Source organism: Hydractinia symbiolongicarpus, chromosome 3 (assembly GCF_029227915.1).
Source record: "Hydractinia symbiolongicarpus strain clone_291-10 chromosome 3, HSymV2.1, whole genome shotgun sequence".
Taxonomy (NCBI): domain Eukaryota; kingdom Metazoa; phylum Cnidaria; class Hydrozoa; order Anthoathecata; family Hydractiniidae; genus Hydractinia; species Hydractinia symbiolongicarpus.
In genome coordinates this window covers 29275738-29333806 of record NC_079877.1, presented here as the reverse complement: position 1 = coordinate 29333806, position 58069 = coordinate 29275738, and the positions used below count along the sequence as shown (strand labels likewise).

At 34.7% G+C, this 58069-nt stretch overlaps 5 protein-coding genes across 6 annotated transcripts; 2 read left to right on the top strand and 3 right to left on the bottom strand.

Moving 5' to 3' along the window:
- The first annotated feature begins 2190 nt into the window (after positions 1-2190).
- Positions 2191-16014, top strand: LOC130636715 (uncharacterized). 2 transcript variants are annotated; one of them, XM_057446533.1, is made up of 6 exons: positions 2191-4045; positions 10129-10614; positions 11023-11263; positions 11876-11988; positions 12076-12245; positions 14151-16014. In XM_057446533.1, the coding sequence occupies exons 1-6, from the start codon at positions 3941-3943 to the stop codon at positions 14770-14772; spliced, it is 1737 nt and encodes a 578-aa protein (XP_057302516.1). In that variant the 5' UTR covers positions 2191-3940; the 3' UTR covers positions 14773-16014. The 2 variants fall into 2 exon arrangements, with proteins under 2 accessions (XP_057302516.1, XP_057302518.1); XM_057446535.1 differs by lacking the exon at positions 2191-4045 and adding an exon at positions 6310-9025.
- Positions 16015-18672: 2658 nt separating this feature from the next.
- LOC130636716 (renin receptor-like) lies at positions 18673-23811 on the bottom strand. Its single transcript, XM_057446536.1, has 17 exons — positions 23690-23811; positions 23461-23522; positions 23228-23356; positions 22674-22761; positions 22096-22139; positions 21883-22005; positions 21584-21643; positions 20965-21061; positions 20794-20873; positions 20578-20631; positions 20377-20448; positions 20213-20290; positions 19801-19874; positions 19578-19695; positions 19418-19489; positions 19183-19257; positions 18673-19105 (listed from the first exon to the last, which is right to left on the bottom strand). Exons 1-17 carry the CDS (start codon positions 23727-23729, stop codon positions 18923-18925), a joined length of 1449 nt encoding a protein of 482 aa, XP_057302519.1. The 5' UTR covers positions 23730-23811; the 3' UTR covers positions 18673-18922.
- A 150-nt stretch (positions 23812-23961) lies between these two features.
- On the top strand, positions 23962-34043 carry LOC130636714 (uncharacterized). The gene is made up of 16 exons (XM_057446532.1): positions 23962-24281; positions 25056-28800; positions 29035-29249; positions 29624-29666; positions 30053-30105; positions 30242-30287; positions 30671-30859; positions 30940-30992; positions 31064-31115; positions 31343-31501; positions 31801-32041; positions 32209-32354; positions 32594-32649; positions 32761-32797; positions 32886-33024; positions 33324-34043. The coding sequence occupies exons 2-16, from the start codon at positions 25065-25067 to the stop codon at positions 33580-33582; spliced, it is 5424 nt and encodes a 1807-aa protein (XP_057302515.1). The 5' UTR covers positions 23962-24281; positions 25056-25064; the 3' UTR covers positions 33583-34043.
- Positions 34044-35107: 1064 nt separating this feature from the next.
- LOC130636717 (uncharacterized) lies at positions 35108-41106 on the bottom strand. Its single transcript, XM_057446537.1, has 11 exons — positions 40971-41106; positions 40770-40831; positions 40269-40309; positions 39288-39489; positions 38955-39187; positions 38636-38803; positions 37256-37416; positions 36863-37023; positions 36311-36445; positions 35601-35662; positions 35108-35242 (listed from the first exon to the last, which is right to left on the bottom strand). Exons 1-11 carry the CDS (start codon positions 41084-41086, stop codon positions 35147-35149), a joined length of 1437 nt encoding a protein of 478 aa, XP_057302520.1. The 5' UTR covers positions 41087-41106; the 3' UTR covers positions 35108-35146.
- Positions 41107-42578: 1472 nt separating this feature from the next.
- LOC130636718 (uncharacterized) lies at positions 42579-51213 on the bottom strand. The gene is made up of 11 exons (XM_057446538.1): positions 51059-51213; positions 49883-49947; positions 49760-49797; positions 48893-49094; positions 47136-47368; positions 46449-46616; positions 45916-46076; positions 45290-45459; positions 43591-43728; positions 42933-42994; positions 42579-42721 (listed from the first exon to the last, which is right to left on the bottom strand). Exons 1-11 carry the CDS (start codon positions 51127-51129, stop codon positions 42626-42628), a joined length of 1404 nt encoding a protein of 467 aa, XP_057302521.1. The 5' UTR covers positions 51130-51213; the 3' UTR covers positions 42579-42625.
- Between the last annotated feature and the right edge of the window lie 6856 nt (positions 51214-58069).

Genomic DNA, 58069 nt, shown 5'->3' with positions numbered 1-58069 from the left:
TTGGAGAATTTAGAATGTTCTCTGTAATATCAATACCCTGATTCATAACAATAGAAACAAAATTAGGAATATCAAAACGAATTCAACACAGTTGTTATTTTTTAAACGGAAAACCGCGACCTAATAGAGTTTTTCGAGTATTATTAAAATTTCATGTTTGATATACCCGAGCGTAACTGATCCCATTTAGGTTTTCAATCGTTGCATAAACCACGGCTTTACAAACAGCGGTTTAACACAAACATAAAAATCTATTTAGTTTAACTTGACAACGCAACTTGATACACAACATTTACAAGAAAGTAGCATATGAGTAGGTACTTGGGCCATAAAAAAATAATCTGAGCGGAGCTAGTGTAGTGGTAGCGCATTCGGCTTGTTAGCATAAGGTTTTGGGTTCCCACTCCGGCGCTCTTTAAATTTAGTGCTATCAATTGATGCCAGCTATTGACCGCTAACCTGCTAGGCAGGCTAGTATGTTAAGCAATGCTATATTGAATTTTTGGTTATACAGGGTAGCTAAAAAGGTTAACGTTTGAAGAATTTTATGTGAATCACTTTACTCAATATTAAATGACTTTTTATAATATAAAGAAAGAGAAGATTTTAATTTTCTTGTTTAAATTTTTCTGTATTTTGCGATCATCAAGTTATTTCATTATTTTTTAGTTTACATAATTGTTTTGTTACTTAATTGATTTTTTAAAAAGCTTTTATTGAACAATAGCAACTTTTTAGATTTTTTCTCAAAAAAATTTGCCCTGAAAAAAAATGTGCTGGAAATCCCTGGAATTTATATTATAATTTTCTGTGGTCACCATGTTTTCTTTTTTTAATAAAAGGCAAGCAAACATTCTTTATGAGCATTAGCGTACGTATTTTTTTATAAGCCACACAAGACTTTTGCTGAGGCTCAATATTTCCCACCATTGATTAAGCTTACTTGTTGCTCGTTGATTATCCACTCGGAAGACTAAACTCACATGTTTTCTTGCTCAGTTAAACTGATTCGCTAATCAAAATCTACCTTAGTGAAATAAATTTTCGTGAGAATCAAATCTCACGATTTTGCGACTTTTGAACTTATCGCAAAATGCTTTAATTACCATTGTCGCCATTCGGGAAAATATGTTCTCAGTTTGTTTGCGTAAATATACCAATTTTTTACCCCACCCACACTTTGTTTATTTATCTTAATGGTGACAGCTGTAGAAGTGAGAATCAATAGTGTGTGACTTCCTGCATATAAGGCGTGGCTTGTACCATGATAGTTGATGGCTTTACTTAAGTCGCCTTTCTTCTGGTGGAGCAATAGCATGGCCTGTTTACGATAAATAGTTCTGACTTCTGGTTATCATCAGGAAACGATTGATAAAGTTTAACAAAACTCCGTCAAAATTGCAGTTCTGATATCTGGAGTGATACTTGCAGCTATTTCATATGTTAGTTTTTTCTTTGGTACTAAAAAGTCTTCCATGTCTGTCTTAGAATCTTTACATTTTGATTACATTATTTTCACTTAAATTTTTTATGCCTGTCCAAGAAATTGATTGAATTATGCGTTCTAGTTAAACTTTTCTTTTTAAATACTTTTTTAACCCTGTTTCTTACCTGAAGGACATAGCGGTGAAGGACATAGCGGTGATAGCGCTCGGTGATATACTCTTGCTCAACTTGTAATTTAGCGAGAGATCACTTTTAAGTAACTATTTCGTGGCATCCACAAAATAAATTTTGATCAAGGAAAGAAAAATTATTATATTTCGAAATCCTGCAACAGTCCACCTCTCCTTTAAGCTTTGTTGAAACAACCAAGCGTTCAGATTTTATACTGGTAACAAAATTTGTGTAGATTTTGACGTTCTTTAAAATTTACACTGACGAGGATGAATTTAATTGTGTCTTTCATTGTTTATCTCTGGTGTGTAAGTCCAGAGTTTACCTTCTTTTTTTGAATCTGCTACAACTAGTCAATAGCCCGTGGATAAATATATTTTATACCGCATTACGTGCATCTCGCTACTTGCACAGATAAGCTACCATTTTGCGTGCCAGATAAATAGACGGACGGACAGACGTATATGGGTATTATAATATAGACTAGTCTTTGCCCGTGGAAAAATCCGCGGATCACCCGTCCTTTATATTTACTCGTTGCAACAAAGTGGATAAAAATATATCATATTTGATATTCGTGTTTCCGTAACATCATTTTCTAACTTGGCGGGGGCTCTGCGCAGAGACAGACAGACGACGGCTATTATTACAGAGATGAATCAACTTCTATTGGTATGTCATATGTTCCCAAATATTCATTAAAATCCCCAGCACCCTTGGCGAGTTACATTTTGATACGTTGATAACATTGGTAAGGAGTTATCTTATTCATCAGCATCTTTAGCACCCTCTCTTGATAATTAAGAGAATTCTCTTTTTGACAGTAATTCTTATTACTGATCGGAAAAGTTAAGGTAGGACAAATGGCACTTGGTCTGGCAGAATTTTCTGTGGTTGGAATACTGACAGTGATTTCGGTTTGATTATTTCTGATCTTCCTTGCTCACATGATCATTATCGGAAATACGTTCTTCTTTAATGCTTTAACCGCAAAAAATGATCCTACTCACCCGAACAATCATTTAATTCTGCAACTATAAAAGGGTAATATGTGGCCACACTGGTTTTGTGTTCATTGGTTGATTTGAATTTGGGGTTTGTTTTGAGAAATTTCGGGAATTTGAATTTGGGATTTGCTCTGACACATTCGTTCGCGTTTAAGCTGTCGTGTTAAAGAAACTTAATTTTGAAGCTTAGTTGTCGATGTTATGTTGATGTCTATTATGCCTATTGTTTATTTTTTAACTTCTGTAAACAGATGTAATAACTCTTTTTTTTTGTATTGCTGTCTTATTGTTCGAACGTTGCGGATAGATTATCGTTGTGTGTAGACTATCGTTGCGTGTAGATTATCGTTGCGGATAGATTATCGTTGCGTGTAGAGTATCGTTGTGTGTAGACTATCGTTGCAGATAGATTATCGTTGCGTGTAGACTATCGTTGCGGATAGATTATCGTTGCGTGTAGAGTATCGATTATCTATCGAGTCTCCACAGCTACAACATTTGGTTAAACTCTTTTTACAATGTCATCAGCATGATTCTTCATGGCTTGGCCATCACATTGAATAAAAAAATGCATTTTACGAAGATTATTTTTACGATTTAGTTATGTTGAGATATTTCGCGAATTTTTTTTCGCGATTAAACCATATTAAAACTTCAAGGTCTCAACTACAAGAACGTGACGGGACAAATGGAATCATCAACGAACTTGGGAAACACAGATTATAATTTCGTTTGATAGCGTTAGCACATGACAGGGTGAGATGGGTGGGTTTTAAAAGGAGAAAGTATCTGCTACCTCTTTGACTAGACATAATTTCTTTGCAGTGCTGAAATTTTGTAGCTTTTTTAACTTTTTGGGGCTTGTGACGATCTACCACAATATCCCCAGTACTAATTAAGGTACAGAAGTTTGCTATTTCTATTTTAAGGCAACGTGTAATGAGTACAAGTCTTGCGGGGTTAAAAACTTCATCAACTAGATTCAACAACTCCTAAGAATTATTTAAATAACTGTTATTATTTTAATTATTAATATTCTTGTCGGTTTGTTTTTATGTTAAGAATATATGCACGACAAAATCGTTTGTAAAACTTTTAATTGCTATGAAATTTGAGAATATGGCATTGCATGTTTGGTTATAAAAGAAACGAAGTGAAAAAAGCGGGAAATGGTTCAAAGAGGTTATAAAGTGAAATATTTCACAAAAAAATTAAAGATGTATACCGCAAATTATGTATGAATATTTTTATATTAATCACAGGTGAAATAACTTTGGTTTTTAAAGCTACATGACTTTAAAAAAATATTGAATGCCATGGAAATCTTTAACATCGATACAAATGCATTAAGTGATAAACGAAAGAAAAATAAGAAAGAAAAAGTGAACATAAAGAAACAAAGAAAAGTTCCAATTTTTAAGGTACGTGAAACCTTGTGTATAATTTTGAAACAGAAGCCTACTGCTTGATACTTACCCGTTTTTGTTTAAAAATCCAAGCAAACGGCTTACTAGTAAATCCTCTGCGAAATTTTTTTTGTGTTTACATGGTTTCAGACGAAATAACGCTCCTGCCGGTACAAACCTCACACCAGTGCGACAGATAGGTAGGACGTGGGTCAAGAGACGTTAACTTTTAGGTTTGTACCCCAACTTTCGGAACAAACGTGTTTTGAGGCATTATTATTTTTAAGGATGCTGATGACGATTTTAGAGTTACCAAAGCCCAAAACTCTATTTTTTATTTTTTTAATTTTGACAAAATCTGACACTTTTTTATTCTCTTATCGTTCACCTCCAGGTGCCGCTCTCTTTTAACAACAATGGGGCTATGATTACTTTGCTGAACATTGTCTTGCAATGAAAAATTAATTGCGTCACTGTTCTAGCTTGTTCGGAGAAATGCACAATGGCGAATATATTTTGCCTAAAAAAGCGAAAAATTGTCCTACGTACGAGGTTCTATTTTGCCAGCATACAACTGCCACAGTCAGTCTAATCAATATCCGAAAGTGGATATACCTTAGGAGTACTAATTTTCACGGGTACTAATTCTCGCGAGTCAAAAAACGTTGTACTTCGTGGGTATTGATTTTCGCAAATCTAAGAAATTTTGATTTTTCGCGAGCATTAATTTTCACGAATTGTTCGTATTTTAAACTTTCGCGGGAATTAATTTTCGTGGAAGTGGACTTTAAATAAAAAAATGTAATTTATTAACTTTGCATTCCACGAGAAGCCTTCCGAAATGGGAAATTGAAGCAATTAAAAGACATGTTCTAACAAAATTGCCACTTTCTTACTAATCATAAGCCATGGTCGAATGCATCAAATGCATTTCCATCTAGATTCTGGTGCTGATTAATTATCAGAATCACCGTCAGGTTCCCATTCTGAGTTGGAGTCATCCTCACAAACGTTCGAACGTTTCTATTGTTTCCTGTGTTGCAAACGTTTAAAAAATGAATGGGACTCTTGATATTCTACTTCAGAAAGAAAATGTTCGAAAGATGACTTGAATCAGAACTCATAAGCAAAGTAAAACTCCGACAGGATTAAACACGTGCCTGGGAAACAACACTTATCTCTTGTGATTTCATAACGTGTGGCGGGACATCTTTTAATGGAGATATCAAGGATTACCAAATTCATATTACAAAGGGTTGCAAGGGTACAAGCGACGGTAACTGGGAAACATTATCGACGTAGCCCCCTTTTATTCAAGGTGGACTCGATGTTCCTTGTCTTGTCACCATCACAATACTCAGCAGCATAAGGAACCATTCATTGATTGCCCGGTATGAACAGTTGTTAGGGGAACTCTATCTCGAACCAAATGATGAAGATATAATGGGGACGTTCTTATCCGTCATCCATGAGAACGATTTCGTGGGAACCAGCAAATGTACGCCGTGTGTGGCTTCGTCAAGCACAAAAAATAAAAAGAAAGCGGAAGTTCGGTCAAGAGAGATTCGAGAAATGTTTGGGAAGAAAAACAAACGATGTGATAAAGTTGCAGTCGATTATGTTTTGGGAATATATGCGTTGTATTTTTAAGGTTGTCTTTTTTATCATCTCTACCTGATAAATTTAGCTTTTTTCGCGGGTATTGACAAGTTAAATAGAAATTTCGTTAAATAAATTTCTCCAATCATTCGCCTTTGTCGAATCTGATAAGTAAAGAAATTATAATTTTTGTAAGCAAATTATTTTGGGTAAGCATTATTATAGGGAAATGCAAATTAAATCAATTATTGAAGTAAACCCATCCAAACAGCTTTTACGTTACCAGATTATTATTACATTATTAGGCTAACACTAACATAATCAAAAAAATAGAACTATTGATATGGTTCTTTGTTTTTTGCTGCCGAGAATGTTAAGAAATATTTAGGCGTTAAATTGCGGCGTTAAATTGCGAAATTCCTATTATTTGCAATAAATAGGAATTTTGCAACGCCTTTTTAAATTTAATTTGTATTAAAAATACATGCGCGCGCAAAAAAAAATTAGTATAAAATTCTTGAAGAACTTTCCTTTGAATAACATTTGTACCGTTCATCATAAGTCAACAATTTTTCGACATTTCCTTTTAGTCTCAGATAGCGCGGCGTCGACAGTAGTCCTGAGAATAAACCTGAAGAAAAGGTTGAAAGAAACATTTACATTTTGATAAAAAAAATCCTTTTTCGTTTTAAGTTTTACCGGGGTGAGCATTATTTTCTGTTCATCTCGTTAACTGTTAAATAAGAAAGTATCCAGTTCAACAAGTGAACAATCTACGCTTCAACTATTGGAACTAACTAATCTGCACATTGTAAGACAGCCGACACACGACGTTCTAATGTTCCGCTGAATCCCGCACGTCGGCTTCCTTGCTACGGGACAAAGATGTACTGGTCAGCCGCAGTAAATTATTGATCTTAAACTTGTCCACATAGCTTTTAGATTTTTTTGTCCCCCCCAAAAGAAAAATTTAGAACGAGACCAAACTGTACAAGTGCTACCCATATTATTCGATTCGTTTGCAAATATTTTGGTTGGAAAATAATTCTACTTGGTAATTGTAATTGAACATATAATATATAAATATAAAACAAGAAGATACAGAACAATGGTGGGGCTCGGAAAGATGTGTCCACAGCTATATATCATGCGACCTGTAGCACGACTATCATTCTAATTGCGTGTTTCCAATAAGCCGTCTCTTTCTTTTTCTTAAAGGAGTTAACAAATTTACTCGGTGAAAATATTTGTCACCTGCACGAAATTTAGTCACTTTTAATCCAACTTAATACTTGTTAAGTTTATTATTTCTAAATTCATTTCAATTATTACATTTCATTCTTTATCCTCCAATTAAAAAACTATTAGCACCGGAGTGAAGTGGGAGATTTGCTGACAGCCATGCTTGAGTGTTCTAAGATGCTGTAATGGTATTCTATTATTACTACTATTATTTACCCAGGATAGCCTCTTCAGTTTCTATGCGAACTGTTATCAATGAGGTTCCTGAGAAGGGAGTCCTAGTGCATTTGAAGCTCCCATTTAAGCTACGGACGGCGTGCAAACACAACAACTGCTCAACTAGACAACCGCCTTAGACATGAATCCTATTCTCATACTGAACGCTAAGAAGAAAGAATAGTTGCATACTTTCATAGTCTCTGGCATAACTCGGTCTGGGTTTGAACCCAAGACCTCCCGCACTAAAGGCGAACGCTCTACTACAAGGCCACCAGTCCGTGTATAGTATTTATTATTATTTACTTATTTCATTTATGTTGGTTACTAAAGTGAAGAGCGAATCCTCGCTTCCTCCCCTAATCCACCTCGAGGTTCTGTATAAAATATGCTAGAAGTGAAAGTGTGCTAGATGTTTTTCGCATCATTTACCCTTTTATAACTACTCCCTATGGTTCACGATAACTTGTTACGATCTTTTATAAAAACTGCGATATAATTAAAAAAATATTTTTGAGCTAAAAAATGGCTATATTATAATTTGATTGGTTATTCGTCTGTTTGATAGGTTTATAGTAGTTATAAAAGGGTGATCTATGCGAAAAACATCGATCGGAACAAAGTGTGTGCTACAGCCAACAGGTGGTTACTATGGTGTTGCTAAGGAGATATATGCTTCCTAAGCAATAAAATACAGAGCAGATTTAAAGAAGTATCACTATATCAAAGGACGTCATTTTCGATCCCAATGACGTCATTATATTATTTTCATTATCTTGCACATTTTTAAATGCAACATTCTAAATATGTAGCTAGCTACCAAGTATAACGGCATGGACATCAATACCTGTAGAAAATGGAACTTTTTACTTTTATCGTTAAAAAAAGAAAATCTGGTATAAACATGAAATCATTTCCGATCCCAATGACGTCATTAAAATGTTTTTTTTGCTATTTAGTCAATAGAGCTACTCAAAATCAAGTTGAGGAATTCAAATTTATTGTAAAATTGGGAAAAAGGCTTACTTTAGGGCATCATTTATTACCCCTATAACTTCATCAAATTATTTTTAAACTGAAATCTTTCTACAAATTTGCCAGATTTTATCATCTAAGCATAAGTAGTCCAGAATAATATCTGGCGGGCACGTTATCCCCCCTTTGATGCTACACTAGACCAAAACAAGCCTGGTGTTTATTGGGGGTAAAACTTTTAAATAATAGCCCCACCCACCCAACTTTGTATCCTCCTTTTTGATGCACGAGAAAAGGAGAAGCAAAGTCAACAAAAAACTAACGTAGGTAAAAATGGGCTCATTTTTTTGTTTATTTATTTTTTTAAAAGAAAAGGAAAACATGTTTTTTGATTGAAATCAAGATTAAAAATTTATTATTTTGCCACAAAATTTATTTAGTCACACAATAAAAAGAGTAATGTTAATAAAATAAATTGTTTAAAATAAAATAACAAAGAAAGAAAAGTGACGAGAAAGTTCACAATTGCTTTTTCATTACTCTACAGGGAGTTGGAAGAAAATAATACAAAACGTAAACAAATTTCACGAAGTTGGTTAGAATGCTTGTAGCAAAATTGAAAGAAAACCAATCTACACCCCCAAAATAACATACTGAAACATCATAATAAAAATAATGAAATAAAAATTAATTTCTTCTGTGAATTTTCCTAATATGTTGCACGTTGGCTTCTATGTGCTCCCCCGTTGTATTTAAACCCAGTTTAAAGCTCGTTGAACGTATGTACTATCTATTTTTAAAGGAGGAGAGCCAGTACGACAATTCATAATAATTAACACTTTTTTTAAGCAACAACAAATATATACAAGTTTCAGATTTTTCCTCATAAGTCAGATTTATATTTGCCACTATCATTGAGGTTATGAGGAATTTTTTACAAGAATGTGGCTATTCTCGGCTAACGTAAGTTTTGCCTTCTCACTTTGTTTGTCGGTTGTTCTCAGTTATCTTATTGGAAACTAAATTCTCGATCATTACATGTTCATATTGTTTCTTCAATATATTATATATGTATTAGTGATATTAAACGCAAGTTAAAGATTCCGCCTTTGCTGGGAGAAATCAATTACAGTAGCTATGTCTTGCGAACGGCGACACATATACCATGGTATACCATGTGTTCTCAATGAAAATGCTTTACCTGTGCGTTAAAAAAAATTTTTTTTGAAAATTTTGTATTCAACAAGATAGTTTAAGAAAGAGAACGTATGCAGTTTTTTTTAATGTTTAATATGTTTTAAAGTCTTTTCTCCCTGTTTATTATTATTTGGGGTAGATATCGACCCTAATGCATTACATGAATTATAGTGTACCTTCTGTGAATTTATTTTTTTAATGCACCTGCTTTCCGAAACTGGTTGTTTAGAATTTGACTAATAAGTATGCAAATATATTGACACCACTGTTTCGGCCATTTTACAAAGTTGCTAAAAAGTTAGTTGGCTGGTTGATTGATTTGGCAAACTCAACTTTCGAATTTTCCTTAGCCTGTAGCTACTTTTTAGATTAGTGGGTTTGATAAGCGCCGTTTACATTGCGCAAGCTGCACTTTCTAACATTTCTGCTTTGCGAAAAAATCCACGTCTGGGTTCACAGAAACTCCAAATTTTAAGAAAAAAAGCCATGCTGACGTGAGCAAAAATTAGCACAGCTTAAGAACTTGAACCTAATATAGAAATAGCCCATATAATCACTTTGCTACCATTTATGTTTTTGAGAATTGTAGTTAAAAAAGTTAAATTTAGAAATTTTGCCATGCTTACGTATATTTAGGCTTAAACAATAGATATTTTAATATTGTCGAATTTTAAAGAAAATCTAACATTATGATAAACCTCGGCGAAAGTCGTTACACTTAAATGTGATTTTCATCATTTAGTGAAATTGTTCTACGCCTTGGGTGTGTGTACAATTTTAAAATTTACATTGAGTTTTAAGGCGCAAAGAGAAAAAAGAAATGAATAAAAAAGCGTGAGAAGGTAATTACACAATATGTTTATATTTAGAAATTTACGTCAGAAAACAGTGACGATGATTTAAATCGCAAGTCAATGGACAGTGAAGAAGAAAAAGAAGAAGAAGAGAAAGAAAATATGGGAATTGAGAAAAAGCGTCGTGCGTATAAAACACTGGAAGAACTTATACAACCTATGTCTAGCAAATACAACCTCAACGATGAAATCAAGAAGCTTGAATATATCACCTGCTGTATAGGTGCCTGTAGCCCAAGAATTAAACGATGGATTCGATTATCAGGTATAGGATTATGGGTCCTTAGTTTGTTGTATCACTTTGCATCCGATATCTATGAATCAATCGTCTTTTATGGTTATACATTCCTCGCTGTGCAAGCAGTCTGGTTTTCGGCGTTTATTCTTTTAACTTGGGCGACTGCATTTCGAACCTTGCCGTGGTTAGAAGAAGGCTTGAGAAATATGAGAAGAAATGAATGTTATGAAAAGTCAATCACAGAAATGGTGGTTGTTTTGAAGGTATGTTTATTTGACTTAGAGGCTGTTTACACGAGACCGAAGTGAAATTAGGGCTAAAAAATACACCGTGAACCGCAATTTCACTTCTTAAATGTCAACGGCGCCTTATCCTCAAGTCAACTTTTCCATTCCTTATTTTTTATGTTGAAAAAACTTTTTCTTCCAATAGAAATAGTTATTTTTGTGGAAGAGTCAATCGTGGAAGAGACAATATTTTTTGGGACAGTAAATATCAAAAATTTAAGGGAATGAAATTGGAATATATTTCCCCCGTCTTAGCAATATCTTGAGCTAAAAAATCCATTAATGTACAACTGCGGAAGTTATTTTTCACTCATGTTCTCATATTTTTACTGCATATTTTATTTCGTCGGGTTGTTCCTTCTAAACTTTTGTTTTTTTTGCCAGAAAATACCTTATATCGCACTCGTATTTGGAATTATTTCTTCGGCTATTCAACATGGTGTCATGGCTAAAGATGGCGGCTTGCATGTGGATTATGGTTTGAATGCAACAGCGCCTATTCAAGCCTTGTTTCACACAGTCCGCTTTGTAACGGGTGTACATATTTACTTTGCTTACATGCTGTTCTGGGTTTTACCCACCGCCATCATGCTGATGACTGGTTATGCAATGACGGAGTTCATGGGTAAGAATAACATTTTTTCTTTCAAAATTTTGGAGTTTTAAGTTTATATTAGGCAATTAAACTACTTTCATTCGTACAAAATGAAAGAAAATGAAAAGTTGCAACACCTAATAAATTCTTAACATTTCCAAACTCTCATAAAACAGGGACAATAAAAAATGTCTAAAAATACTAGCATAGTCCGAAGTTATCATTGGCATTATGGTCAACGAATAAAAAGTCTTCACCGTCGATTAACCATCTTGTTTTTCTTTCTCCTTAACTTCTATAATCTCTACTTCATATAGTATCCCTGGAGGAGACCTGTTTAAGGAGTTGTGAAGTGTTCATAAGAAACAGCATACATATGTATCTTCTGTCGTGATTTTTTAACGTCCAAGATATGCGTCCAAAAATTAGGTTTAAAAACGTCCAAAAATATTTAGTCGGAAAATAATGATTCTATTTCTGAATCTTACCCTCTAAATTGTAACTTTAGAGAAAGAAAATAAGTTCCCCGCCCCTCCACCTCTCACAAACCTAATTTTAATTGGCCCCTAAACTGTTATTGAGGAGCGGCCAAATAATGGGAGCGAGGTTAAAAATCTGATCTGATATTTGACTTCGTTATAGATCAAATGAGCGTGAAAATGAAAGATAAAACGCATGTGTTAACTTTTAAAGAAGCAATTTCAACATATTCCAGTCAAGCACAATTTGTGAAGCAATCTTCTTCAAAATGTCTCGTAAGTATGTGTTTGGAGTCCGTCGTCACCAAAAATGTTCTCGTTAAATCTAACGTAAAATTGGTGAAAATTTTCTCTGTTTTTTAGGTGGTACTGACGACACTATTATTCACAGCTGTAATTTGTTTTGGTTTAAACGCTTACTTGTTTTTATTCATCCAAAGAAGATACATTCACTTGTGGCACTCCCTGTTACCTGCAGCTGTTATGATCTATCCACTATGTCAAGCTGCTTGGGTGACTAAAAAATATCGCTGGTACGCACTTTGTAATATTAAGTTACCTTCCAGTGAAGCGTTCGTCCAGAGACTCGAAAATTCCGAATTCCTAAAAACATTGTTTACTTCTACTAACGTCCTGAAGATTCTAGAAAAAAATGATGGGACACCCACTTAACTTATTTTAATATCAACATCTCAAAGCACTCCTTTGGCCTCAAATTTTTAAAATTTTAAAAAGCCTTACTTCGACTTTAGTGACGCAAACTGTTCGTGCTAAAATCAAAGTAAAGAGATGGTGGGCTAGCTAAATGATAATCCACCTGAAGATTCTAGAAACAATTGAAAAAATTTATTTTTTAGTCGGAGAAAAATGGGTTTAAGAAAATATTGATCTGAAAGGTCTGAGAGGGAAGCACACTTAGCAGCAGCCACTAAATCTATTAGAAAAATCCAAATCTTTAAAAAGTTTGATGCATTTCTTCTCAATATCAACGTCTAAAGGCGGGGGCAAAACTGTCCAACATTTCATCCAACATGCAATTTTGTGATGTTGGATGAAATGTTGGACACCAGTCACTTCAAAGTTTTTAAAAAAGAAGAAAAAAATCGTGTTGGTCGATGTTGGATGAAGTTTGATCACCGTCAAACATTTCATCCAACATTTTCGGCAAGATCAAAGGAATTCTTTATCTGAGTTGCGTGAATTCTCATGTTGGATTGGTTTGGTGGTACATTTCATTAAACATATAAAACTCCCACGAATATCGAACATTTTGAATGGACTGTTTTTAATTTAATACCAGACGGGATATTTCATTGAGGAAGAAATCGAAATCTCCCACATCCATCTAAAACATTTCCCTAAATCTGAACCTGTCTTCGATCTTTAATTCTTTAATGATATTACTAAAATATCCATTTTGTTCCCTCCTCTCTATTTACTCTCTTGTTTTTCCGCTAGTTGGTTTTTCATCGTCTGAATCGACGAGTTCGTTCAGTAACATAAGCAGCACTGCGGAATTCCTTCCGTCCGCCATTTTGTTTTTCAGGAATGAATGAACTCTTTATCGTTCGAATGTTTTTAAAAGCAGTCCCACAAACCTAAAATTTTGCTTCATCCAACATGCATTTTCATCCAACATTTCATCCAACCTTAATAGTGTTGTTATCCCTTACCCTCAAATTTTTAATTTTTCATTATACTTCGATTATAATTATAATTTGTATCAAAAACTTCAATATACGAAGTACTAAAAAAACACAGATAGTGGGCTAGCAAACAACCTATCCGATGGCGACATTCTCATTATCGTTCTCCAAAGTTCTCCAAAATGTAAAGAGAAATTTGTCTCACATTTTAAGGGATCTTGCTATATTACCAGTACCAACGCTATTTAACAATTTAATACAAAAATTTGAACTAACAATTTTCGGAATACGTACCGAAAAAACCATTGCCAAAATCTGGAAAATTTTATGTTCAACCTCTCAAGTTAAACTCTTTCGTTTAATCGTTGAGGTAGGTATTTCTATGGTTTAACATAAACAAATATTACACTCGTATCCCGAAATATTTATATGTTTTTTATTTCGTCATTCTATAGTCACGGTATCCCTGTGTTTCCGTGTCTTTTCTATGAGCATATTCCTTTACACTTGTGTGGAGAGGCGGGAATAGAAATTTTTGGCCTATGGATGCGTATAAATGCGTAAAAATTAAAGTGCATAAAACCAAAAAATATTTTTGCACTGATGACACGATATCAGTACGCTGAAATTATTACCACATACGTTTTAGCAGTGCATGGAAATGAATCAGCACACGCGCAAACATTACATAAGGTTTGCAGAAAATTTTTCCCCGCCGAAATACATAAAAAACTTTAAGTTCCTGAAAATTGACAGGGTGCGAAAAAAAAAGATTTTTTTTTCCTTTTTTAGGTTTATTATTGTTGTTGTGCGAGCTTGGGTACATCGAGACGATTTAGATGAAACGAGCAGCGAAGAGGATTCTGGGATTGACGAAGTTGAAAAAAGTCCAAAGAAAACATCTTCGAATTTGCCAACTTTGCCGAAATTTTCAAAAAAGAGAAAACGCGATCAGGAACATAAAGAAATATCTAAACTGAAAAAAAACAAGAAGACACAAGGCGTTGGGCGCGTTCATTCAGCAGCAAGAGGGCGCTTAAAAAGATCATCCTCCCTGGGGGCGACTACTGACCAGTTAGCAAGTATACTAAAAAAGAAGCACAGTTTGTTTCCATGGCAACGAGATTTGGAAAATCTTAACGCGGAGTCAAATGAGAAAACACAAAATTCTTTTGCTGGAACTGTAGGTGCCGCAAAAGCAATCGCAAAATTTCGAAAAAATGCGAAACAACCTCGGTTTAATTTTGAGAAATTTTTATCGTATTTGGAAAGTATGCGGTCCGTGGTTGGATTTGAAATTGCAGGTATCATTGTGACATGGGATCTGGTGTCGACAAGTTTGTTTTTAATGTTCTCCATCATTGCTGTTTTTATGCAGGAATCGATTTTCGGCTCACAAAAGAGCACTTTATAATAACGGTTACGCGTGGATGGGTACATTGATTATCAACCAGTACGATATAATTTTTTAAATTGTTCAGTCTAGCTCGACTTGTTATGGTTAAATAAACGCCTAAGTGTTTAGGCAGCAGCTCTTAACGTCGATTATCTAGGCATACCTTTCAAACCTTAGTGCTTATACTCACAAAGTGTCGGTCAACCTCGTTCCCAGGGCATTTTGCCTTGTTGATGAAGTTGATAGCGGCGAAAATTGTTGGCCACTCCGTAATAAACGGCTCAAGGGCCACAAGACCCTGGGGACGAGGATGAGCGTCGGTATACGAGGCAAGATAACTTTCAATATTTGCAGTTGTCCACAGCCAAACATTCAGCATCATGTATATCGGGAATAATATGCATTGAAGACGTGAAACTGCAAACAAGAACGTTTTAATGGTGGCTGGCACGTGAATGTTACCGAGAATGTCAAAGTTTAGCCAAATTCCAAGATAATGACCGCCGCATTAGTCATCAATTTTCGTCAGGAAATAGCTCATTTTGTGGTAGATCGTTTAATGTTGCATTCAAGTTAAAAGTTGGGTCCAGAAACGCAGGAAAGGGAGTTATACATATACCTTTTTGATAACTGAAACACGATTTGTAGAAAGAGATACGTAATTTCAACAGCTAAATCGTTCAATATTGAAAAAAATTAGAAAATAAATTTATTACTTCACAGGTTCGTTAGTGTTGAGGGCTAAACCCAAAAACATGATTCCTCTATTGAATACTTAGGTATCATATCTCTCAACCTTGTCCCAAGGGCATTTTGCATTTTTGATGAAGTTGATAGCGTCCACTCTGCAACGGCTAAGGGGTAAAAAGATCCTGGGGACGAGGTTGCATATCTTTGAAATCACAACACTCACAAACTCTCTATGTTTAGCTTATAAAGGACAAATTATTACAATCAATTATTACTGTTATACATATGATTAAAGTGTGATAAAAAGGCAATGAAAATCTTTTATCTTGCACTCCTTATTTTTTTGTCTAGCTTTTTCTTTCAAGCAACTATAATTAATCACCATGGAGCCCCAACATCCATTCCTAGAAGCAACGTGCTGAAGAAAACAATACGTACTTGAAAGAAAAAGCTAGACAAAAAAATAAGGAGTGCAAGATAAAAGATTTTCATTGCCTTTTTATCACACTTTAATCATATGTACAACAGAGAAAATCAAATTCACAACATTTATTTTGTAAAAAAAAAAAAAAAAAAATGTGAAAAATTGCATTAATCCACCTCAAAGTATACTTTCTCATCTATTTTTTTTAGAACTAAATATATTTATTCATTAAAAATAATTGCAATTTAATTAAAATATAAATAAACTAAGGTTAAATAAAATGAAAATTAATAAAGAAAGGACAGTATAGAGTAAAACTGTATTGAGTGTGCGTCCAACATATTTTTGAATTAAAACATAATTGGTTATTGTTTGTTTTTTTAAGTTTGGTCCTTTTTTGACTGTTGTGATTGTGTGACGAAGGCTTTGAAGAAAAGCACGCGAAACATATTGTTATTGAAAAACAAAGTAACAAAAACTGGATTCATTGCTTGCATGCTTTGTTGACGTACAAAATTGAGGAACAAATATCAAATTTCATCATTAATACCATCGAATTTGGTGAAACGGAAATTAAAGTCTTTTTTTCTGTTGTTAATTAACTCGTTATTTTTATGACATTCCAGCATGTTTTGACAATTCATTTTCCTTTACTTTTTAGATATTTTCGACGGGAACTTCATACTATTGGAACCTTGGATTACCTTAAAAATTTAAATGCAATAACAAATATGTTAATAGAAAAAATTAGTTAGAAATGAATGCTTATTCTTTCAAAAAAGTTCTAAAATTTAATTCTTGTCAATATTTTGGAAAATAAAGACAGTTTTGATTTACCATCTAAACTTAAAATTCCTGACATTTTCCTGGCATTTCATCAAAAGAAAAATTTTTTAGTACATTTCTGACAGATTGGACGCCCTGTAGTAGTAGAATGCTAAAGCGTGTTTTTAAATCCCATTCTCGTCCCCGGAGCTCTTTGACATTAAAACATCAAAAGTACTTACCTAGTCTCGAGGTTTAGCTCAAAGAGCTCTGGGGTTGAGAATGATTAAACCCCCGCCTTTTTGTGTTTATTGAATTGTTGAAGTCTCTCTCATAACCATTAACACGATTTAAGCTTTCTTACCATAACAAGGTTTCCACTCATTTTGCAACAATTTTTTTAGAATATTTAGAATTTTAGCTTTTTTTAGGAGATTATTTCAATTACCATGAAACACATACAAAAAATTAAAAAGGTCTTAGAATTAGTGAAAGTGTAACTTAGAATTAAAACAAAGGAGACAAAATGGATTGGCCAGATTCAACTTTCACATTAGCTGTTGCTAGAATATAAATATTTTGAACTTCATTCCAGAAAAGAAAATCCATTATGAAAATTGAATTTGAAAAATGGAAGTTCCCTTAAAATTTAGGAGATTTTGAGATTTTTTGGCATTATTTAGGATAATTTAATTTTATTAGGATTCTTACGAAGCGTGGAAAACCTGCATTAAGCCTTTTATATCATTGCTTAATACTTGTGCTACAGAATTTAAGAAGTAATACTTACTATTAAGAACGAGATAAGAACAAAGCAGCAAAGACTCACAAAATTAGAAAAGCCAGACACATCAGATTAGCTTTAAGATTAGTACCAAAATTTTACATCTAATGCATTCTAAATGTTTATTATAATAAAATTGAACGATGGGCATCCTTATTATTTCTGAAAAAAGCGCAAAGTCATACATACGTTTTTTCATTAGGAAACCTGTTTTGAGGGTTTAGTCTGGATGTATCTTATTTAAAGGAAATCCTCTTCTGTTTCCTCGAGGCCTTGTCTAATACCCTTAAAATTCTTTTTACAAAAGCCTTTTAATTTGTAAACTAACCTCTAATTTTAGTCGATGTTAAAAGTACTTAGAATTTCAGCATAACTTCATCTGTGCATTTCTGGATTCAACTTTCAACTTATCTACCCAATGAATTATTTCCAACCAAAACTGGTGACATTAAAAATTTGGTCTATTGCAGCAGGCACTATTTTAAATCTTGTCCAAGCTTTGTACATTTCCGTGTCAGATTTACGATTTTCTTTTGAGGGGGATCCTTGCATCATTTCGAGAATGTCTTGATTAAATTTTAATTTCTTACGATTTTTTTCTGAGGTTTTGTGTTTCATTCAACTTAGACTGGCTGTTAATACTTAGCCATAGAGAGCTAGACCCATTAGAGTGGGTAAACACCTACTAAGGGCACGTCAACTAATTAAGCCTATCACCATAGCAACACGACGTGGTATGTCAATTAAGAGATATGTGACATAACAAGGCAAATAAAAACTTACCGTTGCAATTATGCTTAAATCCTTGTAAATCGCAGAACAGCTTCTAATATGGAACAATCACGTTCTTCGTCATAGAAATGCCTGATTAATATTGTCGTATTTGGAACAAAGATTGACAAATTTTAGAAAATTGACCTACTGTTTGAACAAAGAAACAAAGAAAAAGAAACACCGTCGAAACCCTCGAAAACGCAGTCAATAAAACATGTAACCAGGTTTATCATTATAAACGATTTAAATTAAATTTTGAAGAAAAGTTCTTTCTGACCCTTAACTCTATAGAATCCTCTATTATGTGAACCACGCAATTTCTAAATTTTGCAGATTTTGAAGTGCCTGACTGTGAGCAAACCGTTTTTACAAAAACACGGCCCACATAGAAAGTGATGATACATACACACTACCACAACCACAATAATAACAACAACAACAATAATAACAACAACAACAATAACAACAACAATAACAACTATTTCAATTAATTTTAAGTTATATTTCATAAAAAATAAAAGTGTAACAAAATTTTAGAATTTAATTTCTATTGAAAAAAAGAAGAAAAAACATTTTTGTGAATTTACAAGGAATACTCGAATGTTTATTAAAAAAGAAAGGAGAGAAGAAATAATCAGAAAGACATATTCATATCACATTCAAATATGAACCACGACAAATTGTGGTCAACTGGTCAATTTTTTTTAATCATTTGTTAGTAGATATGTAAATTAATCGGATTTAATTCTTTGTTGAGTTAACCGATAAATAATACTATCTCGTCCAGGGTCCATGTTCCATAGTGCTAATGAGACAGCGTAAACAGATAGCGCAAGGAGAACGAGTAACCAAAACCAAATATTGAAGATAACTGCAAACATATCGTCATAATTGGAGCTAAGATTGAGGTCCTTCTAAAGATAAGTGATGTTTTCTTTTTAATATTTTGTGTTTGTTTTTAACAAGCAGGTAAATGAAAGTTAGTTCTTACCTTCTTCGAATCCGTTGCTGCTAACAGAGAACGTCTTGAAACTTTATGTACTTCAGGTTCACTGGCGCATTTAAACTATAACAAACATTAATATACACACATTGTAGTAACTTTCTCGATAACATCGAAAACATTCGCAAACATAGTGTTAGAATGATCAGAAAATTTGCTAGAGGGATACTTTTGAACAAAAGGTTCAAATTGCATAAAATACAAAAAAATATCTTTTCGTTACCCGTAAAGAAACACCAAAATTTGCAATCGATCCTTGTATAGATTCGCAAAGTTTAACACGTGCTTTATGTTCCTAAAAGTATACAAAAAAAAATATGTTTAGGTAGAAGACAGAAATTTTAATTTATATTTTGTTGATACAACGAAAAAAGCACACTCACGAGTTCGTCAACAGCATGTAATTCTGGCATAAGATTCTCAACGTCGTGAAAATTTTGACGGTGTTTTTGCAGGCTAGAAATGACGTTGTTGACGTCCTTTTTCTTTTCTTGGATAAAACTGAAATCAAAACAAAAGTTATAGGGAAGAAACGACGTTATCAGAACAGAAACGGGGTATGTACAATGCATCGTCAATATATATTATTAATATCGATTTTGCTACCTTAATTCGGAAGGAACAGTAATACCAGCAACCAAAATATTTCCACCGTAAAGCTGAACAAAATTCTTCACAATCTACAAGAACAGTGATGAGTGAACACATCAGTTAACACCTTCTCCAAAATAAACAAACAAACATCTCTCAACAGTAAGATCTTGCATAATGAACAGTTGCAGATGGCTTTGCAGTATGAGTTTATTATTTAACTTAAAATACACATTTTACACGCATTTTCTCGGAACAAGCATTGTCATATAAATTCGGGAAATGTCTATTAGGGCTTAAATTAAAACTTAAAACACAGCTCTAATATTAAAAATACCACCCGCTCGTTGATTATTCATCAAGCGGAAAGAAAGATTTTATCCAATTTTTGTAATAAATAGATTTAAACGAGACTAACTCAATATACCTTAGGTATAAACTTTTCCAAGATTGCAAGAGCACCTTTGACTTGTTTCGAGTTTGATGAATACTGTAACTCCAATTCCTGCAACGATAACAAAAAGATCATTCCTTTTAACCATAGCTTATTGTTTATTTCTGAAGTCAAACGTCAAAAATTTGGGGACATACCTTCAAAGATGAAACAGCAAACAAATATACATCTGGTGAACCATCTTTCACACCTTTACGGTTTGCATCGATCTAGAAAAGATTAAAGAATCTTAAATAGCGAGCAATAATATTAATAAGAAGATCGGGAAAAAAAGTGATAGGAACTCGAAAATAAAGAAAAATGAGCAGAGTGGATGAAAATAAATGAAATTATCCAACCTCTTCTGCTTGCCACAAAATGTAAACAAGCTCGGAGAAGAAGTTGAAGTCAGCCTAAATAAAACAAGTAACTATATTTAACACTGTACTGCAGCATCGTGGTTTTCCTCTGAAACTACACACGCTAACAAATGAGTATACCATACATAAAACCGCACAAGCTAACAAACAAGTTTGCTTTTTCACCAAAAGCAAAAAGTAGAAAAATATATTTACCTTGCTTTCTAAGTTGAAGTTGAACTGCAACTCCTTCGTGTTTACAGGAACAACATTTTCTTCTGCATTATATGTGAATCCTGTAACCAAAATCGTATTCACAATTTAGTTACAAACACACAAGTTTCAACAAATTCTAAGCCTTCATCTAATTTGTGCAAAAATCCTCACCGGTAGGCAAAACCAGAGGTATCCTTTTTAAGATCTGATGTTTAGATAACGTTTCATGTGTATCCCCATTTCCATTAATCACTTTCCAACTTGATGACTATATGAAAATTTAAAATTTAGTTTATGCCAAACAGCAAAGGCAACTTTACACATCTTGATCTGATGTAGTAAGTAAAATAAAGGTGGTATGGTTGCACTTCATTATATTTTGTAACCTTCAAAATGTCTTATTGCACTAACTTCCTTAGGCATTTAGCCTAGACCTGGGCTAAAATTACACATCCAATACACCTGCATTTTTAGAATATTTTCAACTCACGTTAGTAATTTTGATGAGCAAAAATGTAAAATGACATGCCTCTTCTGAAGTTGGTATGTGATTATTTTCACACCAAAGAATGTATTGACATGCAGCATTTAAAGCCATCAATAGTTATTTTTATACAACTGTATTTAAAGGTTTAAAAAAAGGAGTGTCATTTACCCCAGTTTCTTGGGAAGAAGAGCCTCGGAGTTAAGGCCTTTGCAATTTCTTTTTTTGTGGGGTAACACTAAATTTGTAACACAAGCTTAGTTGTTACCTTTAACATGCTCATAAACAAACACAATTTTTGCTTACCATATCACTCCAGTAAGCAGTGGTGCTTGCATCGCCTTGACTATACCCACCAGCTGAAATCTAAGAATGAAAGAGTGAAATTCACAAAAAGAAACTTTTCAGCTGAAACAATGTGAAGGAAGATACAGAATTAAACTAATCAATCTGTAGATTATCAGAGAAAACCTAACTCCAAATAATTTTTTTCTGCACTTTCTTCAGCCGTCATGAAAGTTTTTTTCATACAAAAAGAAGTGTGTTATCTGCACTCACTTTAACTACTTATATACAACTTCAAATGCGAAAAAATGATAAATTACCTTCGCATCAGCAGCAACAGAGACAGTCGTGGACTTGCCATCAAAAATGGCGCTAACATGATTTGGAAAAGATGAAGTAGCTGATAAACCATAGAAATCAGCAATGCTGGAATCACCATCAACCTATGTAACAACATGTTTATATTAATAAATTCATGAAATTTAATTTGAACATGCAAAAGATGAAATTGGAAACATAATAGTGTTATATACCATTTGGATAGAAAATGTTGCTTTGGTCATCATTAAATTGGCACCTGAAAAAAAATCATCATCTTAAAACATACTTTCAAAAACCTAAAAGTTAACAACCTACAATGACCATTTACAAAGAGGGGAGAGTCTATATCATCAAAATTGTGAACTTTTAAGGGAAATTTAACTAAAAATACAATAACCAAGAAGCAAATAATTGAAATTTAGGAAAAAGTTGTCTAAAGCTTCTTTGCAATTAGAATCTAAAAGTTTTAAATTGTTGTTCCAATTCTCTATATAAATCCATATGATGAACAATATTTACACACGGATCAAATAAGGACTTAAATTATCTGAGTACCATTTGTATGGTTTTGGGAAAATAAGAAACCTGCATTAAAATATTGGCTTCCTAAGATATTAGATGTTTATAGAGGATTTGACAATTTTGACGGCCCCTTCTGTCAGGTCAGTTCTCCCCATCAGTTGTTACCTCAGAAATCTTAGCAAAAACTTTTGTTTAAAATTGATTTAACTCTAGCAAATAATGGATTGCATGTTTTATTGTGGCTAAATTATGAAAAAGGAATGCATACTTCTTGGTACACTATCTACAGAAAACATCATAACAGCTTTGGGTCTATCAAACAAACTTCCTGCTTGCAAACCTGACCACTTCAAATCCTAAAAACATAGTTTATAAAATATACACACAACACTAAACCAGCACATAACGCCTGAAATTCTTAAAATCAAACTTCAATTGTCTGAACTTACAAAAAAAGTAATGTTTTTAGCCCCTGCAATGTTCACAAAATAAAATCTAAAAAATCTATAAAATCTATCAAAACGCAGAGATATAAAAATAATTTTTTTCGTTTTTTGTATTTACTTTTCAAAATAACACACAAGGAAATTTTATTATTTAATATTCATATTTATAAATATAGAGAGTATAAGAGATCAAGTATATAATTATATTGTTTTATATAAAAAAATGTAGACCCACTCTGTTCAGAAACATCAGCAGAACTACGTTTAATCAATTTTAGAGGAGCGTTATCTGGTTCAGAACAACAAAACAAATCACACAAAACAAAACACACACAAAATCAAATCATTATATACATTTAATTTCATAGACACCAACCTTGTCTATAGACAGTCCTAGCGAGAGTGATAACACACTAGAAACTTCATTGGATGGTATTGGTCCAGGGTTTGGTGAAAACTGGATAGAATCTGGTTGGTGTAGAACTGATAAGGTAGGTACATTTTCCTGAAGGAAAAACAAAAACATATCCTTATATAGATAGCTAGCTATATGATTTTGGTTAGAGATCTCAAGTTACCAACATCTCCAGCGTAGAATGCAATAAATACCTGGTTAATATCGCTTCCATGAAATATAAACTTTCCCACTAAGTCAGCACTCGTGACAGCAACTAGAAGAAATTCAAGAAAACGGTTTAGCTCTAGGGTAGCTCTCCGGATAGCCCTCTAGTTGTAGCTACCTAGCCACATGTAAAACACCAAATAGGTAAAGGACGTATAAACAAAAGATATATGCAAGTCCTTAGGTAATTAATTTAAAGAAATAATCTTAGCTTACAGCAACAAAATGTTGCCAAAATAACTTTCAAAAAAGCCATATCGTCGATTTTCACCTTAGCCGGCTATCCTTTTGAAATTCTTTTGCTGGGGTTGGAGCTCCTGTGGTTTCAATCGAGTCGGCTAAAATGTTTCTTTTTTTTAAAAATAGCAGGGGGTTACAAGTTGATTATAGCAGATAAAGATTCTAACTAAACTATAAACAAGATAACTTATAAAGTTATAAATATTAAGAAGATATAAAAAATTATAATATATTTTAGATCAGAGCTAAATGTATCTTATAATATATTTTATTCTTTTGTAAAAGGGGAAATCAGACCTCCGTACTATTTTATTTTATTTCTTTTTGTTGAATCATCGAGACAAGCAAACTTCAAGCACAAGCTAGCGATACGACATGGCGAAGTTTTTAAATTTGTAGGACCTATATTAAAGAACAAATTCAAGAATTGGATCGATTTCTCTTTACTTATACTCTATCACGCATGTGTTTTCTCATTGTTGAGATATAAGAGTGAAGAAAATTGCCGAGGTCTGCATACAAATCTTGGAGGAAGGCCCATATACACAAGTGAAACTTTACTCCAAACGTAAGAGAAAATTTACTTAATGTGCTATCTTGTTGGACAACACATCTACCCCAACATCATAATGGTTAATTTTAGTTGTTTTTCTCTAAAATAAACTGCTTTAACATTACCAAATGTGACTAAAATCCCCGTTTTTCACGATGAAGCTAGTCTGGATACCTCTTAAAAATTCCCCCTTAGTTTAATGTTGCTAGCAATACTGGTCGTCGCATCTTTGTGTCTATCAAACAAGTATGTAAAAAGTATATAATTACGTTTTAAATGTCTTACAACGACCTGTGCTTTACACAAATGGTTAATATACTCGTAGAACGTTATCGTTCTGTGATTGCAGTGTTGTCCTGCAGCTACATTGTGCTACGTTGTTTTTTGTTTGTATGAATTATTAATGTTTTATTTTGTATCAAGATAGTTATTTAATGGTTAGAAAATTCAGAAAAAGTTAAAAATCAGTTTAGTAACGAAATTATCTGTCAAAGCGTACAAAATGCAGGCGCCATTTTGAATATGATCTCACAACTTTGTGTGCATGTTCTTGTTTTAGTTTTCATAATTTTCAAAACAAAGAGTAGTCAAAATCATTACTCGTGAAAGTTACGCGATATTAACCAGGTTTTATCCAACATTTTGTAAAATCAACTCTCGCACGTGCTACGTTACATTGTCGAATTTTTTATACTTCTGAAAAGTCATTAAGTCAGCATTTAAATTTAAGTTTTTTGGTATTTTGTATGATTGAATGACCTAGTTGCAGGCATCGAGTTTGTTTCGTAGGGCTGCGTCATGGATGTAAGCAGATCATCCTTTTCTCTGAAGCCGTCAAATGGGAACGTTACGACACATGAAAGAATAGAAGCTCTCAAAAAGCAAAAACAAATGCTGCAAGCAGAACTTGACAAGCAAATTCTCCGTAAAAATAATTCTTTTTCCTTGCATCAGACAGACCATATATCTTCAAATATATCACAAAGTTTTGCTAGGCCAAAAAACGTTTCAGTACCCAAAGATAATTCATCAGGTGAATTACCTTCAAATATCCGTTACAAAAAGTGTAAAAATCCAGTAACCCCAACCTCAACCGCCACAACTTTAAAAACCTTTATGGTTCCAATAACCAGCACAACCGCCGCCACCGCCGCCCCACTTACCACTTCAATATCAATCGCAGTTCCAATAACCACGGAAACTTCTGCGATCACCAGTCCTGTAAGCGTTTGTACAATGAGCACAAATGCCTGTTCGTTATCACAACGTGCGAAAAGAGTTTTTTCGAGTGAAAATACTGTCTTGCAGCGAAAATACGATCCTCCCACTACGATGCCTGTGTCGAACTACGCAGTATCGAAATTTCCACCCTTTTCTTATAATCGCCTAAGCGGTACAAACTTCGCTAAAATTCATACGATAGAGGACGAAAACAAAACGGCAGTTTGCATAGCTGAAGTAGCGACGTGTGTTGCGTCTACGACAACTCGCAAAGTTGAAGTAGCGACGTGTATTGCATCTACGACAACTCGCAAACCTGAAGTAGTGACGTGTGCTACATCGACAACTCGCGAAGCTGTATTTTCGATGTGTGCTGCATCTACGACAGCTCGTAATGCTGGATTAGCGACGTGTGTTGTAACTACGAAAGCTCGTAATGCAGGGTTAGCGACGTGTGTTGCATCTACGCTACCCCGCCAACCAAACATTTCGTCGAAAACGATTGATTTGACTTCTATGGAGTTTAGTTCGTCAAATGTATCTAAGATAGAGGGTACTAGTTTTCAAACTGTATTTCGTAAGGCAGAAAATGTCTCAAACCCTCCCCACGTAAGGCGTGAGGCGGGTCCAAGTAATGTCAAAGCAGTCAATTCTGTTCAGCTTAACCATAAAACACCAACGGTCGTAACACAGCCCTTTATAAAAACCGCTCTTTCTTCCCAACATAGTGTTTTGAACCAAAATTTACCAATTCCATCACGCAAATCTCAAAAGCCAGCTATACAAGACCAACGAGTTGGAAGCCAGATTATGAGTGCAAATGACATACCTCAGTCTCAAAAGACAGTGCCAAATAAACTACCCTTACTGCTGATACAAACGCCAGCTGCATCCCAAGGTAAAAACCAACCCGTTACCATACCAGTTAAGAGTACACAAGTTCAAGAAGTCAAAAATGCTTTTTTGCCAGGCAAGCAAGTTGTTAAACTTATCCCTGTCTCGCTAGCTGCAAATCAAATTACATCATTTAAACAGTCATCTCCCAGCTTGTCGAATGTTTCACAGCAAGACTTACAGAAATTGTTATTAAACGTATTTAACGCGAATAAAAGCGCTAACTTATCTTCGCCGAACGTGAAGGGAAACAACGGTCCATTAATCGTCCGTCTTGAAACAAACATATCTCCAGCCAGCAATATTAATACAGCAAAGCAGAATTTTTCTTTAGTGCCTGTGAGATCTACGACACCATCTCTATCGCCTTTGTGTATCCCGGTGAGTGAAGCCTCAAACACATCGAAACAATATGTGCCGAAAAACTTGCAGAAAGTCGTTTTACCAAAGGACTTTCATACTCATATTAATAGTTCGACGCACGGCACTTACGTTATCACCAACGGTACTCTCGTGAAGAATAAACCTGATGCACCCTCCTTACCTCCCACCGCAATGTCTCTGAAAATACAGGACTCAAAAGTCATCCAAGCGAAAATAAACCCGATAATTGACAATGCAACTCCAGTTAAGATTTCTTTAGCGGCAAAATCTGTTTCATCGCAAATTATAACGTCTTCTGGTTGCGAAGTATCAAATGCAACGAAATTTCAGTGGCCAGATTCTGTCAAAGGAGGAGAGAATTCTCTACTAAAGAAAGACGATAAATTGCAACCTATTCAAAACTCTGGTTCTGCAAGAACAAATGGCATCAAACCTTACTTACGCGAAGATACCGTCATTTTTGAAACTAACAGAAAATTAAAATCTACAGAAAACAACGGGCCCCAATATCCAACTATTGCAAATTATAAATCTCTTGCTGCAAACAGTTTTGTGGCAAATACAAATTCTGACTCGATAAGTCTAACTGTCTGCAAGGAAAATATAGGGAAACCAACTTGGGCAGCTAAGTCATGCAAACCTGTTGCAGGTAGCCTTGTGACGTCTGATGCGATGACGAAAAACTGGGGCAGCAGGATTACCAGTACGCCAGTCATTTCAAACGTTTTTTCCTACAATAATATAAAAAATAATTTGCAAAAAAATACAAATAGTACAGTGATTGATTTAACCATCGACTCGCCAAACAAAGAAAATTGTCGAGATAAGTCCATACAAAATACAAGTACAAAAATACAAGATACAGTGGGTGTGGTAAGAACTGATAAGAGGGTTGGTGACGAAATGGCCAAGAAAACGTTTAAATCTCAGCTAAAAAACAATGATAGCTGTATAAGTACTGGGAGCAAGGCTGTTAAAAATTATAATAAAAGAAAATCAAGCGATAAGGAAGAGATAAATAATATAAAGAGAGTTAAAACAGTTTGTGATTTTCCTCCAAGCGAGTACACTGAAGCACCGACTTCATTTGAGAAAATCTCTCGAACTTTCTTTGCCTTGGATCGTATGCGAAGAACTCAAAGTCATTTGAAGCAAATTGGCGCGCTCGATCGGTGCATGGAAGGTTTATACACGTTGCGCAATGCATTAGTGGTAGAGAGAAATAAGCAGAAACTGTTCATGGACGATAATTTGCGTAAATGGAAGCAGGCGGCTCTTGCTAAAAACAACATCCCGCAAAATGTTAAGGAAACCAAGTCACCTGCTCAAAGGTTGTTAGAGAAATTTTCTTTGAAGTCTTTCACATCCGTAAAATCGCCACTTGCTGAGGATAAAAAGTCTCGTCCATTCGTACAAGATCGATTGTCTGACAAAAAGTCTTTTGAAAAACAAACAGGTAGAAACGTGTCACGTACATTCACGCCATCACTCGCTGCTACCGAGAAATCTGTACGAGATAGACCGAAAACATTTGACGAGATATTAGCTGAGCAACGAAGAAAAAAACAGCTAAAAAAATTTGATATGACCATTCCGACTTCGATTGCAACGACTGTTAAGGTAGAAAAAAATGAAGAGATAAGTCCTAACGTCGCAGGAGAAGTTAAAACTGACATATCAAAAAAATCACCTTTGATTAAAACTGAAACACCAGTCTCAAAAGTGCGCAGCATTTCCGCGATATCGTCCCGAAACCGCCCTGTCTCCCGGCAGTTTGCGAATCCAAAAGACCCGTATAACTCCGCAGAGGATCGCGCTTTGCAAATGGCGTTAGCTCTGTCTTTAAAAACGGCTAACCAAGAGAAGAAAAGAAACACAGATGTAAGAGACAGTGTTTATGACAGTGCTAGTATCAACGTGGAGATGCAAGCCAAACATAACCAAGACTCTGAAAAGAAAGAACAAAAGAAAAAGAAACGTCCCCGTGAAATTGATCAACTCGTGGATACTCACTGGAACGAGTCATGGTTAAAAGGTAAAAAATAAACTTTAAAGTCTTATAAACTGTATTTTTTTGTGAGAGTTAATTTTGAGAGAAAAACAGCGCTTAAAAACTTTAAGATGAAATGCAGTTTACTTGTTGCTTACACCTCCTGCATTCTTACATGAACTAATCTGATTTTGTATCAGATGCACTACAAATGGTTCTCACAAGATTTTAGCTTCTGCATGATTTTTATTTAATACATATTTTCATGATTATTTTCAGATTCTCAGTCGCCAGTAGATGGGCGTTCAGATGTCATCAGTCCGTCAAGTCGTGAGGAGAGAGCGCTTCATTATGCTCTGGCTCGGTTCGCTGAGATGGAATACGAAAAGGAACGTGTAAAATCACCCACGTCGGAGTGCAACCAAAAGTTGAAGGTAAATGTTCAGCCAGGAAAAACAAGAACGAAAGTGAAAGTCAGAGAGTCTGGTAACGAGGTGAGTTATGACATATTAGCTTATTATATTTCTTCTATTAAACGCCATCAACTGTAAAAGAATAATTAAACACATTAGACACATTGTATTAAAAACTGCATTAAATGCACTGACTGCACTAAAATTATAATACGCCCTGCTTTATTATCCGCTGCACCGTTAAATGGGGTGTTAGTATTAAATTTGAAAAAGTAAGTATTTGCTTAGAGGTATTTGTTAAAAAAGAGGGCAGCAGTGTGATGGAATTGTAACTCAATCAGCATGGAAGTTTATAGATTTACATCTTGAAAAAAAGCAACAATGCTCGCCTTTTTAAGAGCACAAGATTAAGCTCATTTTAATTTTTCCTCACCTCTGCTTCTTCCGTTATTCAGGTCGTAGCAAGAAAAAGAACGAAAAAAGAAGCAGATTCAGAAGGTAAACGATAACCTATTAAAACTTTAGTTTAGTTGTCAACTCTCATTTAATATCATAAATCGGAACGCGAGCTTATGGTTTAACAACACTCTTTGAATTGAAATTTTGGTAAAGAATTCAAATCCTTGGGGGTTCACGTTCAACATTTGAACAAATAATAAACTGTACGTAACATAACATAATCGTCCCCCCTTATTTTCATCTACATATATTCTGTTTCCATATTTGAGAACCATTGTAGTTTCCTAAAAAAAACCTTTAACATAATAAAAAAATTAGATTTTCAATAAACTGCCCTATCGATTTACCACCCCACTCGAATAAGCGCCCACCCTAAAAGTCAAACTTTAATTAAACGCTTGGGTACGTGTTTTCTTCTATTTCAGAAACTGCTACTAAGAAAGGAAGCTCAACAAAAATAACTAATTCGAAGAAAAAGGTAAAATATATATGTGTGTTTTTTATTTTATTTTCCCCTATGTTTGTTTGAACGCACAAATTGTCGCTACCCATGTTATTCTGATTTTTAGACGTTGTTTAATACGTTGTCTTATTGATTTGATGATGTCGTTTAGGAGCAAGAACTGTTACGCAAAGCTAGAAAACATCTGTCTAACAAAGGTAAGGATAACAGCAAATAACTGATAGCTATGCTGTTTGCACATAGAAAAATCTGTTTCTGTAGCACACTGCCACAACCTTTATAGTTACATTCAAGCCTCTTCATAGTGGGCGCCGTTAAAGGAAAGAAATGTGCAATGTATGGAAACATGGAAATTTTAAGGAAGCAACGTTTTACAGATGGTTAACTAACCCATTAATATAAATAATATTTACAAATGTTTAGAAGTCGTTTTCCGTATTGACAGGAAATGTGGCTGGGAGCCTAAAAGATTTGTTTACTTTCGTCAGGTGTCGGCTATGTAGCATGTACCGCTGCACTCTCCTGCGCCCCCCTTCACTCTCTTGCGGAGAGAAAAATTGACCCTTTATCTTTTCTTTAGCTCAAAAAAACAAAGAAAATGCGGTTGTTATAGCCGGTTTTTCACATCAATCAAATGTGAGACCAAGCAGTAAACATCTATCAGCGAAAACACCAACAGATAAGACGCCAATAGCGAAAACGCCGACAAATAAACCGTCAACATCCAAAACGCCGACGGTTAAGCCGTCATCATCTAAAACTCCGACAGGTAAGACTCAATGGAAATTTTGAACTTACTTTAAACGTATTTTTTTATATGTTGTAAGTTATATTTTTTGGTCATTTTAGCGCCCGTTCAAAAGAAGGAATACTTGCTAGTACCAAAATATCATGGTTTTAAGGTATAGCTTTGAGATTTTTGCCAGCGTTTTTAACTAAATATTTTTATTTTATTGTATGTTATTTTATATAGGATTTTACACCGATTGTTTTTGATTCAAGGACTCGAAGACACGCGTCGTCAGGTGAGATTACTCTGCTCTGTGCGTAGCGAAATATGAACACTTGCATGGGTAAAACACTTATACGTCGACTATTTACTGCTAAGTCGAATATATACACCCTCCATCTCACGTGTCAAATGTTTACACATTATCATGCTTTTAATATGTGCACCACATCACTTCAGAATCTGTATTATATTGTTGTCGATTATTTTTTGTTTTGTTTTTTATCACACGTATTTTTGCAGAAGATCGGGATAAAATAAAGAAACGCGATTTTCCTCTGATGGTAGTCGCAAAAGTTGGCAACGAAACGAAAAAGGTAATTGTACAAGAAGGCGAAAACAAAGAGGAAAAGTTAGCAGAAGCATCAAACACGGTGCAGAAAGAATTCGAGTCGTTATCAAGTAAGAGTTATGACTGTTTTACCTCCTCGAGACCGTACCAGGTTTCGTGCTACAACCTAAAGGCTGAAATATTTATTTGGTGTTGCCTTGCATCTATTAAGTAAATATTTCTCGTCCACTAACACAAGTAAAATACAGAAATAAATAAACACTAAACGATGTCCTGAATATGTTATCTCTGAAGCTTTCTTTTGTTGAAAGAATAAATCTGTTTGTGTATATAACAGTTTTAGCAGAAAAAATGCCGACATATTTTTGATAACGCTCCGACATGTAAAAACCTGACCGTCTTTCTTTAGAACACAAGCGTTATTTGAACGTTAACCGCAACACTGGAGAGACCGTGCTACACAAGGCTGCACGACTGGGCTACCATGATCTCGCTGAATTACAAATTCAAAAAGGTGCTGACGTGCACGCTAAAGATAACGCCGGCTGGTCAGCGTTACACGAAGCGTGCGCCTATGGGAAAGCTGAAGTCGTTAAAGTGTTGTTAAAGTTCGGAGCAGATCCAAACTGTTCCTCAAATTCGGGTGTTCGGTAAGATGCATTACTTTTTGTGTGCCGCAAAGTCAAGAGAGGGAAATTGTACAGCTTAAATTGTTTACACGTTAACCAAAGTATATTCTGGTAATAACATATAGGTTAGGCATATTTACGCAGTAAAGAGATATTGTTATATATTATTTGGCTCCTGATCCATTTAGGCCACTGCACGACGCTGTTGAAAGGAGAGACATTCGCGTGCTGCGATTACTTCTGGCGTACGGCGCCGACCCAAGTATTAGGTCATATACTGGTGCGTTGCCGATCGACATTGCTAAAACACCTCAGATTCGAAATTTTCTTAACGGTATTTATTTTATTTTTTAAGTCATCATGCGAGTGATTTTTTTGTAGACAGTTCTCACATAGATTATAATTACAACAACGAAATGTCGTGTTTCTAATTATTGCATTGCAGTTTGAAGGTGCAATATGCGTGTGAAGAAGATCCATAGACACATCAAAATATCGACTTTGCTTTTCTGTTTTTCTCTTGCTTCCACAATAGCATAGTTCGTTTAATCTTGCTTAAAACTGTTTTTCCAGCACATATGGAAGAGAATACGGACGTAAAACAGAAACGAGACTTAACTAAAAGCGAGGTTAGTATTTATAAATTTGCGTTTGTTATCGTTAATAGCGTATTAAAACACCTCTCCGTTCTTCTCATAACACCCCTTCATATCTCTGACTAACTTTCGCTGTTTTTTTAGTATGGTTGGCAGTTTCAAAGTTCATGCGATGCTCTAGGTGAGAATATATGATATGATATATTTGAATTTTATACTAAACAGATATAAATTTCTATTGTTCGTCTGTTTACTAAATTATCATTTAGATAAGCACGATTGCACTGGAATATTTGACGATTTACCGGAAGACGAACAACTGTTACCTTTCGAATTTCTGATGGGAAACCGTCCCATGCCACCGTCATATTATTTGCCGTACACGAACGAAGACGACGTAGTTTTGGGGTAAATTTATTTTTTTAAAAAGTTTTTAAAGCAGTTAATGAATTTATACGTGATTGGATAGGTATTTTTGTGATTCTCTTACGATTTTCTTTCATTCATTGAGGAGCATGATCTATTTATCTAAATGTTTAAAATTTACAGAAAATTACATGGGTGTTGTATGTTTTTTTCAGGAAATTAATAAAAAATTTATTTTAGACTTTCCTAAATTTAGAGAGGGAACATACAGACTGTTTTATAGTCCTTGCTTCTGCAGAATTGCTTTTCGCCTTATATGATATCTGATCTTTCTGTTCCAGATACAAAAACTATTTTATCATTTCTGATATCCTGCAACGACTGAATATCTCGCGTAATACCCTTCTTAAACACCACAAATTTGAAACACGTTTACTGACGTACGACAAATTTGTACAATACGTCCGACAAAATACTTTGTCGCATGTTCCTGATGTACCAAGTGGTAGCTCTAAAGGAGAAGAAATCGTCGAGTTGGTGTTTATCGGACAATACACTTTCAGAAAGTTAATGGGCCTGAAAGTTCAGAAAGTGACGTAATTTTGTTTGGTTGTGACGTAAGAATACTGTGACGTCATAAAATTATGTGTCATGACGAATTATTTTGTCTGTCTTTCACCGTGTGACGTCATCACATGCGTAAGATGTAAATCTTTCTTGACATTTTTATACTATTTATTATCTTTTTAAACAACGTAGATCGCCGAAATAATAAAATGGCTTCGCATTTTGAATTTTTTTTCTGGTGTCTGTGGTAATATATATTACTACCTCGTCCCCAGGTCTCTTTGTTTTTCTTTCTGACAATCTCGGACGGCGAGAAGAAATAGCCGTCCGAGATTGTCAGAAAGAGAAAAATAGCCCTGGAAACGAGGTTGATATGTATTACTAAATCTTGTGTTTTGTTGTTATTATATATTATTTGTAGTGTCATATTATATTAATTTATTCACTCATTTTTTCTTTTTTATTACTATTATTATAATGATAGTTATTGGAGATTTCTTTTTGTGTTTTATACAGAACACGGACACGTGTTCCAAAATGTTGTATGCATGGTTGAATACCAGAAGATAGTCTTAAGGGTTCAAGTCATATTATAAAACAAAATATTTTAATGGTTGGAGCCGTATTGACGAAGAATATTTTAATGGTTTGAGTCGTATTGACGAAGAATATTTTAAGGGTTGAAGTCGTATTGATGAAGAATATTTAAAGGGTTCGAGTCGTATTGACGAAGAATATTCTAAGTGTGATCAGAAATAAAACAGAACAGTAGCCTTAGAAAAGGTCGCAACGTGTGTTGATTTCTCAGCAGAGATGAATTTCTTCCAAATTCTGTTGACATTTTCTTCGACTGTTATAACAATCGAAGTGTGTTTGGCAAAACGTATGTGGAGGACACCAGTGGAGGTATGTTTAGCAAAGGAGTTTGGAATTTAGTTTTAGAAATGGTCTGAAGTTTCATTTGAAACCCAATGCACAGGAATTCAAAAAAAGCATCAGAATTTTCCCTTTTCAGAAGAATATGCCCTTTTTTCAGGACTATTGATCCTGTCAAGGGAAGAGTTAATTTATGAACTGATAGAGCACTAGAAACAGATTAAACCTTCTTTTTCACCTTATTTTGAATGTATGTGATTACTCACGAAATTTTACTGTAAATTGCGGAGCAGATCCTAACTTGCTATCACCAAAAATTTAAGGGTGTGGACGGAATAATATCATTGAAAACTTTTAAACTTTTTAAATATCAATGCACTAACAAAGCGCCAATGCAAATTCTTTGACTTCTTTAAATTTTTTTGTCATAATATATACAGCATAATTAAATCTTAAATCCTGAAGCAGTATTTTAGTCGTTAAATTGTGACGTCATGGTGAATTAGGCAAAATATGCAGACTTTAAGTCAAAAAGTTGTTGAAATCTGAAACACACTAATCCAAGATAGTTTTGGTAATGCTGAAAACCTGATTGTAAAGTTGCAAACACATGCTCTGCGGGTTCAAAAAACGAAAGTAGACGAGTAGAAATCTGGTTTTATATCATGCAATTACAAGATGATAAAGATTTTTTAAATCTATTTTCTCCTTTTGTTAGTTTTTACAATTTCTGACAGTATTGTTTTATGCAATCACGTGATTTGCATGGTGATTCCACTTCAGTGACACATTCGTATCCATGTTTACATCTTGATTCCTGGAACGTAAAATAAAAATACATCAGTGAATTTCTGTTTAGAAGCTATGTTACAACATCGGGGAGATAAAAAGATAAGTTATCCTTCGTTGTTTAATGTTGTATATAGAAAACACTTACAATTCAATTTTAGGGGCTAATAAGCAGAGTGGGAGGGGGTGGCAAAAATAACAGAATTTTTAACATAATATAGTTTAGGTATCTATCATTGCCTTATTGAACAAGGTCTATGAGGATAGGGGATGCTTCTAGATTTGGAGCTAGCTTATAAAAAAGTGGTTCGTTAAAGAGAGGGGGCTGAAAGAAGATTGTGGTGTATCGTGACAAACATAAGTTGTTAACACTAAATGATACTTACACCACATGCGTTGTGGGGATTGGGTCCTAATGAACCGAGATGGCGTTTCACGACACTTGGTTCTAATAAAATACAGAAATCTAATTTTAATACTTTTACGCAAATTTTATTCTTGTATCTTAATTTATAATAAGTTTAAGTTGTGCAGTTCAAAATCGTGATGAAATTAATATCTTCCTTTGGATAAATTGTGCCCAAAAGCAAATATGATTTTATGTCATAGAATTGTTGAGCCATCCTAATCGGTACCGTAACGCTAGCTTTTGCAAACTTGTGTGAACCACGAGGCACACAAATTCATTCGTTCGTAGCGAACTAGCCAGTAAGTTTTTTGACAAACCGAGGTAAAGTAATCTGATCTTATCTTTATCAATAAAAATACGAAAAGCAAATTCAAAACACCTGGCATTCGTTTTTATTCATAAAATCCAAATTACATTGTGTAATTAGGAAACTTGTAACAAAACAGAAAAAGTCTAAAGAAAAATAAGTTTACTTGGTGTTTCGTTATTAAAAATGAAAACTAGGAAATTTGTAGTGACTGCCTCAAGATTGGAGAGAGTTAGTTAGTAGTTTATAACCCTACAAGGGCTCGATTATCCCATTATGCAGTTTTTTTTAAAAAATGGCGTCATTTTTTGAAGACGTCAGCAAAAAATGTTTTTTTATGAAATATACTACCAACCTACATTCTTTTAACTTTTACTTACCATCGATTTCAAAAAGCATGGTTAATGGAGTCAATTCTCCTTCGCGTCCTTTCGCGCTGTTAAATCCGATCGATATGATGTCACCTTTCTTTGGTAACTTGTTCCAACTATTCCGTCGGAATTTGATAATGTTTCCTAAAATGGGCAAAAAAATGACTACCTAACAAATTTTCTTTTCAGCTATTTCGCAATAGAACTAAAAGCACTGTTGACAAGGTTATTTTTTTCCACCTCAATAAAAATTTCTGGGCACTGTTAATTAGTGCTTTCTTAAATAATCAGCAAAGATTCTTTGTTTTTGTCTAAATATGTAGCAACTTGATTTGTTGCTTTCGTCAATTTTGTGTTGGATTCTTAAATGACAAACCTATTATGGTTCAGGAATTTATAAGGTTTTATATTATGCTCCGTAACTTTCGTTAACAGAAATAAATCTTTGTTTTCATTATAGAGGTACTATCACTATTACGTTTTTGTTTTCGTTTTTGTGCAGAATAACACGTACCTCAGGTTTTGACTAAGTCCGCAAAATACGGGAATAGAATTGCTCACCGCCTTCATTTTGACCAGACTTTCTTCCACCTCCCCAGATGGCTCCAATCTTAATTGGTACACTGTATTGCACAGTTAGTTGCCAGTCTCTTGGAACGTCTTTACTGATGTATATCTTGATGTTTCCACTACCCCATTGAGTTATTTTGTGGTCAATTTTACTAAGAAAAACATTTCGATAGAGTTGAAGTTTTTCGCATTTTTTCTGATACACTCGATGTCCATACTAGAAATTTGCGTTACGGAGTTAAATTTTGTAAGGAGAACAGAATTCACAACCCCCAATGAAATGTAACAAGTCAACGAAAAAAAAATAATCGAATAAGTTAGAAGGAGATTCTAATAGAGGCATTTTTGGAGTTTCCAACTTTTTTTTAACAACAAATAACTTACGAATGATATAAACCAGTATTGGGCCCAGCAGTTGGACAGGGTTTACACGGACCACCACAGTCCACATCATCTTCACCTTGATTTTGTTTTTTATCATCACAAGTGGGTGGAGGTGGGGGCTGCACATTGCCACAGTTAGGTTGTTTTGGATCCCATGCATTCTAACATAAAATAGAAATGGTGTTTATTTCGAGAAACAACAAGAACAAGTTTAGAAAAAATAGAAATCAAATACAAAAAAGAAGATTAGGAAGTTTTATCAATGATGAAGATTAAACCAAAGAATTTTAAAAGAAATATTACCACTTATCTGCTCAGTCATTGTCATTCAATAGTATAAATATTATCATGTTATGAACAAGCGAGATTATTCTAAGCTACATTTCGACAGCTATAGCTGTCATCGACAGGCAATGATCGTAATCATCTTTAGCTATTTATTATTTGAAGAGATAATTAGAGGAACGAAATTAACCAATCAGAGCACAGCAATTAAAGTAATTAACGTGTTCACGGACCCAGGTGGAAGCAATAGATTGATTAAAATCTTTCCTTTTTCTAAAAGTTTCCTTTATATTACGTTTCTTTTCTCTAAAAGTTCGCTTTTTGTTACGTTTGTTCCGAACCATTTTTGCACGTTTTTCTAAACGCTCGCTTTTCGAAGTGCAGACAATTTCTGAAAGTTTATAGGAAATACTATTGATATGAGTATTTCTGTCTATACTATTTATGGTTTCTTTTACTTTTCTTGCTGTCCAACCAGACTCTCGGTCTATGATCTTTTTATTGTACCAGTCAATAAAATGATCATTCTTCCAGCTATGGTCCGTAATCTCATTTAAAATCTGGGTCCGTGAAAAAGTTAATTACTTTAATTTCTGTGATCTGATTGGTTAATTCCGTTCCTCTGATTATCTCTTCAAATAATAAATAGTCAAAGATGATTACGATCATTGCCCGTCGATGACAGCTGTAGTTGTCGAAATGTAGCCTAGACTAAACTCGTTTGTTCATGACATGATAATAGTTATATTATTCAATAAACCAAAGAAGTAAAAAAAGACGCGGAGAAGGAGAATGGGAGGAAGAAGATGGAGGAGGAGATGGCGGTGGAGATTAAGGTGGGAAGAAAAAAGCCGAAAAAGACGGTGACTGTAATAAGGAAGGAGAACGACAAGTAGTGGGAAAAAAAAGACTAATTCGGGAATGATCATATAACACAATGCCGGTAGAAGTAGAGAAATGCAGGTAGAGGTAGAGAAATGCATGTAGAAGTAGAGAAATGCAGGTAGAGGTAGAGAAATGCAGGTAGAGGTAGAGAAATGCAGGTAGAGGTAGAGAAATGCAGGTAGAGGTAGAGAAAGAGGATCAAAACTTTACCTTGATATCCTTCATTCCTGGTGCTGCGGAGCATTTCTTTTCACTGATGGAATTAGCACATGTTATCCTAGGATCACAATCTACGTTGATCGGAACTTCTCTAATGCGATCATCAATACCTCCAATTTTATCTTTGTGATAACAAAATTCTCCTCGTTTGATACCGGTCTTAAGTAAAAACATTACAAAAAATTACATACTTTCTGCTTAAGAAAGTTTATGAGAAATATACAAAAAATATTACAACGACATTACAGTTTAACTTGCTGATGAAATTCAATAAATTGTTGGCCACGCATTGTTTTGATCAAATACTTACCGTTATTTTGGACCTTGGTGGCCCTCCTGATCGGTGACATTTATACATTGGTGGGGCTTCTTTTAATTTGCAATTCAATGATGGGTCACCTCCGGTTACCGTAAGTTTAGCACAACTAAAGTAGGGTTTCACAGCGTTTCCAACAAGACCAGTATATTGAAGAATGTACACTCCATCTTTGAGGTTTGTTGGAACGGTTATGGTTGTGTCGTACCTCTCCACGTCGGATATATCTGCAATAAGTCGGCCAAACACTCAATCAGATATTTTTTTTAAAGAAATGGCCTTATTTTACCAAGAATAGATCGAGAATGTGGCTCATAAGTCAATTACCTGACTGATATTCACATCCAGGTCTTGTGTTACATGGATGAATGCAATCACCATACCGAGATCCACCAGGACGTTGGTCTTTACCATAACAAGCAACTTTTAAAACATTTTGTTCAAAATTTTTGTTACTTTTGTGTTGCCCTTCAGGTACAAGAGCTAAACGAACAAATCCTCCAGCATGATTGTTTGATGTCCATCCAACCTAAGAGGGTGAAGGGAACAATTGTTTACTTCACAAAAATGTAACTTTATTATCGATTTTACTCGAATGAGCATGTCTTTAAAATAGCATCGTCAAAAAAGGGACATTCGCTTAAAGAATAGAGTCCTCGAAAAAGACTGTATTTTGGAAATTGCTTTGTAATGTAAAAAATAAACTTTTCTGTTTTTTTTATTTGTCAGTAGGCACATGACGTTGTGTAGACGTCGGTGTATGGTCGTGACTACGACGCGACGTCGAACGACGTTGCCTCGACGTTGCTTAATGGTCGCTTATTCCGATGTCCCATTTCGATCTTTAACCGATGTTGGCCGAACGTTGCAATTTTCGACGTCGGATTTCGGCCTTCAACAGAAATCGGTCAGACATCGCAATTTCCGACGTTAGATTTATACTGCAGCACGACGTTGTGTCGACGTCTCTGTGACGTTGGCGTGCCAGCTGGCTATATGTTTAATGTTAAGTATCAATTATTCGAGTAAACAGTGTGTGATTACATTAAGGACCTTACACGACACAAGAACTGGGTTATCTGGAACAAAGTTGTCAATAACTTTTCATGAAAACTTGTCATATAAAAAGCGCGCCAAAAATTGATTACGGAAAGTGAAAAAAAAGCGAAAGTGTGAATTACAATCAAAACAAATATGGCTACTATCAAAATTTACTTTGATCTGCCATGCGCATTGAAAAAAGAATAATAATTTCGTAGGTTGTCTCGTCCTTGCTTCGTGAGGTCGCTATATGGAGCATTTACCAACCTTTAATCTGTCACCTGCTTTAACTTTTGTGTTTCCACCTCCTGAAATAAGAAATTATGTGATAAGTGAATAAATCTGATACAGACAGGACAACATAGGACAGGCGAACAATTGCTCAATTTAACTGATGGGCTTAAATAGTTGAGTGAGATAAAAAATAACCAGTTCTAATATTGATTTTCTTTTCCATACGCTTTCAACGCCATGTATTTTCTTTGGGAACTTGATTTAAAGCATTTTTCTGGTGTTGTTAGGCACACGCTTGTGTTGCAGCCGTAAAAACTAGAAATTTACTGATGACATGTTTTTTTTTCGTTTTTATCTTTGTTAGAAGCTTCCAAGTTGAGACTCACTGACTATCCTTCATTGTCTATGAGCCTCAGTTTTAGCTAGTGCAAAAATATAATCTAACGAACCGTTTGGTAGATCCTGTTTTGTCCTAAAACGAGCAAAGATGCTTATTTACCGTACTTCAATCTCTTGAATTGGAAAAGAACTTACTGCTCCATCGTTCGCAAGGCCCATTGAAGAATCCTCCACGTGTCGGCATGGTATGAAACGAACTATAAAGTAAACAAGTTTATATATCCCAAATAGGCACGCCATATTAAGACGTTAAACGTTCGGGAACAATGGTGTACGGAGTAACTACTACTCTGCTCTTTATACATCCTTTTACATTAATAGATCAATGATTCTTACGGGGGACAACTCAGCCATGAATGCGAGAGTACTCCACCAAGTGTTAATAAGCTTAGTACAAGTGCGAATTTCATTCTGCCCTCTTGTTGCTCGCTAGAAGGAAAGTAAGAATGCATTGAAAAGTAATGGTCTAACACTGTATGTGATATCAATATGTTAGTTCAACTGAATCAACATTTATTTGTTTGCGTAAGTGAGAGTATGAAATGAAGAGTAATAGAGAAGCTGAATATATAACTGAAAATTTGTATTTATTGATATTACATTTTTTATTGTAATATGGAAATAAAATTCAGTTTTAGTTTATTTGCTTTGTCCTTATTTGGTTACATTGCAAAAGGATTTTTTCTCTAGTAGTTTGAATATGTTTCTTAAAAAACTCTCTTACGGTGAACATTGCATTGCAGTCTAAAGCTAGAAAAGGAAGAGTTTTGCAATGTCCCGCAGTCATTCTTCTTCAAAACAATACAATAAAAACTATACTTGTTTTACCATCAAGTACCATAGCAACAAAATTATCGTTGTCACGGCCCTACGCCTGTCCCGGGTCCCCTATGACCCGAGAAATGCCGTTTCTTAACAAAATGGTTTAAGCACATGTTTTAAAATTTTTACTTGCAAAGAAATATTTTAATGTGCATTTAATACACTGGAATTCTCTCTCTATTTTATTGCCACTGCTCTTCTTACAATACAATCTTAAAGCTCACTGCATGGTAATACTGTTACGGCATCCTCGTGTCCCCAGGGTCCTTTGGCCCCAAAAAGGCAAAATTCCCTGGAAATGAGGTATTTTGAAGTACTTTATTCTTTAATTTTGCTTCAATCTTCTAAATTCTTATTTACTTTAAATTTTCTTAAAGCGATAATCTTTTGTTGTCTTTCATGCTAGTTCTTTTACTCGCCTGATTTTTTTACTTTCTGTTTAGCTACTCTTTCTATTTTCAAATTAAATTCGGATGTTCGAGAGAACACAAGATATAACCGTATGATTTAACATTTTTTACTAAGGGGCGTCCAAGAGTGCTTTAGTGCTACTTTGTTGATTTTGACTCTAAGTAGCAACATAGATCTTTCCATTCAAGATATGAAACGAATAAATGGTGCTTTGTGCTGAAGAAACGTATTGAAACTTTTTTTATTTTTTTGGCGCCTCATAAGTCGATAGAAGGTTAAATAAATGAAATCCGTCTTATTATCCCAAAAAGTAATTCATGAAGGATAGAAATGACCAGTGGAGAAAACGTGTTCTAAAATGATGTCATTGGAAAATTGCTCATGCCAGCAATCTTTTATCTCCACCATCAATCAATGTTTTATGTGCTATGCTATATTCCTGACTTTCATCTGAATTTCACTAACCATGGATTAACATAGCTCCATCATATAAATGGTTTTTGGAGTGGTTAAGTCTGTCCCTTCCCAAACTTTATACCAAGATAGTTGAATCCTCCTCCACCCACAGCTACGGTATTTGATACCAAAGAAACATTCGTTTCGGATTTATTTTATGAAGGGGGTAAAAATCGGAAATATTAAGGAGGTATATTCTGTTACCCCTTGTGTAGTACTTGGAATTGAATTTGTCTCGATAAACAATACACCAGATTAAAAAAAATTGTCTTTTCTGAACACATATTTTTTTCTTAACATTTTTAAATCTTTCTACAATATTCTCTTATACAATCACGTGACTTGCATGGAGAGTCACTTTCGGTGATGCATTCGTATCCTTGTTTACATCGGGTCTCCTGGAGAAAAGAATACAACATTATTATCAAACAATACGCGTATATTGCACTTGCAAGGTATATTGTGCGGTACCAAAAATGACAGTTTTCAGTCATGGAATACTAAACGCTTGTGAAACTTGTGCTTTTACACCAGACTCAATGGGTTTTGTTATGCACTAATTTGAATCTAAACAACTCTCACTTTTCATGTAAAATCTGAGTAACTTACACCGCATCTGTTGTGTGGATTCGGACCCAATGAACCAATGTGACGTTTCACAAAGGTTTGACCTAAAAACAGAAACGCAAAAATGAAAATCGATGTGAGGAATGTTAATGAAGAAAATGTGTTGTGTTGATGTAAAAGCGGCTGAATATAACAACCCCGAAAAACCAGCAGTCCTCTTTTGACAAATGGTGCACGGAATAAGGGAAAGGAAAATAGTTAGAGATCAAGCCATCCTGGCTTCTTCACCCACCTACTCCACCGGTCCAGCTCCCCCCACCCTTTCCTCCCCCTACACTGTTCAAATACCACTCCGGTATTATGAACCAACGGTAATCTTTTTCAGTATTTAAGATCTCATAGAAGCAGTAATAACTCTGGTTGGAACAATTCTTTTAATTGACAGCAAATTTAAAGCTGTATATGCCGTCATGTTATGCGTCTCTGAAGAATTGTATCATTTTCGACCGGTTGTAGATACAGAAATTTGAATTTTAGGTTCAAAATGTCATAAATTGACCAGAAAAAGGTGACTATATGGTGATGAAAGAAAATTAAATATTCAATTTCGTTTTTAACAAAAAAACTAAAGTAAAAATATACCGAGAAATTCTCTTAAACTCTATTTAGACGTGAAAAATGACTGCATCAGCATACTAACCATCGTCAACATTGAAGGACATTGTTAACGGCACAACTTTCGCATCACGTGCTTTTGAAGCTGAGAAACCAATAACAAGTTTGTCACCTGCTTTTGGATTCACTCCCCAACTTTCTTTGACGAAGGTGAAAATATTATCTACGGTAAAAAATATTGATGAATAAAGATTTTCTGTCAAGCGTAACGCATTTGATTTCTGCTGCTTGTGAAGAAATACGAATTATGTCTGTCTTGACAACCTCGATCCCAGGACCTGTTGTATCTTTTTTCAGCCCAGCACCGACGAGACACAAAAAAGCACTGGGGAGAGGTTGATGTCTTGAAAGCAACGTAGTTGTGTATACACAACTACTAAAGCTAATTTCAAATCATACAAGTTAACAACACTAAAGTCTCCCTAGGAATATTTTGATATCTTGGTTATTCAATTATATTCAGTTATCTCGGCAAAATATCAGGGTTTGTTGCAAATCCAATTATAATGTATCATGTATCATTTAGTAGTCCCATCACATTTTGCAATCCCATCACATTTTTTAATCCCATCGCACTTTGTAATCCCAACGCACTTTGTAATCCCAACGCACTTTGTAATCCCATCGTACTTTGCAATCCCATCACATTTTGTAATCCTATCGCACTTTGCAATCCCATGGCACTTTGTAATCCCATCACATTTTGTAATCCCATCACATTTTTTAATCCCATCGCACTTTGTAATCCCAACGCACTTTGTAATCCCAACGCACTTTGTAATCCCATCGCACTTTGTAATCCCATCACATTTTGTAATCCCATCGCACTTTGCAATCCCATTGCACTTTGTAATCCCATCACATTTTGTAATCCCATCACATTTTTTAATCCCAACGCACTTTGTAATCCCAACGCACTTTGTAATCCCATCGCACTTTGCAATCCCATCACATTTTGTAATCCCATCGCACTTTGCAATCCCATTGCACTTTATAATCCCATCACATTTTTTAATCCCATCGCACTTTGTAATCCCAACGCACTTTGTAATCCCAACGCACTTTGTAATCCCATCGCACTTTGTAATCCCATCACATTTTGTAATCCCATCGCACTTTGCAATCCCATTGCACTTTGTAATCCCATCACATTTTGTAATCCCATCACATTTTTTAATCCCAACGCACTTTGTAATCCCAACGCACTTTGTAATCCCATCGCACTTTGCAATCCCATCACATTTTGTAATCCCATCGCACTTTGCAATCCCATTGCACTTTGTAATCCCATCACATTTTGTAATCCCATCGCACTTTGCAATCCCATTGCACTTTGCAATCCCATCGCATTTTGTAATCCCATCGCACTTTGTAATCCCGTCGCACTTTGTAATCCCATCGCACTTTGTAATCCCATCACATTTTGTAATCCCATCGCACTTTGCAATCCCATTGCACTTTGCAATCCCATCGCATTTTGTAATCCCATCGCACTTTGTAATCCCGTCGCACTTTGTAATCCCATCGTACTTTGTAATCCCGTCATACTTTGTAATCCCGTCGTACTTTGTAATCCCGTCGTACTTTGTAATCCCGTCGTACTTTGTAATCCCATCGTACTTTGTAATCCCACCGTACTTTGTAATCCCGTCACACTTTGTAATCCAATTTTTTTTGCTACATGTATTTTCTTGCAAACACAAACAATAAACTTTTAAACTTACTTCCTTTGTTTCTTGATTTTACCACCGCTCCCCAAGTGTTTTGAATGTTAATTGGGTTATCGTATTGCACTGTTAGTTGCCATGGTTTTCTCACTGTTTTGATAATAAAGATGGTGATTTTACCCACAATGCCTTGGCCCCAGTTTCCCTCTACTGTGTGCTTAATATCACTAAGGTAGAAATGAAAGAGTTTAGAAAAGAAATAGGAAAAATTTTCTCCAAAAATGATCTATAAATAATTCCCGCTATTTTTTAAAATTTTTTAATATATTTTTATATCATAAACAATATCAGCGCTTTTAATTTCGGGTTTAGGTAGTGTTAACTGTTTTGCAACCCGATATTTTAAATTTTTGCATTAATTTGATGAAATGAAACATTTTCACTAGTTAAAATTCTGACTTTATTATGATCCGAGGGGTAAATTATAGTTCTTCTTTTTAGCTTTAGGATATGCGTGTTGGCCACATACTAGAAGCGAAATAGAAGCCCCGGGGACAAGATTGATAGTTCTTATTAGGCAAAATTATGATTTTTTAAGCTTTTTTCTGGTCCAATTTTAGAGTATAAGAATTATTATTTAAAGCAATCTTTTTGTTCGTACAGTGTAACATATAATAACTTACGAATGATATCGGCCAGTATTTGATGGGGCTGTAGGGCATGCTTTACAAGGACCACCACAATCAACATCTTTTTCTCCTTGATTTTGTTTCTTATCATCACAAGTGGGTGGAGGTGGGGGCTGCACGCTTCCACAGTTGGGTTGTTTCGGATCCCAGCCGTTCTGAATTTGTAAAGAAATATTTATTTTATATCAATAATGTTGCTTTCTTCGTTTCAATCAAAATCTATACTATTATCAATCAAGAGCCTTATTACTGCTAAGCTGCCTAATCGAGGGGCGTTGAACAATTTAACAATATCCAAAACTTAAAAATAATTATTTTAAAGTTGCAATTCTTTTGCCTTTTAAACAAGTTTAAGACAATTGCACTGACGCTTACGTTAAGATTTGATTCACCAGACTGGGCACTTGATCAAAGAAGACAGTCATTGAAAGAGGGCACTTAACGAAAAGGGAGTCTAATCAGTGCACTTGTAAGTTTTTTTAGTGAGACATACTGGCTAATCTATGATTACCTGTTTATAATTTTACCTTAATTTTATCCATATTTTTATGCGCGAAACAGTTCTTCTTGTTGATCGAGTTATCACATGTAATCCTAGCATCACAATCTACATTGATCGGAACTTCTCTAATGCGATCATCAACATCTCCCATTTTATCTTTGTGATAACAGAACTCTCCTCGTTTGATGCCTTTCTAAATATAGAATTCCTTGAGGTAAATTATACCAAGTTATATATGTTATGTTAGTTCTTTCATGTCAATGTGGGTCGAGTACCAGGATTAACGCGTTCATATTTAGTAACAGAAACCGAGGTATTATTTGCAGTACACTTCTTTTTGAAAAAGCAATCAACAAATAAGAAAATAGTGCTAAGATTTTATGTACTTTAGCAACTATAAAAAATTAAAGGGGATTTTTGTTATATATTGTTGATTCGCTTTGAATATAATGAATGTTTCACCTACACACAGTGAGAACTCCTCCGTTATACCCTACCGCTGTTAAGCAACTTTTAGGGCTAAAATTATCGAAAAATAAGCAACTTTGAATGTTTATAAAAAATAGATGATAAAAATATTAATTTTAGTCAGCAACAAGACCACTTTTCACGGTGTTTTTCAACTATATAAACATAGTCATGTATATAGTATATAGGTAATGAGTTGCTGAATTTAATGTTTTAAATAATCGACATATAGGAGGCTACATACCGTGATCTGCGATCTAGGTGGTCCCCCAGACCTCTCACAAGTGTAAGTTACTGGAGGCAGTGTTGATTGACATTTCATATTTGGATTTCCACCGGTTACCGTTAGTTTAGCGCAACTAAAATATGGCTCCTTGATATTTCCAACTAAGGAAGCCCATTGTAGGATATAGGTACCATCTTTTAAGTTTGTTGGTATGGTGACGGTTGTGTCATATCTCTCGACGTCACCGACATCTAAGAGATTTGTATATTTATTTGTATCATATATTATTATATTGTTTATCTGTATTGGAATTTTTCGATATGAAACTCACAAGAAACTGGAAAATCTGTGCGAGATACTGAAAGCTCGAGATGGAGAGGAGAGATTAGCTTAAAAGTGACAAAGGTGATCAAAGCATGTGTAAACATAAGAAGAAGCACTGCGTGTTTATATTAACCAAAAATTTTACACCATAAAAAAACTTTATAGAGATATAACGAAAAAGAGATTCGGTATGATATCTATCTCAAAAAACAAAACATTTTATAGAAGGATTATTTAATCCTGTGGAGAAAGTTTTATTTTACACACATTGTTATAAAATTACTTGAACATGCATTAAATTTTTACTTGCTAACACAATGTTTATTGCATTGCGTTGGCTTCATTCAATGATTGGTTCCCGTGATAATGATTTTTTGGTTATATACTTTTTGATACTTGTATTACCCCAAAAAGTTGAATTTAGCGTTGCTTAGTAACATACTAAGCAAAGGATCAAGATTGCCCAATCAGATCAACTCACTTTGGTAGGATGTTCGTTTTAACATTTAAAATTTAAAGCGTAATGCTAAATTTACATTGAAAAAAGTTATGCGTTGCTTTTTCACTATATATGTAAAAAAATGCATTCTTAGATTGTCATAAGCAGGTCTAAATACAATTAAACAACTTAATCATCTCTTTCAGTACGTTCCTTTCACTTATCATCGCCACTTTCATCGTGGTTCAGACGTTCTGGAAAGGTTGGGGGTATTTATAAAATTTATGACTTTTTAAGTTGTTAGAGTTTAAAAATGCTTATTCGACAGTGACGAGAAAAAAAAAAAAAAAATAAAATTAAATTTAAAAAAAAAAAAAAAAAAAAAAAATAAACTCTTTCAGGTCTAGAATTACTTGTGATTTCGCGGGAAAAAACAAATATTTTTGCCCTCCAACATGGAATATAATAACAATAATATTAAAGGGGCTACGGAACGGCTGTTGGTTTTCGACTTTAGTGACTTACACGAAAGTCGAATTCATGGCCGTGGAGAACAAAAATAGCTATTTTTCCGCCATGTATGTAATTTACAGACTCGTACATATAGATATATTTAGAATTTTTATCTTCTCCAGCCTTGGTCATTTTTTATCCAGAATGAGTCTTGATGAAATATTTCTTTGAAATATACTTTTCGAAAAAAAATATTGAACCAGCGAGTAAAGTGCGTTGGTCTGTTCATTGCCCAAAACGCGTTTTCCGGATTTTTAATATGTGCCCGGGATATACGGAATGCGAGCATTTTAACCGGTTCGTAGCCACTTTAAGGAGAAAGGTAATATGTACGTGGTTTAAATCAGCTTTTTTTTTGGAAATATAAATTTGTTAAGTAAGGAATCTTAAAAAATGTAGTATAGTGTCGTATTCTCAAATCAGTGCTTATGAAAACTGAAATTCCATTATATTCTAACAAATCTACGAAACTATCTATCATCAAAATACAATCCCATACCTGACTGATATTGGCATCCAGGTCTTGCATTACATGGATGAATACAATCTCCATAAAGAGTTTTACCAGGGCGTTGATCTTTACCATAGCATGCTAACTTCATAACATTTTGTTCAAAATTTCTGTTACTTTTGTGTTGTCCTTCAGGTACAAGAGCTAAACGAACATATCCTCCAGCATGATTGTTTGATGTCCATCCAACCTAAGAGGAAGGCTATCAAGATGAACTGGTGGATCAAAAGATATAAAATAAGTTTAGATTATTTTTTTCAAAATGATTGCTAACTTTTTTAAAAAGTAATATTGAAACAAATCACCGAAAATTTACGCAAATTCGAAAAGAATATATATATACATATTGCATTTGTTAGTCTCTTTAGCTTAAAGATTTCGTGCATGGTTTAGTATGGCCAGATTGTAGTCGACAGACAGACGACGGCTATTATTATAGAGACTAGTGGAAAATCCACGGGAATTCGTCCGTCACGGTAAAGTCAATAAACTATATCGCATTCGTTATTGTCGCTTAAAGATTTCGTGCGTGGTTAGTACGGCCCACTTTTAACCGACAGAAAATATACTGTTATTATTAGAGAGAAAAATATGCAGTTTACAGATCAAATTCCGTTTCTGCAGGAAGTATGCATCCTAGCGGAAGAAATTTTCACGGAAGTTATTTTTTTGCAATAAAAAGTTCCAAAATTCGCAAAATCTGTGGTATTTGTTTCATTGTTTTGTACTTTTAGCGAACATACACAATAATATTAGTACGATATGATATTAGTTTTTTTCGCGATGAATCTAAAACTTTTCTCTTTCGTAAAAATGTTGGAACAGAATTTGAAATGTTTTATTTGAAAGTGTCACCTTTAACCGATCTCCTGCTTTAACTTTGGTGTTTCCCCCTAACAAAATAAGAATGATATAAACAATAACATTGGAAAATAGATATAACATGACGAAATAAGTAATTCAAATAAAAAAAGTTACCTTTGTGCCAACCCTCGCAAGGACCAACAAAAAATCCTCCTCGTACAGGATTCGTATCGAATGATCTAAAGATAGGAAAAGTTAACTCAATGAACGAGACATATAAGCTATCGACAATTTTTCGAGAGCTTATCAAGGTAAACACCCTGCACACATTGTGTCTCTCTTGGTCAATTTCTGTAAAGTTTAACGGAACTTGACAAGCGAAGGCTATTTCTAACTCTACACTCTCCATATGTTTTTCTGTTTGTACTTTGATACCCAGTATTACAAATACCCAGTATTTCTCATTGTACCATGCACAGGAAGCTGAAAACCTGAAATAATTTGGCCAGCAAGGACTTTTCATTTGCGTTGAATTCGTAGAGGCACTGTAGTTAAAATTGATTGGTATGGATCGGTTTGTTTGATTAATCTTTTTTTTCCTTAATAGTTCTCCTTATAACGTTTGTGTTGTAGGGGTCACTGTGAACAAAAAGCTATTTTTTTTTGCGATTTTAAAATTTGTTTTTTTCCAAAGAAACTTGGTAATATTCAAGTGCTTACTACGAAAAGTGTGCTTTTGTGTTTGAATTGTAGTATGGCATAAAATCACGGCACCATCATTTTTAACTTAGCGAAAAGTTCATCTAAAAGGCATGTTCGTTAAAACAAGACTCTGCATTTTGCACAGATTGCGCACTTAATAGTGACCAGGTTGTCTCGTCTAATCTGTCCTCCAATCCGAGCATTACATTTTAGTAATTATAGATTTTAATACTGACTTAGAGGAAAGAGGAAATTACCAGCATTATACGAAAATGGTAAGCTCGACCCTAACGTCCTGAAAGCGCAGCACCGCTGAGAAGAAATAGTCCTGTAGCCGAGGTTGACAAGAATGGTAAAAAATTATAGAATAATCGCCGAATTTAAGTTGTTAATACAAAGCACTGCAAGCTTATAATTACTTCTACATCTAGCTCATTTTTTTGAATGATACTTTACAACTCCACACTTCAATTTTTTTACTTGGATTTTTCTTTTATTAAATTGCACAGTTGAAGTTAATTCACTAAAAAATCACAAGAACTAACTGACATGTGAGGGCTTTTATGCCTTGCACGCCTTTTAAGAACTTAAAACCACGTGACTTGCCTTCGCCATACATAAGAAAATAAATTAAAATAACCAACTTACTGTGGACAACTCAACCAAGAGTGACCTAACACACCGGACAAAGAAATTATTGAAAGAATAAGAAAAAACATTGCTAGCTCCGATTCACTGCTACCTTCTAAGCCAGACTGCACCTAAAACTTGGTTAAGTTTCGTTCAAATAATGTTGGGCTTGTTTATTTACCTTATTTATTCATACTTTTAAAAAGATTGAATTTCTTTCAAGAAATTAAGTACGTTTGACCAGCTTTAAAGGTGTATAAATATTTCAAGAGTAGAGTATTGCAGTCTTGTATAGTGGTTGTTACATCAAATGAGAACTTTTTTCTATAACTAGAGACGGGTGTCTATCTTTACATTTAAGGAGGAAGAAGACTACTGCGCATGCTCACATTTTCTACAACAGAAAATATATCAAACTCAAAGGAGCCATTAACAATCTGTGTTTTAAAATGTTTGTGTGAAAATAATTTCATCCAGCACATCCGAAGTGGTTGGCCTATTATTTCTTTTCTTAGTAGCTGGACTTTTTTCACGTCAAAACGCTACATTACGTCGCCAACATACTCAACGATTTCTTTTAACTTTGTCCAATTATCTGTCGTCAATGTTCTTGACGGAAATGGACACAACTAAAAACATAGCAAAAATTTTTATTTATTTATTTTTACATTCTTGTTTGTTTAAATTTGAAGATTTCTTTGTGGTGCGGTTGCAGTCATGGTAGCAGTCGAACAGCGTGTTTTAAAGATTTTCCTTTTGACTTGTACGATCAACAACAAAGTCTTGGGTTTAAGCATGGTCTAACGCAACCGCTGACACTTCAGGGGGAATACCATTGAAGCAATTTTTCTCACTGTTGGTGAAGGACCTCAGTTAGTACCTATGACTGAGATATTTGGCTATTTTTTCACTAGTGCTAAAAATTTCTCACTAAATCTTTCTGTTATCTCTATATTAATAATAACCACAGGAGTGAGACACAGCAAATGCGGTATATAAAGGATAGGCGAACCCATGGATTTGTCCACGGGCCACCGACTAGTCTATATTGATAACTTTATTCTAACTGTTAAAAATTACTGCGTCACAGCTTTATTTCGGATATCGGCAGGATAATTTCATTATTTCATTATTTCATTTGACATCATGACAGACCGATGTGGAAAATGTGTACGTCGGGCGTCCCCATGGGTTCTTTTTGACATCAAGGACGGCAGCGAAGAAACTTGTTTGCCGTTAAGTAAGTGCTAGCGGCTTTGGCATCAGGCAACAAACCCTGGGGACAAGGATTCGGAAGTTAATTATTTTTTAGCCAATAAGAAGGTTTTTTTGAAAAACGTCACCTATATAGAAAAAGAAAAAGGGGTCCTGGGACGAGGTTGGCTAAAAAATATTGTACTAAACAGAACTTCGTATAATTAAATAGATATATTGAAAAATGGAGAGATCACACTGTAAAACTGGTTTTACGACTAGGTCTGCAGAAACCATGTTTTCAGGACCTGCTGTTTTTTTTATGTCAGGCCAGCGAGACAAACATGACCGTCTAGCCGTCCATCTCAGAGCTCATTAAAAGTTAAGGCCATTTGTTTACCTACAGTTTCATACCAACATTTTGCGACGGCCCGCTTATTAAACAAGAACAAGAGATCAACAAGATCATTAATTATGGCGGCTGGGAAAAAACAACAATAAATTCAAGATATTAAAGTACCATTAATTATACGTTTTACACCTCAAATTTTCAGGAAAGTCATAACTCCGCCTGAACTTTGAATTAAATAAAAAAAAATGTATATCTTAATTTTTTTCGAAAAGGGTGATTACGCTCCTTTAAGTTAGCTTTTGTTGAAATAGAAAGTATGAGATAGCGACGACAAAAGGTAAAGATATTCGGAGGAAGTGTTTTTACTATTTTTGACCAGGACAAAATGTGATTTGGAGTTAAGTTGTTTGTAACGAATTTGATAATGATACTTTCTTTTTTTAAAGACAAAAAGTGAAACCAAGAAGAGCCAATTACTTGCTTTTGTACCAAAGCTTTACAGGCTTCCTTTTTATTGCGATTTTTCATTTGATTTGCTTAGTCTACAATTTCGTCAAACAAAATGTATTTGGTTTAGTCTGGTTTTGAATACTTTAGGGGCAGAAACTTTCGCGGGCATTAACTTTCGCGTTTTTCGCGTTTTTTGGTTATTTTCGCGAAAGTTTATGCCTTTGGAAATTCTAAATCATCAAAACGCGAAAGTTTTTTCACCATAAAAAAAAAATCATAAAAACGGGGCAGTTTTCAAAAGTAATGATTTATTTCTACTTTAATCTTCGTCAACTACAATAACACTTGGTGTTTTTTTCTTCTTAGGAGCTGCGAGCATTTCTCGGATGTCCCGATTATTTGAAACAGTGCTTGTGGATGGAGACTTTTTCTTCTTTTTGCCGGGGGCTTGCGGTGTAACGACTGTAGGCTGCAACGTCATGACGAAATTGAACAGATTTCCAACTGCTATGTCTTCTGTTGGTTCCGTGTAGAGATCTTTAACTAGATCTAAATAACGTGATGTTAATTTCGCTTGAAGAACGGTAGCTGGTGTTTTGATCACAGCTTGACATTCTATTTCAAGTCCTCCTTGTACTAAGGGAGAAGGGCGATAATGTTCTGAAAAAAGCGTGCAATACATAGACGCACCTCGATCTAAGTAATACTCTTTTGGCAAGTGTCCAACAGTTTCTCCATTTTCGCTCAGTGTCTTTATAGCAAATCTATCGAAGGCGTTCTCTTTTGGTTGCCAAAATCTTCGATAGTAATGATATCCTCTTCCATATTGATGAAGAAGATTTGTAGTAACAGTAATAAAAGATGTTATTTTCAAAACAAGAAAAAACTGTTGTTTTGTATCTAAGTTCGATTTTTTTTTAATTTTATTCATTTCTAAAGAAAATTCGACTGGATGATTCGAAAATCAAAACATTCGATTATTCGCGAAAAAAGAAATCTATGTAATAATACGCCAGTTCTGTCTGTCTGTGACTTTTGCAAAGTGGATGTGCTCATTTTCCTTTGATGTTGCCGAAAAATACATATCTAATATGTTAAAATTTCTGACGTTACGGCGCGACGTCAATAACATTACTTTAACGTCAATATGCTATATTAAATTAATGAAGCCATTACAGTGCACCTAAAATTTGAGGCCAAATAACTTGGAAACGAGGTGGCGACGTCAATGATTCACCGCGTAGGTAACTAGGGACCACCTAGGACCAATCCGTTTCAGAATGGACGGGTTGATGACGTCATCAAAAAACCTCTAAACCCAATATCTCTGCAACCGTTTGTCAAAAGTACATGATCCTATACATTTTCATGATCATCGTTTCAAGGTCTATACGATGAAGGTAACAGGGATATAAATTTCTGAAACTTTTTTTTTTCGCCTTTTAACTGGCTATTGGTGACGTCAGCAAAATTTTTAAACTCTTATATGTCCTTAGTCGTTCGTAAAAAAGATATGATCCTATACATTATTTTGATCAGCGTTTCAACCTCTACACGTTACAGGCAACGAATAAACTAAATTTCGCTAATTTTTTTTGGATTTGCAATGCTGACGCCAACAAAACGTATTAAACAACCAACTTTTTCAATGTCCTTTTGCCTAAGTGGATTTTTTCACGGGTCTTTATCAACTAGTTGTACAATAAATAATTTTGATTGCATCAGACGGGAATGTATTGATTTTAATCTGCGCTGGAGGAGATATGAGTAGAGAGCTTTCAAAACAAGTTCTGGGATTATGTAAACAAACTTACAGGGTGTTTGATAGAGAGCTCTGTCAATATCCATCATCATGTCGTTTTTGAGAAAGATGCAGATTGAAGCTAAGAGGCAAAAAGAGGCAAACAATCAAGAATATCAAATTTCTCAACAAAGCTTGCAAAGTCAGAGAACAGAAGAAAATGGTGAGTATATATGTGATTTTTGAGTTTACAGTATTCAAAAATTCCGCTTTTACTTAAAGTAGGAACCAGCAGTAACCAGTAGTATTTCGAAGTAACCACCAGAGAGCCACCAGTATTTTGAAGTAACCAACAGAGTACCACCAGTATTTTGAAGTAACCACAAGAGAACGACCCTTTAAATAGATAAAACGAAATAAACGCAACTACCGCTTCAAATGTGAGACATTTTATAATGTACACAACAGTTCATGACCCATTTGTTAAAATGTTTATGTCTGGTGTGACTCGGGCTTTATGCAACAGTTATTAAGAGACAGAAGGCTTTTTGAAACAGTATATACTGACCAGGGGCGGATTTAGACTTCGGCCACTTCGGCACTTGCCTAAGGAGAAATTTTGCCAATGAGAAAATCATGTGTATCTAAATGTAGAAATTGATTTAAAGCAACGCATAATTTTTATTATAAGCGTTTAATAAGATTCCTTTGCGCCCAGGATCCGAGGTAATATTCTTATCTCCACTCAGGAGTGTTTGCCGAGGCTCGACTCTCCTTCGATGTGCGTTGCCGAAGTACTATGGCTCTTACGGTAGTCGAACTACATTTTGCTGCATTTCGCTGACTTTGTTTTTCTCGATTCCTTTATTTTCTGCCGTAAAAACAGTCAACTTCGGCGGCCGCCGAGGTGTGGACTTTAAGACTCTCTTAAACAAAAGAAAAACAAAAGAATTATGACGTCGAGAAAAATCTCGCTGAGGTGTGGACTTTTGGACTCTGGTTAAAACAAAAGAATTTGTGACGTAAAAAGAATCTCGCCGAAGTGTGGACTTTTGGACTCTCTTTAGTCGAAATTTACAGCGAAAGAAATATTGATATTAGGGGATGGTTGCGTAGGAATAATTTACTCTTCTTATTATTATTGCCTTGCGGTAGCCGGTCTGTTTAATGGGTTCGGCCAACTTCGGCCAACTGCAATTCTGAAGTTCTTTCTGATCCACCATGTCTTCTGATGGGAGCTTGCGGAATCGGGTTCTGCTTGCTGTAAAAAGCAATGATATTTGCGAATGTAAAAGTCTTTATAAGATTTTAAAGATAAAATAACAGAGTTTCCTAATTTTGGAACATTAGATCATTGGAGAAATATTGAGAAAAAGTTGTTAAGCAGAAATTTAAGTGTTGGAAATTTTATTTCTGGGTATGCAAAAGAGAAAGCATTCGTCGCTTTGAGGCAACTATCTGTTTTTACTTTTGTTTATAATCCCTAAGGAATGTTTAAAAATAAATTAATTGTATTGTGGTGCCAAAGCGCTATTATTCCTGCCTTTGAAAATATAACTGTGGCTCTAAGAATTTTAGGCACATTACCAATCACCTCATGTGAATATGAAAGGTCCTTTTCTGCACTGCGACGATTAAAAAATTATAACCACAGTACTATGTCTAACGATAGACTAAATGGCTTAGCACTGCTCCACATCCATAAAGAAATAAACGTCGATACAAATGAAGTTATAAATAAATTTTTCATTGATAACAGAAGACTAAAATTTTAAGACATGTTTTAAGATATATAATATATAACTAATGATAATGAAATGTTAATAAATAATACTTACCAAGTTACCCCCCCCCCCTCTTTCCCCCGTTATCTTTTTTACCTCTCTGCTCTTTTTCTCTCCCCCCCCTCGCCCTTTTTCTTTTCATCTGATTGTTAAATTTTTTAGATTTGATTGATAAGATTTAAGCTATTTTCATAAATTTTGTGTAGCTACGTCCATGATAGTAGTATAAATAATATTCAGTTAATAAGGTTACCAAACAGCTAGCTGCAATGATAATACTTGTCTTAAGTCAGCCTGGTGGGTGCGAGTATCCCCTAACGCAATGATAATAGTAAGTAGGTATAGTAAGTAGGTAAGGGAAGTAGGTATAGTAAGTTGGTATATAAGGGAGTATGTTTTTTTGATGCTTCATGTTGACCCGGTGTACTGAAATTTAGTTTAAAAATTTTCAGTTTTGATTGTGGTTCATTCATTTATTCATTGGTTGGTTTTGACAATTGATCAAGTTGACTCATTTCATGACAGATTCATTTTGTTCATGCTTGGTTATATTACCTGATGTGCAAGCTGGAAGAAAGAAGAAAGAAGATTTTGAATGAAGAAAGAAGATTTTGAATGAAGAAAGAAGATTTTGAATGAAGAAAGAAGATTTTGAATGAAGAAAGAAGATTTTGAATGAAGAAAGAAGATTTTGACTGGATTATTAATTTAATCCTCTAATCTTTAAAAAATGTTATATTTGGATTTCATTTATCTGGATGTGAATCTGGAAGAAAGAAGAAGTTTTGCCGGCTGGCTAATTTTAGCCTTAATTTTTCTGAAAACATTATTTGGCTTTTTTTTATGAATTTTATGGTTGTTTTTCTTTTTCCAATAACATATAAGAAATGGACATGTGAGGGTTCTGTCTGCTGCATTTTTGAGTGCTGAAATAGATAAATAAGCTAAAGCTTCTGGGCCAAGACCCCCAGCTGTTTTATCACGAGTTGGCTTCGCTTCGCAAATCCGCCTAAGGAGAAAAAATCCTGTATCCGCCCCTGACTGACTGTATTAGTATTTTAAAACCACACGTGAGCATTAACAAATACAAAATTAATATTTTAAATAACGGACTAATATCTGAATTGTAAACCAAATATAACGAAAAACACTATACAGAGGAGAGTCTAAAACAAGACATTTTTTCCTTCTGGTAGACAAAGTTAAAGTTCGAATGAATTAAATGAATTGAATGAATGAATTAATATTCAGCACAGTTTGAAGTCACGAGCGTGAGAGATACCTCTACTGTCATTCTATCCACTGTTGAGGAACCCATATCAAAGTTTATTTTTCGCAGCGATTACACGCTTCCTTTAACGCTTCCTAAAAAATTATTCCGCTTTATCAGATTATATATACCTCCATGATTTGATCGAAGGATTTTCATTTTGCAATTCGTGTAACCCAAATATAACGAAAAACGCTATGCGGAGGAGGGTCCAAAACGAGACATTTTTTTCTTTTGG

Bases quoted from the DNA above. Each gene is read 5' to 3' on its own strand.
- LOC130636715 (XM_057446533.1), top strand. From the start codon at position 3,941: ATGGAAATCTTTAACATCGATACAAATGCATTAAGTGATAAACGAAAG. The intron at 4,046-10,128 runs GTACGTGAAACC...GTTTATATTTAG, and splicing joins GAAAAGTTCCAATTTTTAAG to AAATTTACGTCAGAAAACAG. The intron at 12,246-14,150 runs GTACGCACTTTG...TTCCTTTTTTAG, and splicing joins GTGACTAAAAAATATCGCTG to GTTTATTATTGTTGTTGTGC.
- LOC130636716 (XM_057446536.1), bottom strand. From the start codon at position 23,729: ATGGCTTTTTTGAAAGTTATTTTGGCAACATTTTGTTGCT. The intron at 21,062-21,583 runs GTAAGCAAAAAT...ATTTTCATATAG, and splicing joins CTGCTTACTGGAGTGATATG to TCATCAAGTTGGAAAGTGAT. The intron at 19,490-19,577 runs GTGAGTGTGCTT...GTATACTTTTAG, and splicing joins TACATGCTGTTGACGAACTC to GAACATAAAGCACGTGTTAA.
- LOC130636714 (XM_057446532.1), top strand. From the start codon at position 25,065: ATGGATGTAAGCAGATCATCCTTTTCTCTGAAGCCGTCAAATGGGAAC. The intron at 31,502-31,800 runs GTAAGAGTTATG...GTCTTTCTTTAG, and splicing joins AGAATTCGAGTCGTTATCAA to AACACAAGCGTTATTTGAAC. The intron at 32,355-32,593 runs GTATTTATTTTA...CTGTTTTTCCAG, and splicing joins GATTCGAAATTTTCTTAACG to CACATATGGAAGAGAATACG.
- LOC130636717 (XM_057446537.1), bottom strand. From the start codon at position 41,086: ATGCATTCTTACTTTCCTTCTAGCGAGCAACAAGAGGGCAGAATGAAA. The intron at 40,310-40,769 runs GTAAGTTCTTTT...TTCTTATTTCAG, and splicing joins GCCTTGCGAACGATGGAGCA to GAGGTGGAAACACAAAAGTT. The intron at 39,188-39,287 runs GTAATTGACTTA...GACTTATTGCAG, and splicing joins TGGATGTGAATATCAGTCAG to ATATATCCGACGTGGAGAGG.
- LOC130636718 (XM_057446538.1), bottom strand. From the start codon at position 51,129: ATGTTTTTTCTTATTCTTTCAATAATTTCTTTGTCCGGTGTGTTAGGT. The intron at 46,617-47,135 runs GTATGTAGCCTC...TTCTATATTTAG, and splicing joins CACCTAGATCGCAGATCACG to AAAGGCATCAAACGAGGAGA. The intron at 43,729-45,289 runs GTAAGTTTAAAA...TTTTTACCGTAG, and splicing joins AAAATCAAGAAACAAAGGAA to ATAATATTTTCACCTTCGTC.